The sequence below is a fragment of the Vicia villosa genome, linkage group LG5, assembly GCF_029867415.1.
Source record: "Vicia villosa cultivar HV-30 ecotype Madison, WI linkage group LG5, Vvil1.0, whole genome shotgun sequence".
NCBI lineage: Eukaryota > Viridiplantae > Streptophyta > Magnoliopsida > Fabales > Fabaceae > Vicia > Vicia villosa.
Genome location: NC_081184.1, coordinates 155,001,413 through 155,072,257, shown reverse-complemented (window position 1 = coordinate 155,072,257; position 70,845 = coordinate 155,001,413). Strand labels below are relative to the sequence as shown.

General features: G+C 34.1%; 7 protein-coding genes across 12 annotated transcripts in view; 4 read left to right on the top strand and 3 right to left on the bottom strand.

The window, feature by feature from the left end:
- Positions 1–246, bottom strand: part of LOC131603351 (uncharacterized) — a 5,471-nt gene extending 5,225 nt beyond the window's left edge. Inside the window, exon 1 of the mRNA XM_058875648.1 lies at positions 1–246. This exon is cut by the window's left edge and continues 8 nt beyond it. Coding sequence (XP_058731631.1) covers positions 1–146 — 146 coding nt within the window. The 5' untranslated portion in view covers positions 147–246.
- A 16,750-nt stretch (positions 247–16,996) lies between these two features.
- LOC131603350 (pre-mRNA-processing factor 39-2) lies at positions 16,997–26,058 on the top strand. Its single transcript, XM_058875646.1, has 13 exons — positions 16,997–17,134; positions 17,270–17,367; positions 17,476–17,705; positions 17,892–18,059; positions 18,925–19,297; positions 19,400–19,543; positions 20,727–20,879; positions 20,982–21,098; positions 21,893–21,973; positions 22,991–23,140; positions 23,456–25,393; positions 25,481–25,531; positions 25,676–26,058. The coding sequence occupies exons 1-13, from the start codon at positions 17,101–17,103 to the stop codon at positions 25,772–25,774; spliced, it is 3,636 nt and encodes a 1,211-aa protein (XP_058731629.1). The 5' UTR covers positions 16,997–17,100; the 3' UTR covers positions 25,775–26,058.
- A 1,358-nt stretch (positions 26,059–27,416) lies between these two features.
- On the top strand, positions 27,417–28,076 carry LOC131603349 (ubiquitin-ribosomal protein eS31 fusion protein-like). Its single transcript, XM_058875645.1, has one exon. It carries the CDS (start codon positions 27,468–27,470, stop codon positions 27,933–27,935), a length of 468 nt encoding a protein of 155 aa, XP_058731628.1. The 5' UTR covers positions 27,417–27,467; the 3' UTR covers positions 27,936–28,076.
- A 1,489-nt stretch (positions 28,077–29,565) lies between these two features.
- LOC131603348 (sulfite exporter TauE/SafE family protein 3-like) lies at positions 29,566–35,085 on the bottom strand. The gene is made up of 9 exons (XM_058875644.1): positions 34,727–35,085; positions 34,463–34,622; positions 31,263–31,463; positions 31,091–31,155; positions 30,808–31,002; positions 30,466–30,738; positions 30,290–30,383; positions 30,073–30,213; positions 29,566–29,860 (listed from the first exon to the last, which is right to left on the bottom strand). Exons 1-9 carry the CDS (start codon positions 34,949–34,951, stop codon positions 29,769–29,771), a joined length of 1,446 nt encoding a protein of 481 aa, XP_058731627.1. The 5' UTR covers positions 34,952–35,085; the 3' UTR covers positions 29,566–29,768.
- Positions 35,086–54,498: 19,413 nt separating this feature from the next.
- LOC131603346 (cold-regulated 413 inner membrane protein 1, chloroplastic-like) lies at positions 54,499–56,173 on the top strand. The gene is made up of 6 exons (XM_058875643.1): positions 54,499–54,823; positions 54,888–55,037; positions 55,213–55,308; positions 55,492–55,556; positions 55,676–55,745; positions 55,841–56,173. The coding sequence occupies exons 1-6, from the start codon at positions 54,660–54,662 to the stop codon at positions 56,001–56,003; spliced, it is 708 nt and encodes a 235-aa protein (XP_058731626.1). The 5' UTR covers positions 54,499–54,659; the 3' UTR covers positions 56,004–56,173.
- Positions 56,174–58,154: 1,981 nt separating this feature from the next.
- Positions 58,155–63,285, bottom strand: LOC131603344 (carboxyl-terminal-processing peptidase 1, chloroplastic). 2 transcript variants are annotated; one of them, XM_058875638.1, is made up of 12 exons: positions 62,794–63,285; positions 62,275–62,394; positions 61,633–61,770; positions 61,068–61,172; positions 60,802–60,970; positions 60,654–60,730; positions 60,208–60,252; positions 59,565–59,648; positions 59,215–59,253; positions 59,075–59,137; positions 58,828–58,957; positions 58,155–58,524 (listed from the first exon to the last, which is right to left on the bottom strand). In XM_058875638.1, the coding sequence occupies exons 1-12, from the start codon at positions 63,145–63,147 to the stop codon at positions 58,469–58,471; spliced, it is 1,380 nt and encodes a 459-aa protein (XP_058731621.1). In that variant the 5' UTR covers positions 63,148–63,285; the 3' UTR covers positions 58,155–58,468. The 2 variants fall into 2 exon arrangements, with proteins under 2 accessions (XP_058731621.1, XP_058731622.1); XM_058875639.1 differs by lacking the exon at positions 60,208–60,252.
- LOC131603345 (TLC domain-containing protein At5g14285) lies at positions 63,246–69,287 on the top strand. Of its 5 annotated transcripts, XM_058875640.1 has the most exons (11): positions 63,246–63,569; positions 63,641–63,749; positions 65,206–65,294; positions 65,389–65,445; positions 65,537–65,645; positions 65,735–65,836; positions 65,929–65,993; positions 66,076–66,179; positions 66,304–66,368; positions 68,225–68,279; positions 68,751–69,287. In XM_058875640.1, exons 1-11 carry the CDS (start codon positions 63,400–63,402, stop codon positions 68,909–68,911), a joined length of 1,086 nt encoding a protein of 361 aa, XP_058731623.1. In that variant the 5' UTR covers positions 63,246–63,399; the 3' UTR covers positions 68,912–69,287. The 5 variants fall into 5 exon arrangements, 3 of the variants coding, with proteins under 3 accessions (XP_058731623.1, XP_058731625.1, XP_058731624.1); XR_009284313.1 differs by lacking the exons at positions 66,304–66,368; positions 68,225–68,279; positions 68,751–69,287 and having other exon boundaries at positions 65,923–65,993; positions 66,076–66,142; XM_058875642.1 differs by lacking the exons at positions 63,246–63,569; positions 63,641–63,749; positions 65,206–65,294; ... (4 more) ...; positions 66,076–66,179; positions 66,304–66,368 and adding an exon at positions 66,664–67,829.
- The last annotated feature ends 1,558 nt before the right edge of the window (positions 69,288–70,845 follow it).

The following is a 70,845-nucleotide window of genomic DNA, read 5'->3' as shown; positions in this document are numbered from 1 at the left end:
TGGATAAGACTAAGAGAGTGGAAAGGAATAGGGACGTGTTTGGTTGGAAAAAAGGGTTTGAAGTGGAAAGCGTAATTGATTCCAAGTGAGGGAGGGATAAGAGGGTGAAACGCGCGTTGAGAGGTTGTGAAAGCGGGTATCTGCATTTTCTGCTTCTGCTGTAGTGGTGGTTCTTGCTCGGTTGAGCGTTTGTCTGATGAGAAAACTGTTTTCTATGCGAGTGAGAATAATCAATCTCAGCTGTTGTATTAAAACAAGGAAATTTATTTACCCACCTCACTAAAAACTCAAAATACCCCTAATTTCGGAAATGCATTTCCGAAATATTTTTTTTTTTCAAAATTTGTCTTATTTCGGAAATACACTTCCGAAAACACGAAAAAAAGATGTTTTCGAAGATGCATTTCCGAAAACACCCTTTTTTGAGTTTTTCGGAGATGCATTTCCGAAAACATCCTTTTAGGGAAAGGGGTCTCTTCGAATATGCATATCCAAAAAATTCGAAGACCAAGGAGTCTCTTCGAATATGCATATCCAAAAAATTCGAAGACCAAATTGGTCTTGCATTCGGATAGAATTCAATAATTATTAAAAAATTAAAATCAAAATGAATCAATACAATTAATAGGTATAAAATCAAGATGAATCAATAAAATAAAGGTGAATTAATAAAAAAGGTGAATCAAAATTTCCTAAACAATTTTAAAGTTAAAAATTATTTTACTAACTTATATAAATCAAAAACATTTTAATTTCATAAGTAAATTTTGAATTATATATAATTAAATATAAAATTTATTCATTAAATAAAATTAAGACAAAATCTTTTTTTAATTTTTTTAAACTAAATAAAAAATTATAACTCATTTTTAATTATGAATTAAAAATATATAAATATATAATAATAATAATTATTAATTTTGTAAGTGAAATATATAAATATATAATATATAAATATATAATAATTATTATATAAATATATAAATATATAATAATTATTATAAATTAAAACACTCATTTTTTAATTTTTATAATTATTATATAAATATATAAATATATTTATAATTAATATATAATAATTATTATATAAATATATAATAATTTTTATAAACATATAATAATTATTATAATTATTATATATATAAATATATAAATTAAAATACTCATTTTTTAAAATTTTTGTGTAAATATATAAATATATAATAATTATTATAAATATATAAATAAAAAATTATAACTCATTTTGTAGGTGAAATTATTTTAATTTTTTTAATTAAAATTATTTTAAATTTTAAAATATGAATCTGAATAGAAATATATAATAATTGTTATTCATAACTCATAAATTATATCAAAATATATAATTATTATTATTCATTACTCATAAATTATATCAAATTTATGATATGTGAATTAATTAATATCAATTTTTTTTTTCGGAGATGCATCTCCGAATTAATCAAAATTTTAATTTTTGGGATTTTTTTTCGGAAGTACACTTCCGAAATCTTGAAAAATTTAGAAAAAAAAATATTTCGAAGATGCATTTCCGAAGCAGGGTAAAATGGGGTTTTCGCTGGGGTGACCCCATAGAGAGGTAGGTAAAGAAAAAACCTTAAAACAATGGCTAACATTATGTTTGTATTTATATGGTTATATTTAGTTATAGATTAAGTGGGACAAATATTTAACTAACTGATTAAATTGAAGATTAGGTGTTAGTATAATATATAGACTTTTATTATCTATCCTGTTGAAGAGACATTAGCACATTAAGCTTCACTTATTATAATTATTTAAACTCATATAGAACAAGCAAACAATTCATTAGTTACCAAAGTTAATATGTTCAACTTTGTTTTACACATGTCAAACATCAATAAAACAACAAATTGGATAGTGTGTAAATTGGTGGTAGATTGAGAATAACAATAGATTAAGAATAGACTATAAGTAGAAGGGAGAGAAAAATGGTATAATTGTATTGAGCTCTATAATGAGATGAGTTTATCTAGCCTATAAAAAAAAAGGTATTAGGAAGCAATACAAAGTGCACTGAGGTGGACGAATATCACATACTGCTAAAGTTGAATTTATGCCGCTTATTAGTTGCATCATTTGTTTTCTATTGGATTTGGGTCAGACCGTCCCTCACCCATTTATAAAACATGTAGAGTGACATGCTTGTATGCATTAACGGTATGGAAAGTTCAGTTAAAAGGGGAAACCATATTCTCTAGAATAATAGAGACAATAAAGGTTTTCAAATCCCACACCCCTAAGAGATGGCATAATAATCACTCCTTAGATCCAAAAATTTAGGACCAAGAAACTTTCATAAATACCTCAGCCCTATGGTTGAAAAAAGGAGATTAATTATTCACCAAAAAACACATATATAGAGTTTTTCACCACTCTACGTGAGCTAGCTCTTAGCATTATGAACAACCATATATATCATATGCAATCCTCTGGACATATGGCTACCCTTATGGTCAAGTTATTACCACCTCTCCAGACCCTTATCCGCCGCTAAGGACAATTTGCATCGCCATAATCAGACTCTAGAGGACAACATTTTTCATCTTTAACCTCTCTTTGACGATATATGAGGAGCCCCTTGTACTAGAGAGTTCCAAGCCACCATCATTAGCAAAGTTTGATGGACGAAGCAACCCCTAGGAACATGTTGCTTCCATAAACACACATATGGTTATTGTTGGAGTTGTCGATTCCCTGAAATGCAAGCTTCTCTCTAGTACCTTTAGAAAAAACGATGTTAAGGTGGTACAAAAGTCTGCCATGACTCCCAATCACCAGCTACCTAGACCTAGTAAAGAATTCGTTTCATCAATTTTCGACGAGCAAGCACTTAAGGATATGTAACACCAGCTTGTTCAATAGTCTCCAAAACCCTTCAAAATTCATGTGGGCATATCTCGCTCGATTCAATGAGGCAACCATAACGGTCGTTCACCCTAACCATAAGATGTTTGTAAGAGCCTTCCAAAACAGAATTAAGGTCGGCATTTTAATGAATCACTCTCCCAGAGGCCTGTTGCTTCCTTGGCAGAAGTAGTGACGCACGTAGAATGCTACACAAATGGCGAGGAGAGAAACATAGATAAAAATGTTTAAAATGTTAAGGACCGGACATTTGACAATCCTGATACCTCACAACAGTCATACATAAGCCATTATACCTCATATGTCAGGGATATGGCGACCTTCAAATATAGCAGGATGCCTACGGAGAACTTGACGCCCTTAAACATTTGTCATGAACAAATATAGAGTGGGGTTCTCCTCAAACAGGATATTCCTCTTCCACCAATCTCCAAGTCACACATCATGAAGCACGAACCTAACAAGTGGTGTAAGTTTCATAACGTTAGGGACCATCAATCATAACAATATTATTAGCTCAATAAGGAGATCGAGCATTTCATCCAAAAAGATCATTTGAAGAAATATGTTTGTGGCGGCTCCATTCAGACACAAAGCGACTCTAGCTCTAAGGGATAAACGCCTATATAAGCCTTAAAATAAAGGCAAGGAACCAAACAGGGGGTGAATATAGGCTCGTGCATCACACCCTTAACACCGTATAAGAAGGATTCATTGAGTCAGGGGAAACCGACTATGCCCTCATAATGTATGCACACAGAGTTTTGATCATCGAACAATCACCTATTAATCTTAATTTATGCGAGAATAAAACTCTAGAGTATGAGTCACCTTCTTTAAGAAAGACGCATACGCATCTAGCATCCATCCACATAATAGCGGCCCATTGGTCATAAATGTAAGTTTTGATGATATGAAGAATAAGAGAGTGTTGATTGATTATGGAAGCTTTGTAGACATACTTTACTAGGATGTTTTTAAAAGACTTTCCCTAGACCTAAACGACCTCAAAGCTTTACAAGACTCATTGGTGGAATTCACAGGCAAGCGAATTCCGGTAAAGGGTTACAGCACCCTGAAAACCCTGTTTGAGACAGAGGAGAACCCATATATGATCAAGTTAAAATATCTTGTTATAGACGCACCTTCTTCATATTATTAGAAATGTACTAGAGAGTTCCAAGCCACCATCATTTGCAAATATTGATAGATGAAGCAACCCTTAGGAACATGTTGCTTCCAAAAACACACATATGGTTATTGTTGGAGTTGTCGATTCCCTAAAGTGCAAGCTTCTCTCTGATACCTTTAGAAAAAACGATGTTAAGGTGGTACAAAAGTCTGCCATGACTTCCAATCGCCATCTATCTACCTAGACCTAGTAAAGAAGTCGTTTCATCAATTTTCGACGAGCAAGCACTTAAGGATGTGTACCACCAGCTTGTTCAACATTCTCCAAAACCCTTCAAAATTTGTGTGGGCATATCTCGCTCGATTCAATGAGGCAACAATAAAAGTCGTTCACCCTAACCATAAGATGTTTGTAAGAGCCTTCCAAAACAGCCGACATTTTAATGAATCACTCTCCCAGAGGCCTGTTGCTCCCTTGGCAGAAGTAGTGATGCACGCAGAATGCTACACAATGGGCGAGGAGAGAAACATAGAGAAAAATGTTTAAAATGTTAAGGACCGGACATCTGACAATCCTGATACCTCACAACAGTCATACATAAGCCATTATACCTCATATGTCAGGGATATGGCGACCTTCAAATATAGCAGGATGCCTACGGAGATCTTGACGCCCTTAAACATTTGTCATGAACAAATATGGCGTGGGGTTCTCCTCAAACATGACATTCCTCTTCCACCAATCTCCAAGTCACACATCACGAAGCATGAACCTAACAAGTGGTGTAAGTTTCATAATGTCAGGGACCATCAATCATAACACTATTATCAGCTCAATAAGGTGATCGAGCATCTCATCCAAAAAGATCATTTGAAGAAATATGTTTGTGGCAGCTCCATTCAGGCACAAAGCAACTCTAGCTCTAAGGGACAAACGCCTATATAAGCCTTAGAATGAGGGCAAGGAACCAAACAAGGGGGTGAAGATCGGCTTGTGCATCACACCCTCAACAACATATAAGAAGGATTCATTAAGCGAGGGGAGACCGACTATGCCCTCATAATGTATGCACATAGAGTTTTGATCATCGAACAATCACCTATCAATCTTAATTTATGCGAGAAGAAAACTCTAGAGTTTGAGTCACCTTCTTTAAGAAGGACGCAGACGCATCTAGCATCCATCCACATGACAGCGGCCCATTGGTCATAAATGTAAGTTGTGATGATATGTAGATTAAGAGAGTGTTGATTGATTATGGAAGCTTTGTAGACATACTTTACTATGATGTTTTTAAAAGACTTTCCCTGGACCTAAATGACCTCAAAGCTTTCCAAGACTCATTGGTGGAATTCACAGGCAAGCAAATTCCGGTAAAGGGTTACAACACCTTGAAGACCCTGTTTGAGACAAAGGAGAACCCATAGATGATAAAATATCTCGTTATAGACGCACCTTCTTCATATTATTGGAAATGTGAGTCCATACACAAGAGGGGTGAATTGTTGAGGTGTGTAAAACTTTGGTTTAAAAACAAAATCATTTGTAAAATCAGATTTTGAAAACATTTTGAGTAAATACGTAGCGGAAAACCAGAGTAAAGAAAAAAATTGGAAAGTAAAAGAAATAAGAGAATAGAAATAACACCAAAGAATTATACACACTCGACTAAGAAGACCTAATCATGTCCCCAAGAATTATTCTAGAGTGTATCGACTAAACTGGAGAGCTTTTAGAAGGTCGTGCACATGAACCCCATTATACAAGGAAATAAAATTTTCAAGCTAACCTATTATCAAACAACAAACAAGGCTTAAAGTTGTTAGACTTCAAACCAAATAGAGATTTTACACGGGTTGATCTCGAACCAAGGCAGAGTTTTGAGTTGGCTATCCTCTGAAGTTAACTAGAGATTTACAAAGATTGGCCACAAACCGAACCAAGATTTTTACTGAGTTGATCTCTAACCTACTGAGTTTTTACATCAGACTGAACTCACAAACTAAAAGATTTTAACTGGGCTGATTTGAACCGATAGATCTTTTAACTAAGTTGACCTCAATAATTATTGTAGATATTTGGGTTAAATATATTTTTTGTCCTTATAAATATCTCAAATTTTATTTTTAATTCCTATTTAAAAAATGATATATTTTGGTCTCTACAAATTTTTTAAGCATGCAGTTTTAGTCTATGTTATTTCTAAAATTTTAAAAGTTGTTTAATTACCCTTTAACTTTATAATTTTTGAAATTTTTTTCCATACATGTTTAGAATATTGTAAAATATTGATTTGCACAATTTTAGAATTTTTTATAATGAGAATAATTAAATATGAAAATTTTTAATTTTCAAAGATAATGATAAAAATAATGAAAAATTTCGACTTAGCAATAAAATTTGGAGTTCCTTTTTTCAATGAACTTTTTATAACGTTTTAAACATGTCTGCATAACAATCATTCAAAAATACATATTAGTTTAACAACAGAGACTAAAACCACGTGTATAGTAATTTTGTAGGGACCAAAACATGCAACTTTTTTTATTGGGACCAAAAGCAAAATTTGGTAATCTATGGAGAACAAAAACATATTTAACCCTAGATATTTTAATTGGTTGGTCGTCATGAACTAAAAGAGATCTTTTTCTCCAAGGTGAAACTTGCGAACCAAACAGAGACTTCCTATGGAAGAATTATTTACACAAGAGAAATACTTATTATTGGTAAATTTACAATTTCAACCTCACCCATAACAAATATCCCCACTTAGACTCAAGAACACTCTCGAAGTTTTGTGGCTAAAATATGTGCGAAAATATTAAAGATGACGAGAGAAATGAAAAGTGAGGTTTTTCACGTTTTATGGATGTGAAAACGTGATATAGGAGCTCTCGTTTATAGGCCAAGTCGTGGTATAAATTTGGAAATGAAGTTTTGTACTTAAGGGAGAGATGTCGAACCCGATGTCTTGGAAACTGGTTCAACGAGTTAATCAAAATCATCATAATTAACACAACATAATTTGTACAAGATGATGGAGCAAAAAAAACAACAAATAACATAACTAATTGGCAAACCCAGTTTAGTGAAACTACACATACATCCGGAGGATTGATTTTCAACGCAATAAAGAAAATTCACTATTAGTAGTATAGTACACTTAGTCTTACAATTAATAACAAACTATAAGCTGTTCAATGCCTTCTCCTAACACTATCCAATGACTTTCTATTCATGACTCCCCTTAATACGATACACTCTTTCACTTTCTTCTATCTCAAACACTAACCCTTTGGTGTTTTTCAATCACTAAACCCAAATGATCAGCTTCAGTCAACAATATGAATGATGTTGAATTTACAACTCAACTAGGCAAACCTACAGATATACCAAGTTACTGAAACATAGTGTGGTGTACACAAAATTACAAGGGCTCTTGTAAATCTAGTATTCTCAGATCTTCAATGTGAATGCTTAGTTTGTAATATAGGTTTTGAGCTCCCTATATGTCATAATTATTCTGAGTTTTTCTTCATGGATATTTTATTTGATTTCTTCCAAAAATAATGCAGAATTTGTTGGATATTATTTGTTCCATAAATCTCTCCATCAAAAATATATGATTTGGTTTGTTTCAAATTCAAATTTAAATCTTCATTTAAATCTGAATTGATCTTTACAGTTAACCAACAAATTATTTAATCATATTATTAAATGAATAACAATAAAATCTGATCCAATATTTGACCATAAACTCTTCCAAAATTCGACAACATTGACCTGATGCGCAAGGCCCATATGTTGTATCAATATGTTGGGACATCGTGTCTAACATGTGTCCCTTCTGCACCTCCATACAACTTAAGCAAGCTAGATTAATCTCAAACTCTTTGAACGCTTCTCTGTATTCTTGTTTTGAAAAAATACATCTAATCCAAAATGAACTACAATCACTTTCTTTGGCAAATTGTGACAAAATAACTCTTCGAGATATAATACTCATTTAGACCAGAACAAGTGACAACCAGTATAAGCACTTGACCATTAGAGCATAAAATCAACAACATTAGCCATCTTCCAATCATCAGAGTTAAGCACCGTCTGAAGTCAGTAGAATCGACATTAAGATGCTTACACACAATCCATTAAGTTACTCCAGACCAAATAGATAATCAAACATGTAGCCATTCACATACTTAGTCATGCATGTACCTAGTGAGCACATAGTTAGTAGCATACAATCCTACTAACTAACGATTTTCAGCATGCAATAATTCACATACTCAGTCATGTAAAACACAAACAATCAGTGGTTAGTATTAGAATATGCATAAAACTACTAACACAAATTCTAACTCTAAAAGGGCCAGATGTCTTTCCCAATGCTTCAGCATGTGAGCACATCATTAGTACTTACCAAATAGTCAGTACTAAACAACTACATGTTACCTATTAGTCACTCATACTAACAAAGATCACACCATACCACTACTCCACAAAGATAACACCATACAACTACTTCCCCTTTTTGCCATAATTTGACAATGTGTTAACACTTCAAACTTACAACTAGAGGTCAGTCATGCAAAGGTTAGTATGTTAATACATACACAACTAGATCACGAGTAAAACCACCAGATCAACATCTAAAAATGCACAAGTATTATTTTAGTTATACAAACTAGTCTTAAAAGGTTCTTACAAATCAAGAACAAAAACATGATCAGATACAGGGATAAAAATTGGAATCAACAACCCTCAGATGTATTCATTTATCCATCCTCTGCAGTTCAAGTAAGCAATCCAACCTTTATCATCCTCTGAGTCAGATTCATGAGATTGAATCAGTTTCTTCTTCAAGGACTTTATCTTGGTCACAAATATATTCTTAGTCATAGATGTTCCACTTGATGATCCACCAAATGTGACCCCATTAATCGCAGAAGAGGTAGACCAAACTCCATTGTTCTTGTTGTCTCCAGCCTTCACGATTGAGACTCCTTTGGTAGAAGAACTTTTCCTTTGATTTCCACATTTTTTATTCACCTTGGAACCAATTAGCATTATATGAAGAAGGAAAGCAATATAGATGTAGGAGCAAACTATTCTGGCTTGTAACGAAGGTCTAGATAAAATAGGCTTTGAAGCAAGGAAAGTTTGCTTTGTTTCATGTGTAACATGGGCGGAGCTACAGTCCAGCGAGCCCGGGCACGCGCCCGGGGTCAACCCCTCCTTTCGTTGTATACTTCCCACTTAATAGTTGATTTTTAGACAACACCAGGGACAACATTAGTAATTTATAGACAAAATTAAGGGCAAAATTAGTAAAAACAGAGTGTGAAATTTTTGGACAAAATCAAGGACAATTTTTTTAGAGAAAATCAAGGGAAAAATTAATAGGAACATGGTGTAAAATTAGTAAAAATAAGGTATAAATTTTTTGTCCAGACTCCCTAAAATTTATTGTTCCGCCACTGATGTGTAACACAAACTTAGAAGGCAAACCCCCCACCCCACCCCCCCCCCCCCCCCTCCAACGCCTCCCTAGCTTTAACTTTTAATTTTTTTAATAATTTTTTTCACACAAATGTAAAATGTTTATTTATCAAATTTTAGAATTTTTTTAAATAAAAAAAATAAAATATAAATTTTTTAAATTTTAAAAGGTAATGATAAAAGTAATGAAAATTTCGACTTAAAAATTAAATTTTGAGTTGTTTTTTTTTTAAAAACTATTTATAATATGAGGTTATAGGTAGTGCACTTACAGTGTAAAAAAGTTTTACACTGTCATCCAATAGAAACAAATGGTTTTGCCATGTCATATAAGTTTTTTTAAAATTACAGTCTGACTTGTCCTGATTCATGGTCGTGATTGGTTGACACTGTAAAATTTTTTTACACTGTCAGTGCATCACCCATTTTCTCTTATAATATTTTAAACATGTTTATAAAATAATCATTCAAAAATACAAATTAGTTTAACAGTACATATATCAAAACTAGTAAGCGAATAATAATAATTTTGTAAGTATCAAAATATGTTTTTTTTTAATAAAGACTAAATAAATTTTGATTAAACACGAAAGAAAAGATAGATTTGAACCAAAACCAAAATTTCTCCTCCCTGTACGACGGTAGTGCGGTTACTCTCATCGCCTTCTAATGGTGGTGTCCCCGTGTCCTACCAATTCATCCGGTAACTAACTCTTCACAATGTTTCTTCATCATCGTTATGCAAACTGCAAATGTTATTTCTTCATTCAATCAATTTTCGCAACGTAGCAACAAACTAACCGAGTTGCTTGTTATCCATTTTATTTTATCTTTGCAGCTACCAATGACAATCTTGAACTTGAATATAGGCTCGTGCATCACACCCTCAACACCATATAAGAAGGATTCATTGAGCCAGGGGAGACCGACTATGTCGTCATAATGTATGCACACAGAGTTTTGATCATCGAACAATCACCTATCAATCTTAATTTATGCGAGAATAAAACTCTAGAGTATGAGTCACCTTCTTTAAGAAGGACGCATACGCATCTAGCATCCATCCACATAATAGCGGCCCATTGGTCATAAATGTAAGTTGTGATGATATGGAGATTAAGAGAGTGTTGATTGATTGTGGAAGCTTTGTAGACATACTTTACTAGGATGTTTTTAAAAGACTTTCCCTAGACCTAAATGACCTCAAAGCTTTACAAGACTCATTGGTGGAATTTACAGGCAAGCAAATTTCGGTAAAGGGTTACAGCACCCTGAAGACCCTGTTTGAGACAGAGGAGAACCCATAGATGATCAAGTTAAAATATCTTGTTATAGACGCACCTTCTTCATATTATTGGAAATGTACTAGAGAGTTCCAAGCCACCATCATTGGCAAATTTTGATGGACGAAGCAACCCTTAGGAACATGTTGCTTCCATAAACACACATATGGTTATTGTTGGAGTTGTCAATTCCCTAAAGTGCAAGCTTCTCTCTAGTACCTTTAGAAAAAACGATGTTAAGGTGGTACAAAAGTCTGCCATGACTTCCAATCACCATCTACCTAGACCTAGTAAAGAAGTCGTTTCATCAATTTTCGACGAGCAAGCACTTAAGGATGTGTACCACCATCTTGTTCAACATTCTCCAAAACCCTTCAAAATTTGTGTGGGCATATCTCGCTCGATTCAATGAGGCAACAATAAAAGCCGTTCACCCTAACCATAAGATGTTTGTAAGAGCCTTCCAAAACAGCCGACATTTTAATGAATCACTCTCCCAGAGGCCTGTTGCTTCCTTGGCAGAAGTAGTGATGCACGCAGAATGCTACACAATGGGCGAGGAGAGAAACATAGAGAAAAATGTTTATAATGTTAAGGACCAGACATCTAACAATCGTGATACCTCACAACAGTCATACATAAGCCATTATACCTCATATGTCAGGGATATGGCGACCTTCAAATATAGCAGGATGCATACGAAGAACTTGACGCCCCTAAACATTTGTCATGAATAAATATGGTGTGGGGTTCTCCTCAAACATGATATTCCTCTTCCACCAATCTCCAAGTCACACATCACGAAGCATGAACCTAACAAGTGGTGTAAGTTTCATAATGTTAGGGACCATCAATCATAACACTATTACCAGCTCAATAAGGAGATCGAGCATCTCATCCAAAAAGATCATTTGAAGAAATATGTTTGTGGCAGCTCCATTCAGGCACAAAGCAACTCTAGCTCTAAGGGACAAACGCCTATATAAGCCTTAGAATAAGGGCAAGGAACCAAACAGGGGGTGAAGATAGGCTTGTGCATCACACCCTCAACAACATATAAGAAGGATTCATTGAGCGAGGGGAGACCGACTATGCCCTCATAATGTATGCACACAGAGTTTTGATCATCGAACAATCACCTAGCAATCTTAATTTATGCAAGAAGAAAACTCTAGAGCTTGAGTCACCTTATTTAAGGAGGACGCAGACGCATCTAGCATCCATCCACATAATAGCGGCCCATTGGTCATAAATGTAAATTCTGATGATATGGGGATTAATAGATTGTTGATTGATTATGGAAGCTTTGTAGACATACTTTACTATGATGTTTTTAAAAGACTTTCCCTGGACCTAAATGACCTCAAAGCTTTCCAAGGCTCATTGGTGGAATTCACAGGCAAGCAAATTTCGGTAAAGGGTTACAGCACCTTGAAAACCCTGTTTGAGACAAAGGAGAACCCATAGATGATCAAGGTAAAATATCGCGTTATAGACGTACCTTCTTCATATTATTGGAAATGTGAGTCCATACACAAGAGGGGTGAATTATTGAGGAGTGTAAAACTTTGGTTTAAAAACAAAATCATTTGTAAAATCAGAGTTTGAAAACATTTTGAGTAAATACGTAGCGGAAAACCAGAGTAAAGAAAAATATTGGAAAGTAAAAGAGATAAGAGAATAGAAATAACACCAAAGAATTATATACACTCGACTAAGAAGACCTAATCATGTCCCCAAGTATTATTCTAGAGTGTATCGACTAAAATGGAAAGCTTTTAGAAGGTCGTGCACGTGAACCCCATTATACAAGGAAATAAAATTTTCAAGCTAACTTATTATCAAACAACAAACAAGGCTTAAAGTTGTTAGACTTCAAACCAAATAGAGATTTTACACAGGTTGATCTCGAACCAAGGTAGAGTTTTGAGTTGGCTATCCTCTGAAGTTAACAAGAGATTTACAAAGATTGGCCACAAACCGAATCAAGATTTTTACTGAGTTGATCTCTAACCTACTGAGTTTTTACATCAGACTGAACTCACAAACTAAAAGATTTTAACTGGGCTGATTTGAACCGATAGATCTTTTAAATAAGTTGAGTTCAATAATCATTGTAGATATTTGGGTTAAATATATTTGTTGTCCTTATAAATATCTCAAATTTTATTTTTAATCCCTATTTAAAAAATATATATTTTAGTCTCTACAAATTTTTTAAGCATGCAGTTTTAGTCTATGTTAAAAGTTGTTTAATTACCCTTTAACTTTATAATTTTTGAATTTTTTTTCCATACATGTTTAGAATATTGAAATATTGATTTGCACAATTTTAGAATTTTTTATAATGAGAATAATTAAATATGAAAAATTTTAATTTTAAAAGATAATAATAAAAGTAATGAAAAATTTTGACTTAGCAATAAAATTTGGAGTTCCTTTTTTTTTTCAATGAACTTTTTAAAACATTTTAAACATGTCTGCAAAACAATCATTCAAAAATACATATTAGTTTAACAACAAAGACTAAAACCACGTATATAGTAATTTTGTAGGGACCAAAACATGCAACTTTTTTTTATTGGGACCAAAAGCAAAATTTGGTAATCTATGGAGAACAAAAACATATTTAACCCTAGATATTTTAATTGGTTGGTCGTCATGAACTAAAAGAGATCTTTTTCTCCAAGGTGAAGCTCGCGAACCAAACAAAGACTTTCTATGGAAGAATTATTTACACAAGAGAAATACTTATTATTGGTAAATTTACAATTTCAACCTCACCCATAACAAATATCCCCACTTAGACTCAAGAACACTCTCGAAGTATTGTGGCTAAAATACGTGCGAAAATATTAAAGATGACGAGAGAAATAAAAAGTGAGGTTTTTCACGTTTTATGGATGTGAAAACGTGATATAGGAGCTCTCATTTATAGGCCAAGTCGTGGTATAAATTTGGAAATTAAGTTTTGTATTTAAGGGAGAGATGTCGAACCCAATGTCTTGGAAACTGGTTCAACGAGTTAATCAAAATCATCATAATTAACACAACATAATTTGTACAAGATGATGGAGCAGAAAAACAATAAATAACACAACTAATTGGCAAACCCAGTTTAGTGAAACTACACATACATCTGGAGGGTTGATTTTCAATGCAATAAAGGAAATTCACTATTAGTAGTATAGTACACTTAGTCTTAAAATTAATAACAAACTATATGTTGTTCAATGCCTTTTCCTAACACTATCCAATGACTTTCTATTCATGACTCCCCCTTAATACGAGACACTCTCTCACTTTCTTCTATCTCAAACACTAACCCTTTGGTGTTTTTCAATCACTAAACCCTAATGATCAACTTCAGTCAACAATATGAATGATGTTGAATTTACAACTCAACTAGGCAAACCTACAACTATACCAAGTTACTGAAACATAGTGTGGTGTACACAAAATAACAAGGGCTATTAGTAGTATAGTACACTTAGTCTTAAAATTAATAACAAACTATATGTTGTTCAATGCCTTTTCCTAACACTATCCAATGACTTTCTATTCATGACTCCCCCTTAATACGAGACACTCTCTCACTTTCTTCTATCTCAAACACTAACCCTTTGGTGTTTTTCAATCACTAAACCCTAATGATCAACTTCAGTCAACAATATGAATGATGTTGAATTTACAACTCAACTAGGCAAACCTACAACTATACCAAGTTACTGAAACATAGTGTGGTGTACACAAAATAACAAGGGCTCTTGTAAATCTAGCATTCTCAGATCTTCAATGTGAATGCTTACTTTGTAATATAGGTTTTGAGCTCCCTATATATCATAATTATTCTGAGTTTTTCTTCATGGATATTTTATTTGATTTCGTCCAAAAATAATGGAGAATTTGTTGGATATTATTTGTTCTATAAATCTCTCCATCAAAAATATATGATTTGGTTTGTTTCAAATTTAAATTTAAATCTTCATTTAAATCTGAATTGATCTTTACAGTTAACCAACAAATTATTTAATCATATTATTAAATGAATAACAATAAAATCTGATCCAATATTTAACCATAATTTCTTCCAAAATTCAACAACATTGACCTGATGCGCAAGGCCCGTATGTTGTATCAATATGTTGGGACATCGTGTCTAACATGTGTCCCTTCTGCACCTCCATACAACTTAAGCAAGCTAGATTAATCTCGAACTCTTTGAACGCTTCTCTGTATTCTTGTTTTGAAAAAACACAGCTAATCCAAAATGAACTACAATCACTTTCTTTGGCAAATTGTGACAAAATAACTCTTCAAGATATAATACTCATTTAGACCAGAACAAGTGACAACTAGTATAAGCACTTGACCATTATAGCATAAAATCAACAACATTTGCCATCTTCCAATCATCAGAGTTAAGCACCATCTGAAGTCAGTAGCATCGACATTAAGATGCTTACACACAACCCATTAAGTTACTCCAAACCAAATAGATAATCAAACATGTAGCCATTCACATACTTAGTCATGCATGTACCTAGTGAGCACATAGTTAGTAGCATACAATCCTACTAACTAACGATTTTCAGCAGCAATCATTCACATACTCAGTCATGCAAAACACAAACAATCAGTGGTTAGTATTAGAATATGCATAAAACTACTAACACAAATTCTAACTCCGAAAGGGCCAAATGTCTTTCCCAATGCTTCAGCATGTGAGCACATCATTAGTACTTACCAAATAGTCAGTCCTAAACAACTACATGTTACTTGTTAGTCACTCATACTAACAAAGATCACACCATACCACTACTCCACAAAGATAACACCATACCGCTACTTCCCCCTTTTTGCCATAATTTGACAAAGTGTTAACACTTCAAACTTACAACTAGAGGTCAGTCATGCAAAGGTTAGTATGTTAGTACATACACAACTAGATCACGAGTAAAACCACCAACTCAACATCTAAAAATGCACAAGTATTATTTCAGTTATACAAACTAGTCTTAAGAGGTTCTTACAAATCAAGTACAAAAACATGATCAAATACAAGGATAAAAATTAGAATCAACAACCCTTAGATGTATTCATTTATCCATCCTCTGCAGTTCAAGTAAGCAATCCAATCTTCATCATCCTCTGAGTCAGATTCATGAGATTGAATCAGTTTCTTCTTCAAGGACTTTATCTTGGTCACAAATATATTCTTAGTCATAGATGTTCCACTTGATGATCCACCAAATTTGACCCCACTAATCACAGAAGAGGTAGACCAAACTCCATTGTTCTTGTTGTCTCCAGCCTTCACGATTGAGACTCCTTTGGTAGAAGAACTTTTCTTTTGATTTCCACATTTTTTATTCACCTTGGAACCAATTAGCATTATATGAAGAAGGAGAGCAATATAGATGTAGAAGCAAACTATTCTTGCTTGTAACGAAGGTCTAGATAAAATAGGCTTTGAAGCAAGGAAAGTTTGCTTTGTTTCATGTGTAACATGGGCGGAGCTACAGTCCAACGAGCCCGAGCACGCGCTCGGGCTCAACCCCTCCTTTCGTTGTATACTTTCTACTTAATAGTTGATTTTTAGACAACACCAGGGACAACATTAGTAATTTATAGACAAAATTAAGGGCAAAATTAGTAAAAAAAGAGTGTGAAAATTTTGGACAAAATCAAGGACAAATTTTTTAGACAAAATCAAGGGAAAAATTAATAGGAACAGGGTGTAAAATTAGTAAAAATAAGGAATAAATTTTTTGTCCAGGCTCCCTAAAATTTATGGTTCCGCCACTGATGTGTAACACAAACCTAGAAGGCAAAACTCCCCCGCACGCCTCCCTAGCTTTAACTTTTAATAATGTTTATTTATCAAATTTTAGAATTTTTTAAAATAAAAAAATTAAATATAAATTTTTTAAATTTCAAAAGGTAATGATAAAAGTAATGAAAATTTTGACTTAAAAATTAAATTTTTAGTTGTTTTTTTTTTAAAAATATTTATAATATTTTAAATATATTTATAAAATAATTATTTAAAAATACACATTAGTTTAACAGTAAAGATGAAAACTAACTACGCGCATAATAATAATAATAATTTGTTAGTGTCAAAATATGTTTTTTTTAATAAAGACTAAATAAATTTTGATTACAGAAACAAAAACATATTAACAAAATAAACACGAAAGAAAAGAGAGATTTGAACCAAAACCAAAATTTCTCCTCCCTGAACGACGGTAGTGCGGTTACTCTCATCGCCTTCTAATGGTGGTGTCGCTGTGTCCTACCAAATCATCCGGTAACTAACTCTCCACACTGTTTCTTCATCATCGTTATGCAAACTGCAAAGATTATTTCTTCATTCAATCAATTTTCGCAACGTAGCAGCAAACTAACCGAGTTGCTTGTTATCCATTTTATTTTATCTTTGCAGCTACCAATGACAATCTTGAACTTGAAATTATTTCCAAGGGTTCATTACATTTTGATGAATGGGTTTCACTCATCTTAGAGACTGAGAAAGTATATCCTGTAAGTTTGATGCCAAAAAATGACAATTTATTTCTGTTTTCTTTCTTCCAATTATACATGAAATCAGCATAACAGAATTTCAATTGGATATTGGGTTTATTTTTGCAGGATAATGTGGAGAAAATATGTCTAGTTTACGACCATTTCTTGTCTGAATTCCCTTTGTGTCATGGATATTGGAAGAAGTATGCGGCACACATGTCACGGCTATGCACCATGGATAAGGTTGTTGAAGTCTTTGAACAAGCTGTGTCGGCCGCAACATATTCAGTTGGCTTGTGGGTTGACTACTGCAGCTTTGGTATGTCTGCTTTTGAGGATGCATCTGATATTCAGAGGTAAATATAGTTAAAGCCAACGTGCGCGTACACACACACTGTAGTTGTAGGGACCGTAAATATAAATGATTTAGGTAGAATTCTTTTATTTTTCATATCGTTTGTTCCACATTCTTACTTTATATTCTTTAAAAAGTTTCACTACTGAAAGGAAATGAAATGGTTTTGTTGCTTTATTTTTGCCAGATTGTTCAAGAGAGCCATATCCTTTGTAGGGAAGGATTACTTATGTTATACCTTGTGGGACAAGTATATCCATTTTGCATTTTCCCAGCAGCAGTGGCTTTCTCTTGCTCACATTTATATCCAGACCCTCAAATTTCCAACCAAAAAGTTACACCAGTATTATGATAGGTATGTCTTGCATTGTGTAACTTGAGCCTTCAATGGTGCTCTGAGAAGCTGGTGAGAATTTGTCGTGAAAACAATGATATTTTACAAGGCTATGTTCACATAATTTTTAATAAATGTCAGGTCCATTACCATGCACTACCCCCTTTCTTGTAGGATAATTTTGATCAATACATGTATTGCTATGAAGTCTGAAATAAACTGGGTAGCTTTGCTACACACGAGCTCTCCTGTACTGTTTTATGTTTACAAATTCAATGACAACTTATACATCTGGTTGTGAGCAACAGAAAAGGGAGTTGGGGGGAAATATTATGGATATAGCTTTCAATGTAATTCCTCCAGTTTGTATGAGGGGATTAGTTGGCAAACTCGAGTAATTATTTGCTTTTGTTAGACTTTTTTGAAGGTCTTATTTCTACAAGGAAAAATTAGTTCGGGACAATTAGGGTAGTTGGTTGGTAAAAGAGGATTGGTTTGATAAGCAAATAGGGGATATAAGGTTAGGGGGTCAAATTTTCGAATTATCTAGTTTCAAAAAGAAAAATCTTTTGTGAAGGGGAAATTCTTGGAGGAGAGTTCTCTATCCTTTGATAAACTATTAATTCAATTAAGTTGTTATTTTCTTCCATTTCTTTTTATCTCTTTTCTCTTTCAATTTCTAAAACACAACCTTCATTTAATATGCAACTGAATTCTGACACGACTTGTTGATATGGATGATCGTTCTTCTTATTGAACGGTAGAAAGAGTTCTTAACATAAATTAACAATAACATCTGTATGGCTATATGGGTGTAAATATTGTGATTTTTTCCACATACATTTTGTTAATACACTTACCATGTACTAGTTATATATTTCTCCAGTTTTAAAAAGCTGCTAACCTTTTTGGAAGAAGGCATAACAAGCCAGGACAATCCTCCATCGGAATTACAATCTGAATCATGTTTAGATGGTGAAATTCCCATGACTACGTGTTGCAATGATGACGAGATTTATTGTATTATCAAAGATATGACGGATTCGTCTGTTGGATTGACCAGTTCAATAGCCCTAAAAAAGTACAGGATCATTGGAGAACAGCTTTATCATAAGGCTTGTGAACTGTATTCAAAGATTAGTTCTTTTGAGGCAAATATTCCAAGATATTACTTTCATGTCCGGCCACTTGATGCAAATCAATTGCAGAATTGGCATGATTATCTGGATTTTATTGAACTTCAAGGGGATTTTGACTGGGTAGTCTCAATAATTTATTCCAATATAGTTTTCCAATTGCTTACTATTACTTTTTAGTTGAACACTATTAGCTGATTTTTCCGTTTCTTCTATTAAGCATAGGCCGTGAAACTTTATGAGAGATGCTTGATTGTGTGCGCCAATTATCCTGATTACTGGATGCGTTATGCGGACTTCATGGAAGCCAAGGGAGGAAGAGAAATTGCAAATTATTCTCTAGACCGAGCAACTGGAATTTATTTGAAGGTATTTTCCCAGTTAAATGTTATGTTGATTGAATATCTTGAATGTCTTGTTAATAGTCAGCTTCTGCATGTTAAATTTTCACCTTCCAAGTATATCATCAGTGATCGGACAAACGCTTGCAAAAGTTTAGGGATTTTAAAGAACACAAGTATGAAATATTAAAATCAATGTCATATGTCTACAGGGTCCAACGTAAAAAAACAAACTTGTAATAGTACATCACGGATGAATTGAATAAGTGAAATCATGAAGCACAAACACAATACAGGTATCGGATACAATATGTATCCAATACTGCGATACGTTAGTCATTGAAAAATATAGGATATGATACATATATAAAAATTAAAATTATCCATTAGTTAAATCATTGTCCAACAAAAACAATTAAATTTGCAAAATTTGATACCTGTTAAAGGAATCATGAAGAAAAGAAACCAATCTTAAAAAAATAGTAATCGTGAGATAATATTAAATGGGTGCATCAAAAATTACATAGGAGAGAGAAGAGGTATTTAAAGTGTAAAGAAGTGTAATTAAGGAGGGGAAAGTTTGATTCTTGTTATAGAAAAATGAACAGTTATAAGGGAGTTAATGTTGAGAGAAGAGTAAGTAAGGAGAGGAAAGTTTGATTCATGTTCTAGAAAAATGAACAGATATGAGATAAACTAGGTGTATCAGAGACATGTTGATACATGTCAACAGTGTATCTCATGGTGTGTTGCCGTATTGGAAAATATTAGAATTTTTTTGTTTTTTTAAAATAAAAAATTCGGATATTCCTTCGATACGTATCGGCGACATTTCGGATACGATTCAACCGAGATTTTAGAGTATCCGTGCTTCATTGGTGAAATGTGATGATTTGGACTTGGGTGTTCACATTCAATACAAAGAAAGGTGTACGCAAATCATAGATAACCTTGTTTTTTGAGATTCTACTGTGTGGTTGTTAGTGGGAAGGTTACTAATTATAAATTGAAATCCAAGTCAAAACATGTCCGCTATTCGTTATGTTGGGTGTTGTGGTTTCTCCTTATTTGTTAATTAATGCTTTCCTAGCATATTTCTGAACTGTGTGACTATGTGGTGCCCTTCTGAAACTTTTTTATTTCCTTTCTTCTCTTGGCTTTCACTTCATAACTTTATGTTTGACCGTAGCTCCCCTATATGTTTGTTACAGAGTGTGCCAGCAATCCATTTATTTAATGCTAGGTTTAAGGAGCAAATAGGAGATGTTTTAGCTGCTCGTGCTGCGTATATTCGTCGCTGTAAAGAGACAGATTCAGATTTTGTGGAGAATGTTATATCAAAAGCTAATATGGAAAAACGTTTGGTATGCAATTCACCTGTACTGCCATTGAAGAAAAATTAGCTCTGCAATGCCTAGATGCAGCAATAAAGTTACTGCATGTGCTGCTTTATATATTTAATGCAGGGAAATACGGAGTCGGCTTTCAGTATATACAAAGAAGCACTTGAAATAGCTACAACAGAGGAAAAGCTACAGGCCCTCCCCATTTTATATGTTCATTTCTCTCGGCTAAAATATATGGTAGGTAGTCAATGCTGTCTGCATCAAACATTAGTTGTCGTATTTTTATGATTAAAATCACCCTATCAAGTTTTTGAGAACATTCATTGGAGAGATAATACTTATACGCTAAAATATTTGGTAGGTGTCTATGCTTGTCTGCATCAAACATTAGTTGTCGTATTTTTATGATTAAAATCACCCTATCAAGTTTTTGAGAACATTCATTGGAGATATAATATTTATACATCATTTAGTTCCTTAATTTAATGTAAAAATTCTTCTTCTTTATAAGATATTTTATTTCATCAAGTCCTAATTTCAAACTGTGTCCAGTTTAGTGGTTGAGCCATTAGGAAAAAGAAACATATAATTGAAACACGTCAACTACACCATGTAAAATTTTCTTGGGAAGTACAGATTTAGTAACCGCACCATGTCAATTTAATAGCATCCTTATCATAGTATTAGTAATATAGTATCCTTCATTTTCTTTTTCTTGTAACTAGCACAATCCATGGGATATTGTTTGGAAAGTTTTTCCTCAGTTGATATTTTTCTTTCTTTCTGTGTGGTGGCAACAAATTTCATTTTGCAGATCATAGTTCAAGAGAATAACTTAAGTTGGAGTTAGAGGATTGGTCTGGGTACCTTAAGGTTATAGTTGCCTGTTACACTAGTTCTTTCAACTGATTCAAGCAAGCATATCCGAATTATACAAAGAGTTCTTTAAAATAAAAATAAAAATAAAACTCATATATAGTCATATACAACTCAATCTAATTTTTGTCGTTTGTTTCTTCCTTGGTTTTAAGAGTACAAACAATGTGGATGCTGCTAGAGTTGTCTTAACTGATGGTATCAGAACCTTGCCTCAAAACAAATTGCTTCTGGAGGTATGTCTGCCTGTCTTACCCCTATATTATTACTGCATGTTTTGCAAAGAGAGCTACATCTATGCTGGGATTCAGTATGCATGCTTGCAAATACCCCTGCCTAGGTTATCGAGTATCGACTGATTATACAAAGCCTACCGACACCTCAGACAATAAACTAATTCTTTTTTCCTCTAGGTGGAGTTGCTGAAGTTGATCAACTGGCGCAATAATACCCAATCACACCAGATAAAATAACCTTGTTTTTAATTGTTTTTATATATATATATATATATATATATATATATATATATATATATATATATATATATATATATATATATATATATATATATATATATATATATATATATATATATATATATATATATATATATATATATATATATATATATATATATATATATATATATATATATATATATATATGCCAATTCATATTGACTGAACAAGTCTAACAATCTAGTGGCTACTGTTAAATGGGCTTGGATCTCATCCCAAAAGCTAGCTCAAAAGATGTGGTTGTCCAAACACATTTATGCATCCAACAACTTAGGAACCTAAGCAATTTGAGACTCCAATACAAATTCAACGACCTAAATACAATTTCAACAGCTACTGCTAACCTTCATGGACAGGGAGCTTTTCTCTTTACTTCCCCACACCCAAAACAAACCCTACGAATGAACAAGTGTTTGAATTTTCAGCTAAACTGAAGTTAGGAACTAGCAAAAGGGCAGTTCATTTTCTATCCGGATTGCAGCATTGTCAAAAGCCAATTCACCTACACCCATCAAGGAAAACTGGGGTAGCATAGACTCATCATTAAGTAGTGCTTAATTGGAAAAATTAAAGTGTTGGTCACCTGAGAATGGTTTTGTAAATCATGAGCTGTCATGTACATGCCTAGGAATGATTTTATCATATCAGGCATCAATCTTTTTTGGAAGATAAAATCATCATATGTGAGTTTAAATTTAGTAAAATTTATTCACTTGTCTTGATGTACTTTTACAGGAATTGATAAAGTTCTCTATGATGCATGGAGGGAAAAAGCACATGGATGTAATAGATTCAATTATTGCAGGTGCATTATCTCCAAAGTCTGATAGATCTCAAGGTCTGAGTGCAGAGGATGCGGAGGATATATCAAACTTATACCTAGAGGTTATACTATTTGAATGAACTTAATTATTCTAGAGTTCATTATTATGATTTAGGAATGGACTGATATATGTTGGTTGATCTGTTTTTTTATCAGTTATTTTTCTTATGTTTCCACCAATTTGAAAACATTTTGCATGTACAGGTCATTACTGTTTGTTTATGCTATAGAAAACTTGTATTTATTTATCCAAGAGATGAAAGCAAAGTATTTTGAGCTCTTGATAGTTTGTTTGGATTTCTGAAGTAATTCTCTTTCACTTGGGCTAGGCTCAGGTTCCTAGAAGTTTTGATACTAACACCTGTATGTTATACCAGTTTGTTGACTATTGTGGAACCATAAATGATGTAAGGAAGGCATTGAATCGACACATAAGATTATTTCCCGACTCTGCACGAATAAATTCATGTCAGTACTCAACCAAAAGTATAAGACCACCCAATTTGATCAAGAACAAGAGAGAAGAGACTTCTGTTTCCATGTCTGATGAAGCACCTATAGATCCTAGTTCTAACTTGCAAGCGCATTTACCTCAACAAAACAAGAAAATGTCGTTGGAGAAATATTGTGATACTCAGTCTGATGCTGCCAATGATGGATTGGTCTTAATGGAGAATAACACAACTCGACCTAATGATACAGATTCGGCCTGTCTTCAAATTATGGAGTCAGACGATAAAGCAGAAGATAATGCTAGGGAATTACCTATCTCAGTTTCAGAAGAGCCAAGAAACAATGATCCTGAACGGCATTTGTCGTCTGTAGATTTAGTTGGAGTGAAAGAGGAATCTACCAAACTTGAGAATTTTAAAAAAGACTGTTCTGGATCTGACATTTCATCAGAAAATTTATTGCATCCAACAGCCAGTGGAAATCAACCCTCCCAAGCTTTGCAAGCATCGTCAAACGAAAATTCTGTTTTTCCTCAGGGAAAGTGTGAGCTTAAGACTGAAGAATTGAAGCCACTTTCTGTAACAAGTGAGTCACTGAACCCTCTTGAAAGTACATGCCCTGATTCAGGACTAACAGCATCTCAGGTGGAGTGCAAGACTATTCCAGAAAGCTGCAAGTCAAATACCTTAAGTTTGTACAACTCTTCAAGAAGGACTCAAGATTCTGATTATGCCCAAACTCAAGATGAGAGAAACAGGCCGAATTCATCATCTCATCTGGACAATAGAAGAAATAGACCACTTTTTCCACCTCGATTTTCTAGAAATCGTGGTGGAAATTGGGGTCCAATAAAAAATAATGGTAAATTTTGTGGAGGTCCTAAATATGGTAACCGTGGACGTGGAGGTCCCAAATATGGTAATCGTGAGTACACACATAGAAAAGAGCACCAGCACCGACATTCATCTCTACAGCAAACGCATACAGCTGGGCGGGGAGCATATTTTCCTGTAGTTCCTGTGAGTTCTCAATCTGCATTGCAAGTTCAGCAATGCAATCAAGGACAAAGCCAATTTCAAGCCACTGCTCCTACTGCTGATTTTGTGGCTGCTCAAAGTAGGCCTATACAAAACATTCAGACGCAAAACTCTTTATCTCAGTCCCAATTACAAGCTAGTACTACATCAAACGTACCACATCAATTGCAAGTTCAGCAATGCAATCAAGGACAAAACCAATTTCAAGCCACTGCTCCTACTGCTGATTTTGTGGCTGCTCAAAGTTGGCCTATACAAAACATTCAGACGCAAAACCCTTTATCTCAGTCCCAATTACAAGCTAGTACTACATCAAACGTACCACATCATGCAATGCAAGGTAATGATCAATATGGATATATGCAGAATGGCCAAGACTATAATCAGATGTGGCATCATTATTATTACCAGCAGCAGCAGTTGCAACTACAACAACATTATACTCAATTGCAACAACAACCAGTGCAACCAGAATTGTCGCAACAACTTCAACAACAATCATTCCAACCGGAATTGTCGCAACAACTTCAACAACAATCATTCCAACCGGAATTGTCGCAACAACTTCAACAACAAGCATTCCAACCGGAATTGTCACAACAACTTCAACAACAATCATTCCAACCAGAATTGTCGCAACAACTTCAACAACAATCATTCCAACCGGAATTGTCGCAACAACTTCAACAACAAAGTCAACCAGAACCTCTTCAACCACAACAGCTGCAACAGTTGCACTTCCAACTGCACCAGTTTCTGCAGCAGCAGCAACCGCAGCAGCAAGAGCATTCTATTTACCTTCAGCAGCTACAGCCGTCTACACAAGTATTGACCAGTTTTGTTACACTGAAATTGTGACTCTTTTTTATTGGACTCGTTCCTTCTGTTCTAATTATTTCTTTGTAATGACAGAGCAGCAGCAAACCCGCAGAAGACCAAGCGCAGGTAGTAGTGATACCACAGGTCAGTTAAATTGAATTCTTACAGAAAAAATTCGGTTTTGTTTTGTAGCTTGAGACCTGGCTGTCTTTGGTTTAATTTTCTCTGGGTCTTAAATTTTACCATGTTCTTTGACACCAAATTGATTTTTGTATTTTGATCGTGTAGGGCCAGGAAGCAATATCATCACAACAATCAGGCGACCCGGGGTTATATTCTTCTCCTGTTCTGCACCATCCCCAAGAAAAACCTGCCCAAGAAGAGTAACATTTCCTAGTAGATTTGATAGGTTTTTAATTGTAATATTCAGAATTTACTACGTTCTAAACATAATTTTTTATCAGTGTCCAACTAATAGGAAAAATGTTAACAGTAGTTTGCATTAATAGTGTAAGAGTATATCAGAGTTGTTTGGTCATTCTAGTGAGTTGCTGAGTTTTGATGGCACAACTTCATATGCTCACCGACCATCCATAAGTTATATATAGCAGGGGTAGTACTTATATATAAATTTGTAGCACAAAAAGTATGAATGATTTTATAAACTGAAATATACATCATAACTTTAATTTTAGCTTAACCTTATGATATTTTTCAATGTGCGGGATGTGATGAAATGGAATTGAGTGGGGTGGTAAGGAATGTGATTCTAATGTTTGGATTTGCAAATAATTGAAGAAGTGAAATAGTTCATAATGAAGTTTATTCCATATTATTTCATTCAATCCTTCAATTTTCATTCGATTGAATTGAGAGTGTATACGATAGAATGAACTAATTAGTTATGTTCCATTTCGTCAAATTAACAAAAATACCTAAACAACAAAATGAAATATCTGATCTATTTTGCTCAGTTTCACTCTATTTAATTAGTTTTTAATCCATTCTGTCCTGTTTTAGTTCATTAATCCAAACGCAGTTGTTTCATTCTGCGCTACTTCGTTTTAGTTCATCAATTAAAACATAACCTTAAATTAATTTGAAAAGTTAGAAGAGTTAGGATCAGTCAAAAACTTAAGGGTTACTTTTAACATAATATCTCTAATTAGTGTGCCATCTAAACTTATATGACTTCCAATCTCCACTATTATGCACGTGGTTCAATCTTTGGCTTGAGTTGGATTCTATATTGGTTGTTAAAGCGTTTGCTAATTAAGGCTTGTTATTCATGATCAATCATATTTATCGAGAAGAGAATGCTTGTGCGGACAAATTAGCTAACATTGGTCTTTATACACCCAATTTCATCTGGCTTGATTATATTCATGATAGTATTGCATTGAATTTCTTGAAAAACAAGCTATTTTTATCTTTCTTTAGAGTTAGACCTTTGTAGTGGTTTTGGTCTTTGTCCCCCTTTGGTTTCCTTTGTATTTCTTCCCTTTCTTACCTATATCATGGGCTTTGGCCTTTTTATTTTAAAAATAAAATAAAATAAAGACTACTCTTAAAGATTGAACCACATACTAACCATTTACATCTACTTATTTAACTCAAGTAATTTACATATGGACAAATTTATTGTAAAATATTTTTTTACAGGAAAGTTTATTGTCAAAATTTAAAAAATAAAATAAATACACTCGATAACATTCAATAAAATAATAATTTAACGTAATTAAAATACATACATAATATACTATTTTTTTATATGTAAATTTAATAAAATATATTATTTAATTGTGGGTTAATGACTTAATACCACCTTTTCTGGTGAATTTTATTTTTTAATTTTTCTGGTGAATTTTATTTTTTAATTTTTCTGGTGAATTTTAGTATTTTGTTTATAAGGAGTTAGAAGTGGATGGAATCAAATCTGGATTTAAAGAGGCCCAAAACCCAACAACAACCACAAAGCCCAATACCCGAAACCCTAATTTGCCTAGAAAATAAATTCCTCTGAAACCTAATCGCCTCATTCCCAAACCTTTGTTGAGAGAGCTTCACAGTTTCCACCAAGATGCAGATCTTCGTGAAAACCCTAACGGGGAAGACGATAACCCTCGAGGTTGAGTCTTCCGACACCATCGACAACGTCAAGGCCAAGATCCAGGACAAGGAAGGAATTCCCCCGGATCAGCAGCGTCTCATTTTCGCCGGCAAGCAGTTGGAAGACGGCCGCACTCTCGCCGACTACAACATCCAGAAGGAGTCCACTCTCCATCTCGTGCTCCGTCTTCGTGGTGGCGCAAAGAAGCGTAAGAAGAAGACCTACACCAAGCCAAAGAAGATCAAGCACAAGCACAGGAAGGTGAAGCTTGCGGTGCTTCAGTTTTACAAGGTGGATGATTCCGGAAAGGTGCAGAGGCTGAGGAAGGAGTGTCCTAATGCGGAGTGTGGTGCCGGGACTTTCATGGCGAATCATTTTGATCGTCATTATTGTGGTAAGTGTGGGCTTACCTATGTTTACCAGAAGGCTGAAGCTTGAGTATTGGATTTCTAGTGTTTTGATTTTGTTTTTGTTGAACTTTTGAATGTTTTGGATTTAATTTAATAGCTTTATTTTGAGACTTTTGTTATGTTGCTTAGTTGATTAAATATAAATCAGATTTTGCTCTGTTTTGAATTATGATTTGTGTTGGTTAGTGATGCTGGTTATACTCTAATATTTAGATGCTGGTAAATCAAACTGTTTTTTCAACTGCGCTGTGATATATTTGTTTTGTGAAATTTGGGGATACTGTTGATGATTTGATCTTATAGATAAGAAAGGTATATACCTGATATTTTGGCTATGTTTCTGAAAGAACTTATTTGTATAGTAAACCTGATTTCAGCTGATTTTCCATGTTAACTTACTGTCATGAAAACAATTTTTATTTACTCAATCTTCAATTGAGTTAAAAACAACTTGTTCACAAAATCCTCTCACGTTAAGCTATGAAAATTTTGTTCGTAACTTGTTTCTAATTTCATACTTATCTCATCTCATCAATTTTTTTGATCTTCAATTTTTTTGATCTTCAATTTTTATATTTTATGATAACCCTATTTGGACTCATCCATTTAGGTATCAATAACAAAAATTAAAATGGAAGAATATATTTTTCAATGAAAAAGTTGATCGCTCTTATCTCAAATTTAAAACAGTTTTTGGTGGTTTGATTTTTTTGTGGAAGATTTTAAAACCTTGTGCTTATACTTATGTTCTGTTTGTGTAAGGTAAATTCTTAACAATTGAATTTGAGGATTTTAAAATTTAGTGTTTTAAATTATCTCTTAAAGCAATTTGGAGGAAACACCTGTTTGTTTTGTTGTGCCTTAGTCTTCGTTAAAATTTTGATTTCCTAATGTTCTAGTTCTTTAAAAAAAATAAGTGCAACTTTTACTCATTTCAGTTTCTTGAACCCTATTTTTTCTCTCAATGCAATGCTAAATTGATATTTAACTAATACAGATTGGTTTTTAAAAAGAATTGGCCACATATTTGAGCAAATTTGAAAATCTTGGTTTACAACAAATTTTTGAGCAAATCAGAAAATCTTGGTTTACAACAACATTCAATTCCTTATGTAAACAAAGCCTTATTCCACTTACATGGAAAGTACTATTCTTTGTACTTCTAACCAGCCCCAAGAGACTTTTGGTCTCTAACTCACAACTCTGTATTCGCTTTCATACAAACAATTCATATATTCTACAAAAATTTTTTTGAGAAACATATTCCACAACTTTTGAATCTGTAATAACCGAATATCTGTTGTAAGCGCTACATGTTTTGAATGTCATGTCACTTTGTTTTGAAGAATTGACTTGCAAAGTTACACAGTTCAGGATTTTTTCATGCCCTACACTCCGAATGTTGTTTAATGGTTTTAAAGTAATTTGAATTACTATAAGCTAGCACCAATTACTTTTACTAAAAAAATAATCTCTAACAGCAATTCTCTACCAAAAGCAAACACAAATAAGTTTTACTCAGTAGAATCTCTAAAAAGCAACTCTCTACCAAAAGCAAACACAATTAAATTTTACTCAGTAGAATCTCTAAACAGCATTTCTATACCAAAAGAAAATACCAAATATACTCAAATAGATTCTCTAATAACAATTCACCACAAATGTTTTGCAATCTTTCTTTTGTTTCTGCCCATAATGTGAGGTTTAATGTACGAGAAATGATATAATGTACATGTTTGTTTTTCAATTAATAAGAAATATATTTTACACTGTTTGTTAAATTGAAATCAAGTTGGTTAGCAATCAAACCCAAAGTCTAAAGCATATCATTAGTCGCATGTAAGTTTTGCAACAGTGAACTTTAATTCCTAACCCTGTATTCACATAGGTTTCCAAATCCCATGTATTCCTTATTTTCAAGCCTTTTAATCAGATTTGCTATTCCTGTTCCACCTGTTATTTGAAGAGAGCAAACCGGTTAAGCTCAATGTACCAATCTTCTTTAACAACTATTGATTAATATTTGTATTGATTTTTCTCTAACTTTTTTTTAAAATTAAAATTCAATAAAACAAAACATATTTTGCTAGTCATAATTACTAAAAGGGTACCCACACATAATAATGAAAACAAACTAAGCAATTCAACAAATTAATAGCACTTGCCTAGTGATATTCCACTCACAAAAACTGTGAGGGCAAGGATGAAAATGATGATTGAAGCTCTCCCTAATAAGGCAATTAGCTTCCTCACCAAATGCTGCCCAACAAGTGCAGCAACAGTGGCTACAGCCACAAAGTAAAGAGCTGCAAGAATAATCAAAAGTTGAATATTAGAAAGTCCATCATAGTGTGCTGTTAAGCCATTAATCCATAGACTTACCATATGGAATAGGAAAACGTTTGAGAAGGTAATATTCCACCACAGACATAGAAGCAGAAAATGTCATTGCAAAAGTGGATGTAGCACTTGACACCTTCATAAAACACTCTTCAATCAAAATACAAAATATAGATTTTATGGAAGAGAGAACCATGCATGAAGAAACAAAAAGTTACCTGAGGAGGGATTCCTAGTCCAATGAAGAGTGGCCCTAAGATAAACCCTCCACCAAGACCAAGCAAGCCACCAACTATCCCAGCAATTATACCACATGAACAATACAGAATCAACTGCTTCACACTCCAATTTGTCTGTTCATCTCCCTTGGAAGCTATAACTCTTTTCCCTTTGTACAAAAGCACTGCCTCATATGAACTCACTCCTACAGTTATAGGTACCTGAGCTAGATTCAATATCCAATACGCCGCCGAGCAAGTTCTTGTATAATTCTGTTTCAAAACATAATCATCATTCTTTGTTTATACAAGAATATGAAAAACATCAAAATATATACTTACTTTTCCTATCTGTAATGCAAGTATCATGATCCACACACAGAAAAGAAGTCCAAGTTCCTTCCAATAAACATTCTCAATAACAGAAACCTTCTTTCTTGGTAAATTGGTATTGGTTTGACTTTCACTGACCGATTCTCCGGCTTGTAGATCAAGTACAGAATCTTCTATCCTTCTAGCATCTGATTCCCTAGCTTCCTGGAATTGTAACAGAATGCATTAAAAAACCGTCGAAATGAAGAAAAAAAGTTCAATTAATTAAAAGATTGAGTAATGTTCAAGTAACCTTCTTAGTACGTGTTTCTTTTTTCCACGTGTTAACACCTTTTAAGAACGCGTTAATAGAAATGCCTGTTTCACATATCGAAAACTACATCAATATGAATAATAAGCATTGTAGTTATAATGAAAAGAAGGAAAGAACAATTTTGAAGAAAGTGTTTTAATGGAGGAATTACCAGTGAAAAATATGATTAGTAAAGTTGTTATCATCCAATCAGGAAAAATGACATTAAAGGCAACACCGAGACTGATACCAAGCATTAACATTGGTTGGAAAAGAAGTGCTAGATCATAGTCAATGACAGGTAAGTCAAGTGTTGGGTGTCTTTTCTTCAAGTTGTATAAAACTGTTGCTCCTGCTCCTCCAGTAATCATAACTTCATTACAAATATAAGGTTTCAGAGACTAGTCAATAAACTTTGAAATTATGGTAATGGTGAATACACATTAAATGATTTTAAGTAATTTAGAATATCAAATGGCATAACACATGAAGTAACCGCACCTTAAACTCTACAGCACAATGGTAAATCACAAAGGAATAATATGGTCATATACAATATGGTCATAAACATGCTGAAGAAAGGGAGTGCCTAATTATCTATGGGAGAAACAACATCTAAATAGATGCCCAAGAAATATGTTGAAGGAGCTAACACATGAATATGTGGCAAGAACATTCTCGATCAAGTCCAAAGAAAATTGGATGAGAAGGCTCAATCAGAGGGTGATTAAAAATGGTGCATACAAACTCTATGATCCTAAAGGTGAAAAGAGAATGGTAAATAAAAATATGTGAAATTTAAAGAGACAAAAGGATTGAATTGGTAATAAAATGTATCAGCCGAAAGCAAACAATTCTACTTTTTTGACTTAGAACAATTTGAACAAGAAATGATTGAAATTGCTCTATCAGTAAGAGTCAAATTTTTATTTGTGTATTGTCGTATTTTATCATTTATTTCTAATTTAATTTTATTGATTTATTATAATTTAATTTTATCATTCTAGAGCTATCCCTTATATTTATTTAGGCTGAAATCGTTGCAATTATTTTTGTTTTGAGCAAATCGGTTAAAAGTGAGTTATGGATTACTTTAATCACTAGTTAGAAGTCTTACAATAATGTGTTTTTTAAATTTGATTCGAATCACAACTTTGACCAATTCAAATCAAGAATAAACAAGAAATTTGAATCTTGGTGTTGTAAATGTGATCCAAATCAAGGATATCTCTGATTAAACCAAAGACACCTTGATGCGAATCACAATTATGGTTGATTCAAATCATGACTAAATGAAATCTTTTGAAAATTACCTATGGCTGTGATTCAAATCATGATCTGAATCAAACAAGTCAAATCCAAAAGTCATCTCCTTGATTGAAGTTATTTTTTTCACCTAAATCAAATCATTATTGTAGATCCTGACTCAAATCAATTGCTTAATTTTTTTTTACCTATTTTATGCCTTGCCTCTAGCACTTATAAATTCATTTTTTTTCTCTCTACATACACGTCCATACACAAGTGAGTGAATCCATAATTCTCTCAACAAAAAAAAAAAAAAAACAAGAGTGTTCTTTCTTTCACAAACACCTTCTCCATCAAGTCAAACTTATAGAAAAACTTTATAGAGTGTTGATTTCATGAGCTTTGTTTTGGAGTTGCGCGAGATTATTCTGATAACCAATGATCTTCTCTACCTTGAACCAAAAACTCCATTGTTGTGATACTTAACTCAAAAGATTTATTGCAAGTGATTGTTGCAAAGTACATTAGAAATTTAATATTTTTTTTTTGTATATCAGATTGAAGAATCGATTTCTGACCATGATTTCTGGAGACTGACTTCCAGCAAGAAAAATATTAATTATTCTCTAGAGAAAATTTGGGTAGGGTCGAGTGAAAACCGTGCGAACGAAATTTTAGAGTTTCTATGATCCATCAGTAGAACAAAGGCTCAGACAAGAGAACTCTGACAGGATTGAGTGAAGATTATTTCAGACGAAATCTTGGAGCATAACTTTGGGCCTAGGAAGGTGGCTAGTTCAAGATCAAGTGAGGATCTTGTGAATTTGGTAGTTTTAATGTTCTTCTTCCAACATAAGGGAAATCTAGATTCAAAACTATGTTTGTTTAGCATTTTTGTTTGAAGTATTCAGTGTTGTTTTGATTGTCCACTGTATTAAAAATACTTGTATTAATTTGTAAAAATAGTGGAAGATCTCAAAGAATTTCTAAAGGGTTATCAATGAAGATTGGACTGTTTGTGTGAACGAATGCACTAAACCAGTATAAATTTGGTGCACAATTTCTATTTTCTTATCTTTTTTAAATTCCAACTTAGATTTATATGATATTAGGCTTTATCACTTTTTTTTAATCACATGTGGCTATATTTTGTATGTTTTATCTGTTTATAGTTATTTTTGTGTAAGTGAGTTCGTTGATAAGTTTAATAATTCAAATCTTCTTTTTGATGATTATAATATGCATAAAATTTTAATGTTAGATTGTCTCTTCCACTAATAAGATATAATTTAGGCACCTCGTGTAAATTAAATCCAATTAATTGACATATTGATTGTTTAGTGTCATCACCTTCCATCTTCATTTTTTTCTTCGAATATTTTGAATAAACCGTAAAATCAATTCAATAGTATTTTTTATAAATTTCCGATATCAAACTTTTCGCAATAATTTTTAAAAAAACTTTTTGAAATTAGTTTTAATGGAAATGGTCTATTCAACCCCTTTTAAACCATTCTACACACATTCTCCTCCAACATTGAAGGGTTCATAATTCAATAAAGGTTTGTGGAATATGCACATGAGCATGATGCATATACAGCATGAATTCAACAAACAAGCACAAGTTGATTGTATGCTTGTATTTTGCTGACAAGATCATAATTGAGAGTGATGAACTGAGATGGATAACTCTAAGAGATGCACGATGAATGAACAAACCTTATCAAAACCCAGCTTAGAGAGGAAGTATACTAAATAGATAAAAATATTATTATTCTTGACCATCTTGTTATAAAACAGTTACGTCAAAGAATAAAGATATTCTACCAGATACATTGGAAACTACCTAAAGAAAAAAAAGTTACTTAACCATGTTGTATTTCATGCTGGTACAACATAACAACAAAGTAGTACGTAGTTACTTAAGATGTTGCAATACTTAGAAAAATAAATAAATAAATAAAGAACAGTACTAGATATTTACTTGCATGAACATGAACTAAGACTATTTTTTATTGCCAATATTAATTTACTTTTTTCATAATTTTTTAATTTATTTTATAGTATATGAAAACATTAGCATTCATCATGAAGCAAATTAAGATAGTGGTAGATCTTTCTTACATTTTGATATTGCTGTTGCTGATTTTGCATCAAATCCAATAATAAGAGTAAGCATGGGAACAAATATGCCACCTCCACCAACACCTCCCACAGTTCCAAATGATGATCCTAGAAATCCAATTATGCTACCAACTACAATTCTCCATCCAAATTTCATCCCCTACATGCACCACAAAGATTATCAATTCAATATATGCTTATATATATATATACATAACCCTAAAAAAATCATGTAAAATTTTATGAAATATTGAACACTCTTACCGGCCAAGTGTGTTTATAAAATACTTTAGCATGATGATTAACATCAACTCCTTTGGTTTCATTACTTGAATTTGAAGCTGGTGCTGTTTTTTTGTTGGTGTATTGAGGAGAAGAAGTAACATAAGCTGAAAGAAGAAGAAGAAAAGAAATTATCAGAACCCTTGATCTTCCAGGAATTAACCATTTCATGTCCCTTCTTTTTGATCCATGCACAACCATCATCATCTTGTAAATATAGCTGATCTAGATCGTTAGATAAAGAGTAGTTTTCTATGTTTTGCTTCAAGGGTAAATGGATAAGATCAAGACAACCACACCATGCATGTAGCTAGAGATTTTCAAAACTTTCACATCAAATGTTATATAGCTGCTTGGTAAATGTTTAGAGTAAGAAAACAAATATCTCTGTAAATGCTTTGTATGCCTTACGCAAGGCAAACCTTATTATATATGAATATAAATTACTCAAATTAATTTGTACTTTAAGTTTTTTTTTTACATGTACCAATGTACATTTAATCACATGAAATTGTTCACATATATTTGTGGAGAAGCATTCGAATTTAGGGTCAGAACATTGCCGAAGGAAGGTTAAGGGAATACGAAAGTAGTAGAATACAAGGGAGTCAAACCTTTCTCAAGTCTATTATAGTCCATAAGAGCCAGGGAGACATTATTAAACTCACTTGAGGCTCGATGGAACTAGATAATTTGACATTTTACTCGTGTTTCTTATTTATAGTGGAACTAGATAATTTGACATGTTCTAAGGAAATAATGCACATATATACTAAAGAAACGAGAAATATATCGTGAAAGCGGGAAGAACAAGGTGAATGTGTGGGGCGCAATTAGGGCTGGCAATGAACCACACTAACTTGAAAATAGTTCGAAACTCGATTCGAAAATTAAATCGTTGAACTAGGTTCATGAACCAAATGAGCTGAGTATGAGCTAAAAACTAAGTTCGTTAATTAAATGAGCTGAACTTGAACTATACATAGTTCGACTCGTTAGGTTCATGAGTCAACTCGATTATATATAAGATAGATTATATTGTCTTTAAGAGTAGGTTTAAATATTTGCTCTAAACCTTAGTATCATATTTTATTTTAATCTAACGGTTTTAATTAATAGTTTATATTCTCTGGTGAGTAAAATATTTCTACAAATAAAATTAACATTTTATAAATTCCAATCTTATAACTTTTATTTTATTTCTATATTTTTTATTTAAAAAATATTAATTTAAGATGTCAAATATATATGTAAAAAAATAGACTTTAAAAAATTACTTTTAAATCCGTGAAATAAGCGAGTTGAACCTAATAAGATAAACCTAACGAGCTGAATCGAGATGTTCGTGAACTTCTAACAGGTTGAGTTTGACCTGAAAAAAAAGTTCGAGATAAACTCGAACTCAAACTCGGCCAATTCTTAACGAGTCGAGTTTGAGCTGGAAAAAAAGTTCGTCATGAACTCGAACTCGAATTCGAACTCGACCAATTCTTAACGAGTTAAACTGAGCTGAGGTGAGTTCGACTCGACTCGACTCATTTCCAGCCCTAGGCGCAATATGTATCACAAATAGCTGAAAAAATCATGAATTGCTTGATTTTTAAGTTCATTCATCAACAAAAATAATTAAAAGAAAAGAGAATTACATTTGAGATTTTAGTCGATCATGCATCGACTAATTTTTAAGTTCAACAATAAATTTGACACGTCAGAATAAGACACTACGACTAGTATTACTAAAAAAAATATAGTTTATAAAGTCAAGATTATGATTGACATATGCACTTGCATTCAAGAAAGAGGATTAGTAGTATATGCACCAACATCACCTTCAACTTTCAATATATTTGATTCATATAGACCTAACAATCCTCCACCTTTATTAGGAATGCCTACATGTGTATCATCTAATGCTTTTGGAGACATGTTGGTTGATCAACTTGAAGTTTGAGTGGTTATGAAATGTATTTCATTAAAAAACATATCGACCCCGGAAAGCATGACACTAAGTATTAAGTCTCGCAACAACTAAATTACTCGATCGAAACTTGTTGCAGTGTAAGTAGCAAGTGCAATATTATCGTATTCATAGAGACTAGTTTTATTTAAAGACTGATTCAATAATTCTTATGATTATAAGTAAGGTTTGTTTATAACTCACTACTACCATTAATACATTTCATGACAACATTTTTATTTATTTTTTAAAAAAATATTATATATTTTCTTGGTTTTTGAATATAATCTAGAGAAAAAGTAATTCATTACATGCTTCAAATCTCAACAATTTATGTTTTTATTTCATTAAAAGTGGTGTCTTTTTTTTTTATTTTATTTTTTATTTATAAATTAAATGATCTATTCCTTAGGTTTCTTTAATAACTAAGGGGTTACATAATCAAATTTGACTATAAAAGCACTTGTTCATTAAGTTTTACCCTAAACCTAACTCATCTATAGCCGCTCCAAACTCGTCCAGATTATTTTTTTGGGTGGATTACTAGTCAGAAAAAATCTTCAAGGTTCTGTGTTATATGTTGTTCTTCTAACACCAACCTTGAACAAATTTTTTTTTTATGCTCTTGTAATCTATCTCACCTAATTTTGTTTTTGTTGTTGTTGTTGTTGTATTTGTTTCTATCTCTTGTAAGACGATTGTAATATTTTGGGATAACCTTCCTATGTTGTCAGTCAAAGAAATCAATGAATAATTTTTTATTTCCTTGATTGATAACATTGCAAAATTTGGATCCGATGGAGAAAACAGCTGCAATCTCTGTTTGGTTTTCAGGAAACCCTAAAAGTGGTTACTAATGGAGTTCCTATGTTGGCTGCAAATGCATCCGACGCACAAAAAACTGCCCACACCGAAGCCAAGAAGAAGGATTGCAAGGCTGCGTATTTCATTCAAAAGGTGGATTATTCTGCAAATTTCGATAGAATCTCTCATGTTGAATCAACGAAGGAGGCATGAGATATTCTTGTCAAATATTATGAAGGAGGTGAGAAAGTCAAGGTTGTCAAATTGCAGACCTTGCATCGATAATATGAATTATTGTCGATGGGAGAAGACAAAAAGGTTGCAGAGTATGTGTCGAAGGTGCAGAAACTCGTTCATCTCATGAAGGGTTGTGGTGAAACCTTAACTGATAAGATGATAGTTGAGAAGGTAATGCGTACATTGACCTTTCACTTTGATCACATTATCGTAGCTATTCAAGAATCCAATCACCTTGAAACCCTAAAATTGGAAGATTTGGTTGGTTCGTTGGAAGCACATGAAATTAGAATTGTCGAAAGGAAAGGAGTTCAAGATTCGATACAAGCTTTGAATGTTCACTCATGGAAAAATAATGGTGGTTCCAACAAATTCAAAGGCAAATTCAACAAAAATCAGGGCAAGAAACCTTGGTCGAACCCTCGCAAGCAATAGGTCGAAGATAGGACATCTGAATCCTCAAAAGGGGAAGAATGAAACTATCGAAAGGACAAAGAAGATAAAAAAAGGTAAATGTGTGTTATGTTATCATTGTGAGAAGTGGGGTCACTTGTCTAAACATTGTTGGTACACAAAAGATAATGGATCGACAAAAGGCAAGGGCAAAGGAGCGAACCTTGCACGCCAAAATTCAAATGATTTTGAAGGTATGATGGTTATGGTTGCAGTTGCAGATAACCAAGTCGAATCCAAGACCTGGTTTGGTATAACTGATGAAGTCGAAGTTAAAGGAATTGTTGAGAATCCAGTCGAAGTCAAAGTAGAATCAGACAAGCCATTGATGAGCTCTAACTTCGAAGAAGAAATTGCTGAAGTCGAAATTGATACAATTGTCAAAAATCCAGTTGAAGTCGAAGCAATTACCAACATTCCAGACACATCCGAAGTTGAAGAAGGTGAGGCTCCTACAAGCCAAAGACCTAAAAGAACTGGATTTCTTCCAGCAAGACTTCAAGACTATGAAGTGGTCGGTGATGATGAAGTCACACCAGATGGAGAATTAGTTCAACTATAGCGAGGCTTTAAAGATTCAATAGTGGAAGTTAGCTATAGTCGAAAAGTTACAAGCAATCGAAAGAAACAACACATGTGATTAGTCAAATTGCTAGCACATAAAAAGCTATCAATGTAAAGTGGGTGTTCAAACTGAAACACAATGCTGATGGGTAAATAGCAAGACATAAAGCAAGGTTAGTAGCTCGAGGATTTCTTCAAAGATCAAGGCTCGACTAATCTGAAGTATTTGCTCCAGTAGCAAGATTAGAGACTGTTCGACTAATGGTAGCATTGGCATGTAGCTAAGGCTGGTCGATATTTCACTTAGATGTGAATTCGGCATTTTTGAATGGTCCACTAGACGAAGAGATTTATGTCACACAACCTCTTGGTTTTGTGATTTAGAAGGAAGCGAGTAAAGTACATAAGTTACACAAAGCACTTTTTGGTCTCAAGCAGGCACCTAGGGCATGGAAAAAGAAGATTGACTCATACTTAGTCGAATTAGGATTTGTCAAATGCAAATCTAAGTATGGGGTCTATGTTCAGGTTGTGGCACAAAATATAACAATCATCTGATTAAATGTCGAAAACTTGCTGGTAATTGGAAATAGCTTAGAGAACTTGTCGAAGTTTAAAGAGCTGATGATGAAGGAATTTGAAATGTCAAATCTGGGAAAATTGTCTTATTTCCTAGGCATGGAATTTTAAATGTCGAAGCAAGGTGTGGTGCTACATCAAAGGAAGTATGTCAAAAAGATACTAAAGAGATTCAGAACGGATGATTCGACGAATCTTGCATCCTCACCTGTCGAACCAAATGTGAAGTTGGAGAAGAATAGAGAGGAAGATAAAGTCGATGTAACTTTGTTCAAGCAAATTGTGGGATCTCTTAGGTATATGTGCATTAGTCGACCTAATATAGGTTTCAAGGTCAGATTAGTGAGCAAATACATGAGTGAACCAAGAGTGTCACAAATGAAGGTTGCAAGAAGAATTCTAAGATACTTAAAAGGATCGATAGAGTATGGAATTATATTTCGACAAAATTTTGAAGACAAAGAAGCAACAATTACTTGTTTTTAGATGCTTATTGGTGTGGATATAAGGAAGATTGAAGAAGCACAACTGGATATTTCTTTCAAGTATTTGGTGCCTCAATTTCATAGTTTTCGAAGAAAGAACCTGTGGTGGCATTATCATCGTGTGAAGCTAAATATAGCAGGATCCTATGCTACAAGTCAAGCAATTTGGATCACATCAGTACTTGAAGAAATAGAGGTCGAAGTGAAGAAATCTTTTGAGTTGCAAATCGACAACAAGTCAACCATTAATTTAGCGAAGAATCCAGTTCTGCATGGAAGAAGTAAGCATATCGAAGCTAAATTTCACTTCATGAGGGAAAAGGTAAGTCGAGGTGAACTTGAAGTTAGACATTGCTCGAGTGAAGCATAGTTGACCGACATGTTCACCAAAGGATTGAAGATTGACAGATTCCTAAATTTGAGAAATAAATTAGGAATAGTTTAGATTGACTATTTTTAGAGTTGTTTGACAACTTGGATTACAGGGGGTATGTTGAGATATTATTGGGATTTATTAAGATATTATTGGGATTGATATTATTAATATAATATCAAATATAATCAAATGTAATAATATCAAATATAATCCAAGTTGTGTAAGACCAAGCTCAATCAGAGTTGTATATAAATAATCATAGCCTGTATCATTATTTGTACACTTCAATTCAATAATAATTCTTATTTCCTTATTCTCTCTTTTTCTCCTCATTAAAAGTGTCTCACGCACTAACAACTTTTAATTTTTTCCATTCACTATTTTCTGCGAGTAATATAATACCATAGGTTCTTTTATAAAACCGAGGGGGGAATTCCTATTTTATTTTATTTTTTAATTTAAAAAGAAATAACCTTTACCATCGGGTTTATTAAAGAACCTAGGGGTATAGTTACTCACTACAATACTACAACAAATATATGTCGCATATTCATAAAGTAGCAATGCTCAAGATATTGCCAACACATTAATCCATAATAAACTCTTTACATCCAATAAGAACGTGTACAATTGTTGTTTCTACCTCTTGCAACACCATTGTTATATTTTGGGATAACCTTCCTATGTTATCAGTCAAAGAAATCATTGCATAATATATTATTTCCTTGGTTGATAACATTATGAAATTTATTCCTAAACATACAATAATATATTGCAAGCAACATTGTTGTTTCACATAATAGGATCTGAAAAAATTTGTTTTGAATATTGCATCACACAAAGAAGTGTTGAATGATTAAAAATTAAAAAAGGAAACAATACATGTTACTTTTAATTTTTTTTCATTACCAATTTTTTTCCGAGTAATATATTACATAGGTTCTTTTATAAAACGAGGGGAAAATTCCTATTTTATTTTATTTTTTAATTTAAAAATAAATAACATAACCTTCAGTTTTATTAAAGAACCGAGGGGTATATAAGTGTCAAAATGTAGTTATTTTGTGTGTGTAAATAGTGACACTTATCGATACTTTTTGTTAATATCGTGTGAATAATTCCCCGTTTTTGTTTAATTTCGCATAGTTTGAGTTTTGTTACTTTTCGTGTAAATATGTACCGTTTGATAGTTTTGTTTTATTTTTGTAGGTTTTTCTGCGTTGTCGGAGCCTCGAGGAATAAAGTGTCGAAGACACGTCTGTGAGGGCGTTTTGAGAAATAAAGTTGTTGTTCTGGTGTAGAGCGCGTCGCGCGCTGTAGGAGCAAAAGGAAATAATTTTGGCAGAACTGAGGGCGTGTCGCGCCGACTTAGGGCGCGTCGCGCGCTAGGGCTGTTTGGTACATTTAATAAAGGGCGCGTCGCACCGACTTAGTATGCGTCGTGCGCACTACGAAATTTTGTTTTTGTATAAATAGTTCAGCTTTGTGTTTTTAGGTTTTTATCACCTCTTCTTGGACAAAGATGAGCTCTGATCCATTCTTTGTAGTTTAGAGGTTCAAGCAACACTATTGGGTGTCTCATCATGTCGATTTAGCTCGGGTGGTCTCCGATTGTGCCGACAAACACGAGAAGTTTCCGCTTGTTCTTCTTCTTCTCTGTGACCCATTCCATTGGTGGGGTTTGTATGTATAGTTTTCCTCTCTTGTATGTATATTTGTTGATCTTGGGATCGTTTATATATTCGTTTTACAAATCATCATTGTTGTTGTTCTTGATCTTTTTGCTTAAATGCTTCGGATTTGTGTTGTTGCAGAAATGGACATCATAGATCTTGATTAGGAATGATATATGTTAGTTTCTAGGTTTCATACATGGATTTAGAGCTAATAACCGTAATGGGTATCAATTTTAATGCCTCAGTGTTGTTTGTGTCGGTGAAGAAATCGTTGATGTGAATAGTACGGTTGAGCTTTCGTTGGTGTTGCAGAAATGGACACTGATGTTGTGTCTTGAATGATGCCTGGTGATTTTGATGCGTATTGTGAGTGTTGAGCGATAGATCTTCAAATTTAAGTATTAGACGGGTTGAGTAGAAATACGATTCCAGACTAAATTCTCTTAAGCTACAATAGATTGTTTATGTGCTTTTATTTACTTTTCCCGCATTTATCTTTCCGCACCCAATCATGAAACTTAGAGCGCGAGATAGTCGAACGGTATTTTTTCTTTACCAATCTCTGTGGACTACGATACGATATAACCTATATCACCCGGTAATAAATAATTACTATTACTTTTTGCTTGCCGCTTTACCGCTTCAACATATAGTTATTCACTACAACACTAAAACAAATATATGTCGTACATTCATAAAGTAACAATGTTCAAGATATTGCCAACACATCAATCCATAATAAACTCTTTCCATCCAATAAGAACGTGGACATTGACACTATTTATCTTGGATGCTATCTTCTGAAACTTCAACATTGATAATGAAAGCATTTGACATGAAAACAGTGAAATTTAAAGAAGCTTGGAAAAGATTTCCGGTATGGATTGCAAGTGCAGAAAAAAATTGTTCCAAGGTTGGTGTTCTTGCATAATTTCTCATCTTCTAACTGGAATTTTATGTTATGTATCTAACAATTTTTAATGTTATATTAGAAATTGGATGCGTGCAAAGTCATTGACCTTGAAAAGTAATGGGTATGCAATAAAATCTGGATTTGTTCTTCTCTAAGAATAACAATGATGATGATGAATCAGATTTGACAAAAATTATATTTGCAGATTGAAACCAAAGGGTGAACTCATATTATTCCTGAGTCCATTGATTTTGTTTTTAACTTTAATAATGGAGGATCAAGGATGTCCCCGACAATTTGGAGGTCCTATGCAAATTTTAAAAATTTGCCCTAATAAAAAGGAAGGTAGAGAAATAATATCACAATTTCGTATTTTTTTTAAAAAAATACATTTATATAGTGTTATGGACAAGCATGACGGCTAAAAGTGGCTCAATCCATATTCGCTCTCAGAACGGCCCACTAGCCTTGGCCCAATCACCTAAGGACAATGGAAACACCATGTCTCCTGCCCCTCCGTCAAGGGACACTCCTCCATAGGGTTCGAGGTTAACACATCATTGTTGCACTCGACCTGGCTTTCCCCTGAGCCTATAGCAAGGCAGTTCATCTGCTCCTCAATCGAGGATAGACGGCCCCTTACTCGCTGGACATCTCTATCGACCAAAGATACACCTCTGCCCGACCAAAGGCTAGTTTCGGACAGTCTCCCAAGATTCCTAAACATACTCCTAAAATCCTGGCAGTCACGCGTTTTGGGCATAGATCCTCAACCCAGCCCAAAACGTGGACCAATGGCCAAGCGTTGGGGGACAATTTAAAAACATCTCAATTGAAAGGGTCAAGTAACTCAATTTTAAACCCTTGAAACACTAAAACGTATATTTGCTCCCACTTACTCGATCGTCAAAGTGCCTTGCAAGTACACCCCCTTCCCCTCATCACCAACAATGTGCAGACGTCTCTGGCCCACTTCCTGGTTCTGATCACCCCCTAAATCAGTGGCACCGACTGTGGGAAAACTTGCTCACTCCGTCTTTTCCTTCTCTTCATACAAAGACCAAAACAATCTTCAACAATCACACCATGGCTAGTCTTGATGTTGATCACAATGTACATAACACCGTTATCTCTCCTGAGCATAAATCCAGCCTCAGCTTTGCTAACCCCTCCCTAGAGGACGTAGTCCCTCGGAAAAGGTATGGTGCCACCGCATCTCTATCCTCCGAAGATATTCGTGATCTTGGCGACCAAAATGCTGAGCCCAACAGGTCAAAAAAACCCAAAAAAGCGCGTCGGAACCTTCCTAGATCCCCTTACCGGCCAACGTCGACCCTGTCCCGCAGATTCTGGTCGAAGCCCTGAGCAAGACCAACTCCCCGATCCTTCAGCGAAACAAAAGGATCGGGGAGTTGGAGGAAACGCTCTAGCCAAACTCTCCCCCACGTCACGAAGACGCCGATGGCGTTCTCTGAGTCCCTTCCTGCGACCGAGAGAACATCGCTCGAATCAGAGAAATGCCAAGGTTCCCGCAACCAAGAAGCACAAGCGCAACTCTCTTTGCCATAACCAAATGTCTGCGGCGCCCAAGAAGAGTAAGGAGAATCCCCGGGCAGAGAGCCAACAAACACCTCCTAAAGATCTAACAAGAAGCTCGTCTGCTCGATGAGATCAAAGACGTCGCGGATCCCCTGCTTGTTCCTTCAGTTCCAGCGACGACCAAAGTTATTATTAGGAAAAAAATTAATCATAAATAATGAAATTTCATTTTTGACACTTAAGTCATGTTCAATGCGGCCAAAGAGGTTTTTAAATGGAGGAATCAATATTAATAAAAAAATAAAGACCAAAGTTATAATTAAGCCAAAAATTAAAGAGGTTTTATGGAAGAATTTATATTCTTTCAGTTTCAATTGGTCTATTACAGTAACGTATATTTGTTGGAAAAATCGGTATAGAAAAAATAAAAGAAGAATTCACAACACAAGAACATAATATAAAAATTCTAAAATTGGAGAAAAAACCACGAACGTTATCAAATGACAAGCAGATAAAAATATTATGTGAAAATTGTTACAATACATAATTTACTCTCAACCACCATAAACCCTCATTTTTACTTTTTTTTATAAGCAAGTTGAATTTTTAATTAATTTCAAAACAATTTTTTAAGAAACGCAAAACCAAAAAAAAAAAAGTTTTAAAATTTTTGTTTTTGTTTTAATGTTCTGAAATCACTCTCAATAGTCATCAAATACTACTCAAGCCACCATCAACCCCACTACCAACCACCGTTAGCTATCGGTCTAAGAACTACTTACTACTTTCAGCCACCACTTCAACCATCTCCAACCATCACTCTGACCATTGTCTACCACCGCCAACCACCACTATTACCACATTCGATTACCATTTTATCCATTATCATATCAAATCTCACCACCATTAACTTTCATTAACACCACCACTTTGAGCATCGTTGATCACCATTTCATCCACCTTTGATCACAAATCTGGTCATCCCTGAACACTACTCCAGTTAGACATGGCAACACAAACCGTACCCATGGATATCCACTAGAATTCGCTCTAAGTTTAACAGAGAAAGCACGCTTTAATGGGGACTTTGAATCCACTCTCTTTATATTAATTTTTATTTTATTATTTAGTTATGATAATTTAGAATATTAGTTGTATGAATTGTTATTTTAGTTTGTGCTTTATTATTTGAAATATTTGAAATGACATTAAACTTTTCAGGAATGTTTTACTTTTTTATTTGTGATGTAATTTGATAATCTGGAAATGGACTATTCTATTAAAATATTGATTACCTTTTATATATATATATATATATATATATATATATATATATATATATATATATATATATATATATATATATATATATATATATATATATATATATATATATATGTGAGTGAGATGGTGATACTCAAACCATACTCGAACCTATTTGGGACGAGTTTGAGATTCAATTCTTCATCTCCGAAGAAAATTGGGTTGGAGAACGATGTTTACAAGGAAGGTAAACATCGTCTCTGCTCCACCTTGTTGTCATGCTTAACTCCGACAATCACTAACCACCACTCCTCCTATCTCTATCAACCACTACAGATCACCAATCTAACCACCAATCACTACTACTGACTACTACTATAATCACTACAAACCACCAATGACAATCACCCCTAACTACCATTGTGACCACTACTAATCACCTCTCCTGCTACCTCCGTCAACCATATTTGATCACCTATTTGACCACAAATCTACCCCATTGACTATTACTCTAATCACCACATATCATTATTGATCACGGTCATTAACTACCACTCTAACCACCACTAGTCACCACCACATACCACCATTCGGATTATAATCGATCAACCACTTTACCCTTAATCTACCGACAAGACAACCACCATTTTAATCACTTGTATTAAAACTAATGCTCAACAAATATATAATTATAATATTTCAATCATTTTACAAAGTTTTATTTAGATTACAATATATTTATCATGAATATTTATTTTTATGTTTATATTTTAAATTTTTTAAAAAAAAATTGGAATTGAATTTAATTCCAATTTTTTTAATATTCAAAACAAGAATTTATTTTTAGTTTTAGAAACTTTCAAAACAGATAATCATTCCATCTAAGCTCATTAAATTATAGATAATTGTATAACTAGTTATGTCGGTACCTGTCTTTTTCCCCTTCTTAGTGCTTAAGACATCCCCTTTTGGCTTGTCATTATTACTTCAATCTTCCCTATCAATCTATTCCAACACAAAAACAATTGGTTCCACTGTGTGCATGGTGGACCGTTGTCTCAATTATAATATATGAAACAACAAAATGTGTAGGTCTATTATTAAAAAGAAGACGTAACTAATCGATTGCAAAACAAAAATTTGATGTGATTGATGCCCTAAGAAGATAAATCTTCAATTTCAAGCCGAATAGCTATTGGATGCAGTGTAGTCCAAATTCAACATCCTTCCCGGGTGCTTGAACTGGGCCACTTCATGAGTCCATGATTGCCAAAGATGATATGCTTGCCTCGATTCATTGTATAATTAATTGAAGGTTTTGTTTTGATATTTTAAAAATAACTGAATATAATGAAATGGAATGAAATAAAAGAGAATATAACGAATTGGTTTAAAGATTCAATGATACTGTTTAGATATTTTATGAGCCCAACAAATAAGACTTTTAGTGATTGAAATATGTCTTAAAGTTTTATGTGATGAAGAAAAAGAAAATATATTATGATATTATCAAAAATCTAAATGCAGACAAGTAGTCTGGTCTGAACAATTCACGATATCGAGTTTAATTAGTTTAGTTCATGGATCCGTTCATTAATGTTACTATGAGATATTGGATCGAACTCTAGTATTGTCGAAGGGTAGCTTCTTGGTTCGACAGTTTGACAGAGTTAAGCATGAAGTCGAAGGATTGTTCACATGCTGGTGTCGAAGTGTGCATGTTGTAGTCGAAGATGGGTCTAGCATGCAGATGTCGAAGATGCTAGGGTTGTTAGCATGTTAAATTAGGTTTTAGTGTTTAAACCCTAATTTGTTAAGTTAGCTTGTTTATTAAGTTGGCTTGTGTAATGGGCCTTGCTGAAAAAGCCCATTAGTTAGTATGTTAGGTTTTATTATAAATAGCATACTAGTCTCTCATCATTGCTAAGCTGCAAATCCTAATTTAGGGTGAGAGAGGTTATTTGTTATTCTTGTAAACTTGTAATCTTGTTTTAAGAGAAAGTGAAAGAATAGCAGTTATAACCAATTATTGTGTTCCTATCCTCTCTAATTCCCTATTATACTTTGTTATTGGTATCGTTTTTCACAACAAATTGGTGCGGTGAGCGTGGAGAAGATGCCTTCAACAAAGTATGAGATTGAAAAGTTCACCGGAGTGAATGATTTCGGTCTGTGGCGCTTGAAGATGAAAGCCCTACTGGTTCAGCAGGGTTGTTTGGAAGCGTTGAAGGGAGAGGCAGCCATGAATGCAGAATTGACGGTAGCGGAGAAGACGAATATGATCGAGAAAGCACACAGCGCAATTTTGTTGAGCCTTGGTGATAAGGTTCTCCGGCAGGTATCAAAGGAGACGACGGCATCAGGGTTATGGGTGAAACTTGAAAGTTTGTATATGACCAAATCGCTGGTAAATCGACTCTACCTGAAGCAAGCTTTGTATTCATTCAAGATGATTGAAGACAAAGTATTGGCTGAGCAGTTGGATATGTTCAACAAGCTGATTCTTGATCTTGAAAATATTGATGTGAAGATCGATGATGAAGATCAAGCGCTGTTACTATTGTGTTCTTTGCCTCGATCACATGCTCACTTCAAAGAAACTCTCTTGTATGGAAGGGAGTCCCTGACGTTTGAAGAAGTTCAATCAGCCTTGTACTCTAAGGACTTGAATGAACGAAAGGAGCATAAACCTTCGACTGTTGGCGAAGGTTTGGCCATTAAAGGAAAACTCTTACGAAAGGATGGTAAGTTCGACAAGAAGAAAGGCAAAAGCCAGTCGAAGACTTACAGTGGTGAAGCATCTGGCATTCGATGCTACCATTGTAAGAAGGAGGGTCACACAAGAAAGGTGTGCCCTGAACGCTTGAAATATCATGGAGGTAAGGATAATGGCAACGCTGCCATTGTTCAAGATGATTTCGAATCATCTGATGTTCTTGTGGTTTCAAGCAGTGACTCTAAGAAGGAGTGGATTATGGATTCAGGTTGCACTTGGCACATGACTCCAAACAAAGACTTGTTCGAGGAATTATGTGATCAAGATGGTGGATCAGTATTGCTGGGAAACAACAAGGCTTGCAAGATTGCAGGTGTTGGATCTGTGAGATTCAAGCTCCATGATGAGTCAATAAGGTTGTTGACTGAAGTCAGGTATGTTCCTGATTTGAAGAGAAATCTGCTTTCTCTTGGTGAATTCGACAAGAAAGGATATGTTTTCCAAGGAGAGAAAAGTATCCTAAGAGTCATGAAGGGTTCGAAGGAAGTCTTGAGAGGCGTGAAGAAACAAGGCTTGTATACCCTTGAGGCTGAAGTTGTAAGTGGTTCGACAAATGTTGCATCCACGAAACCTTTGTCGAAAACAGAAATCTGGCACATGAGATTGGGCCATGTCAGTGAAAGGGGTCTGGTCGAATTAGGGAAACAAAATCTGCTTGGTGGAGACAAAGTCAAAAAGCTAAAGTTTTGTGAACCCTGTGTACTTGGAAAATCTTGCAGAGTGAAGTTCAACAAAGGCAAACAAAGAACACATGGATCCCTTGATTACATCCATGCTGATCTTTGGGGGCCTGCAAGGTGTCCATCACATTCAGGAGCAAGGTATTTTCTATCCATAGTAGATGATTATTCCAGAAAATTATGGGTATTCATCCAGAAGACTAAGGATGAAACTTTTGAGAATTTCAAAAGTTGGAAGACTCTGGTTGAAAATCAGACTGGCAGAAAGGTCAAGAGGTTGAGAACCGACAATGGCCTTGAATTTTGCAATGAGGCATTCGACAGTTTTTGTGCTGCCTCTGGTATTGCAAGGCATAGAACTACTGCAGGTACTCCACAGCAAAATGGTTTGGCTGAAAGGTTTAATCGAACTATTTTGGAGAGAGTCAGATGCATGTTGACTAGTGCGGGGTTAACAAAGGTGTTCTGGGCTGAGGCTGTTTCGACAGCAACATATCTGATAAACAGATGTCCTTCGACAGCGTTAGATATGAAGACACCTGAAGAAGTTTGGTCGGGACATCCACCAGATCTCGACAAACTGAGAGTATTTGGCTGCGTAGCCTATGCTCACATTAGGCAAGACAAGGTCGAACCTAGAGCTCTGAAATGCATGTTCATGGGATACCCTGAAGGAGTCAAAGCTTATAGGCTATGGTGCCTAGAGCCAGGTCACAGGAGGTGTATCACCAGTCGAGATGTAGTTTTCAATGAAGCTGAAATGGCTTTTAAGAAAACTGATGATGTTGGTCGAAGTACAGAAACATCTGACGAAGAGCTGGAACAGGTAGAGATTCCTGTTGAGGTGGAGCATGTTGATGATGAATTGCATATCCCAGATGAAGTCGAAGAAGAAGCAGAAGATGCTGAAGTTGAGGAAACTGACGATGACTACCTATTGTCGAGAGATAGGTCGAGAAGAGTCATCAAGCCACCTCAGAGACTTGGATATGCAGATCTTATAGCTTATGCCTTAATCTCTGCAAGTGAGGTTCTAGACGAAGAACCTAGAGACTATAAGGAAGTTATGAGGAGTCGAAATAAGACTGAATGGCTGAAGGCCATGGATGATGAGATGAAATCTCTTCATGATAATCATACTTGGGAACTGATCAAGAAACCTGTTGGGGCAAGGTTAGTCAGCTGTAAATGGATTTTCAAAGTTAAGGAAGGAATTGAAGGAGTGACGTCGAAAAGATACAAGGCAAGGTTAGTTGCAAGGGGTTTCACTCAGAAAGAAGGTGTCGACTTCAATGATGTGTTTTCTCCTGTTGTGAAGCATAGGTCCATTCGAATGTTGCTTGCCATGGTGGCACAGTTCGATCTTGAACTGGAACAGATGGATGTGAAGACTGCGTTCTTGTATGGTGATCTAGATGAAACGATCCTGATGAGGCAACCTGAAGGGTATGTCGAAAAGGGGAAGGAAGATTATGTGTGCAAGTTAAAGAGATCTTTGTATGGGCTGAAACAATCTCCTCGACAGTGGAATAGGAGATTCGACAAGTTCATGGCACGCATAAGTTTCATTAGAAGTCAGTTCGACCACTGCGTTTACTTCAGATTTCGACCTGGTAATTCATTTGTTATTTTGTTGCTTTATGTGGATGATATTCTCATAGCTAGCAACAGTGTTGAAGATGTGATGAGGGTGAAGGCTGAACTCAATAAGGAGTTCGATATGAAGGATCTGGGAGCTGCTTCCAGGATTCTTGGAATTGACATTCGGAGAGATAGAAAGAAGTCGAAGATATGCTTATCTCAAGAGGCATATCTACGGAAGATTCTTGAAAAGTATGGTATGTCGAATTTGAAGCCAGTTGTGACTCCAACAAACCCTCAATTCAAGCTGAGTATTGATCAGTGTCCCAGTACTGATGTCGAAAGAGCCTATATGAATAGCATCCCATATGCTAATATAGTCGGTTCTTTGATGTATGCTATGGTCTGTACTAGACCCGACATAGCTTACGCAGTCAGTCTTGTAAGCAGGTACATGGCGAATCCTGGAAAGGCTCACTGGCAAGCATTGAAGTGGATTTTAAGGTACATAAATGGGTCTCTGAATAGAGTCCTAATTTATGGTGGAGCCTTGGGTGAAGATAGTAAAGCAGTAATAGAAGAATATGTCGACTCTGATTATGCAGGTTGTATGGATTCCAGAAAATCTATTTCTGGATATGTTTTCACTATGTTTGGCACTGCAATTAGTTGGAAAGCAACACTTCAGAAGGTTGTTGCTCTATCAACCATTGAAGCGGAGTATATTGCCCTAACTGAAGCTGTGAAAGAAGCATTGTGGCTTGAAGGTTTTGCGAAGGAGCTGAAACTTCAAGGTCGAGGTATCACTGTTAAATGTGATAGTCAAAGTGCAATACACCTGTCGAAGAATTCAGCCTATCATGAGCGAACTAAGCACATTGATGTGAGGCTGCATTTCGTCAGAGGAGTAATCGAGCGTGGAGAAGTCCAAGTGCTGAAGGTTTCGACTGAAGACAATGCTGCTGATATGATCACCAAGACATTGCCGAGTTGCAAGTTTTTCCACTGTATGCAGTTGATAAAGCTGCATGAAGAAAGCTAGTTTGTTCCTTGACGTTGTAGAGTTAGGTCCAAGGTGGAGATTTGTGAGATATTGGATCGAACTCTAGTATTGTCGAAGGGTAGCTTCTTGGTTCGACAGTTCGACAGAGTTAAGCATGAAGTCGAAGGATTGTTCACATGCTGGTGTCGAAGTGTGCATGCTGTAGTCGAAGATGGGTCTAGCATGCAGATGTCGAAGATGCTAGGGTTGTTAGCATGTTAAATTAGGTTTTAGTGTTTAAACCCTAATTTGTTAAGTTAGCTTGTTTATTTAGTTGGCTTGTGTAATGGGCCTTGCTGAAAAAGCCCATTAGTTAGTATGTTAGGTTTTATTATAAATAGCATACTAGTCTCTCATCATTGCTAAGCTGCAAATCCTAATTTAGGGTGAGAGAGGTTATTTGTTATTCTTGTAAACTTGTAATCTTGTTTTAAGAGAAAGTGAAAGAATAGCAGTTATAACCAATTATTGTGTTCCTATCCTCTCTAATTCCCTATTATACTTTGTTATTGGTATCGTTTTTCACAACAGTTACAATAATTTATATTAATTTAAAACTCATATAAATTAATATAAAATGATATTATAAGATTTATAATATTCTTAAAGATATTTTAAAATATATATTTATAATATTTTAAAAGATATTATAAAATATTTATAATATTTGAGAGATATTATAAGATTATAATAATAATTTTTTTCTAACAATTAATAAGAGATGTTTGATGATTTGTTATGGATTGTTAGATTTTTGTAATTATAAATATGTATTTTTGTTGTTATTGTAAGTGAGACAATCTTGAGAATTTTAGAGTTTAGGAAGAAATAAATGGTTTAGAAATTCTAAGGATAAACTTAGAAACATTGATTTTGAGAAATCTTTGGAGTTATATAAGAGGATTGAGAAATATTTTTAAACACCTTAAGTTTGTGCGATTCTTATATTGAGAGTTGGAGAGATTGATTGGGAAACTCTTAGGTGGAAAATAGAGTTTGTTCATGGGAATTTGGAAGGCTATTTTCTTGTAACTCATTTGTAATCTCTTGTAACAACTTTTGGAGTATAGTGAATTGCAAAATTGTTCTCTTCGCCAGACGTAAATCATTTGATCGAATTGGGTAAACAAACATTTTGTCTGCCTTATTTTTTTCTGTTATATTTTTTTTTTTGCTTATTGGTTATTATTGCTAAAAGCCAATAATTTTTGTTACTATTGTTCTTACATATAAAAGTACTTGATTTTGAATTGAACCTTATCACTTTCACAACAAGTGATGTCTACCGTGGAGCAGAGAGATATTGTTTATATTATAACTAAATGGGAGATCACGAAATTTTCTGGAGACACCAATTTTGGGTTGCGGAAAATGAAGATGTAAGCAAATTTAACTCAAGAGAAGTGTATTGAAGCTTTGAAAAGTAAGGCATTGATGTCTACACGCCTAACATAAACAGAGAAGACCGAGATTGTGGATAAGGACAAGAGTGTCATTATCTCCTACCTTGGGGATAAAGTTCTAAAAGAAGTTGCCAAGAAATCATAACAATGTAATGAATTTTGCAAAAGACAAGGGATAAAGACACATGAGATCATTTAGTTTTTATAGCAAGATTGGTGTCAAAGCTGCTTACTTGGTTGACAGAGATTCCCATCAGAGGAAGAAGAATAAAAGCCAAAAGGATGAAGCTTTTAGAAACTACGGTGCAGAAAACTCAGTTTGAGGTGGAGTTTCCTACTATAGATACTAGTAGTAATGATGGAATGATTACGGAGACCTCTGATTATCATTTGACTCATGATAAGGTAAGGAGAGAGATTATAGCATCTCAATGGAATGATTATGTTAGCTTGAGGTGTTATTTATATTTTGAATGTGGCTGAAGGATTGCAAAATTCATAAACAGGGATCTTCATGGAGGCATTTAAAAGCAGTTGGAGTAAACAATGGTTGAAAAAACATGCTTGTGGGCTTGTTGGATTACCTAGGCAGAAAAATATGATTGAAAACAAGTGGATGAAAGTGACGAGGTCAAGGTTCAAGGATGTCTTGAACTTGATCGAGGTTGTTGAATAGAGTTTCAACATGGTAGATAGCAGCAAGGTGGTTGATGGTTAAATTGGTATCAAGTCAAGGTGGAGATTGTTGAAGTATGTCTTAAAACCTTAAGTGATGAAGAGAAAGAAAACATATTTCGAGATTGCCAAAAATTTAAAAGTAGAAAAGCAGTCAGGTTCAGGCGCTTCATGGATATCAGATTCGATCAGTTCAATCATGGCTCAGTTCATTAATGTTAGAATATTTTATATTAATTTAGAGATAATATAAATTAATATAAAATGATATTATAAAATATATATTTATAATATTTGAGAGCTATTATAAGATTATAATAATAACTTTTATTTTAACAATTAATAAGTTATGTTTTAGAATTTATTATGGACTTGTTGAACTTTTATAATTATAAATATGTATCTCTTCCGTTATTTTAAATGTGATAATCTTGAGAAAATAGTAATTTCATTCTATTTGATTATTAGGATATTTATTTTTGTTCGCAACAAAAAAATTATTTAATTACAAAAATTCAAAAAAAAATATAATATTAGAGTTTGATTAGTTTTTATTTAATTACAAATTTTTTTTTTTTTCCAAAACATTTTACATAAAAGGATAACTCTACCTAACTTTTTCTGATGGGTAGATAAGAATTCACCAAAAGTATTTTAAAGAGTTAATTAATGCTATTAGTGTTTTGAGAAAAAAAGACTTTGTGCACGTATACATTGGTAACATTAGCTTGAGTGACGCGTGTGCAACAACAAAGAGAACATATGTGGTAGAAGTGGGTCCTTGCTGTGTCTGGGTAGACTCAAATACTGAATCACTCACTTTTCCTTCTTTCGTCTCAAAATTCAGGGAAGAAACTGAATATAGAAGAAATAGAGATCTCATCATAGCCATAGCATAACAAAGAAAGAAAAATGTTGTCATCAGGTTGCGTCTTGTCTTCAACTGTAAATCCACGAACCGCCTTCTCTCCCCTCAACTGCACACCAAGAGATCCATCCTTCTCTTCGACTTCTCTCCTCCCCTCAACGGCATCACTCTCTTTCTCTCACCGCACTTTCAATCCCATATGCCTAAGGTACATTCTCACTTACTCTTCCTTTCATTTTCTCTCTGATAATCTTTCCGTGCTTTCATTCCAGATCCTTCACTCGTCATCACGGAATCCGAATCGCCGACAAGTCGAAAACCAGTAGCAACAGAAGAATCACAGGGTTTCGTGTCCGTTCATATGCTGCTCCTTATCCTCTCACTACTCCTAATGTCCAGTGGATCTCTACTGTTTCTGCTCTGTCTGTTTTCTCTTCTCTCTCCGCCTTTTACTTTTCATTCATCATTCCTCTTTTTATTTGCTATTATGACGATAAATTCTTTTGTATTTTGCTTGTTTGTTGGTTTATTCTACCTCTTGGTTGTCCAGGTACACAAAATTTATCATGTGGCTTATGAATGTTCAAAATATTGTAGGGTTTTAGTGCTGGCAAAGGGCACCACTGTACAGAAATCATTTCTTGTTCCATTATTTGCTTTACAAGCACCTGCTGCTGTCTTTGCCTGGATGCAGTATGTCATTAATTCTTTCTTGTTTTTTTTTATATGCTGAACTGAATTGTTTCAAAATAAATGTTCATATGTTTGTTTGTTCAACTAATTGTCGAGTATTATTCTATAAGTACATCAATACTACATGTTGTATGTAATTTGCCCTTTATTGATCTAAATATTTTACACAAATTGGATAAACAGAGGTAGATATGGTGTGTGGTCAGCATTCTTGGCACTTCTCGTCCGTCTCTTCTTTCATATTCCTGGTATGCCCTCTTCTCTATCATCACATGCACATCAAATGAATTGTGTGTTTTGTTCTTCATGTTTTTTGAATACTAATGGGAGAAACAAAATAATTCTGCTGGATATTCTTTGTTTACAGGTGAACTTGAGTTGCCATTTATCGCGTTACTCTTGGTGATTGTGGCTCCTCATGAGGCTATAAGATTAAGGTAGGCCAATCCATGTTTTGGGGGCCATTGAGCTGTTGTCAAATTTACCCTATTTATTAAAATAAAAACTTATACATTATTATGCTCTTGACCAGGGACACAAAAGAAGGTGCTGCAGTTTCTCTGTTGATTGCAGCGTATTTGGCTTTTCAGCATTTCTCAAGAACAGGCTTGGAGAAATCATTTGACCAAGGTTCAATTGTTGCCACCTTAGCCGTCATCGGTATCTCTGTTGCATCTGTGTTGCTTCTTATCTGAGTTGGGTTTGAAATGATTTATGCTAATAGTTCATTGTAAATAAGAACAATACACCTGTTGAAATGTTGATATTGTGTGGATATATGTTACGTATAACTTGTTTGACACTCAAATCCTTTACTTTCTACTTGCTAATTTAAATAATGGAGTATAAAAAGTTTGTAGATTTATATTCTTTGGAATTACTTAGTGTAAATATTTCTAAATTGTGTTGTTGTTTGTCTATGGTTTGGAGTGGCTTGCATGTAGAATATCACTTATATGCAGCCATTTTTGTAGTATCTGAAATGTTACACCATTCATTAAATTAACTTCTTTTGGCACACTTATAAATGCTTCATTAGCAATATGAAGCGTGAACAATAAATAGATTGTATGTTATATACTAGTAATATGTAGCAGGAAAATTAAGTAACAATCTCTAACATTTACCTGTTATAATGATTGTATGTTTTATTATGTTACCAATTAAAAACAACTCTTTTACTCTCTATATCCTAAAATAAATGTCACATTTGTAAAAATTATTTAGCATTATGTTTTGAAACACTCTCGAATACATTTGTAGTTGTGGGTGATTTGTTTTTCTCTTTGTCATGATCAATATTTAAGCCCTTATTTACTCTTGACTCTAGAAAGAGCCATATAAAGTTCTATGACTAAATATATCTCTTGGTAAATATAGATCAACTTTGTCTAAAAATTGACCTTGAAATTTATTAATTTTCATAGCAAATGAAATAATTATTGAAAAATGTCTCTTGATGAGTTTGAATGGCCATGGTGATTGAGGAGATATTGACATCTTTGGAATGTAGATTACATTGCTGATGTTTTTTTTTTTTTTTTGAAATGGTCCTTATTTCAATTCAATCACATGATTAGCAAGTCACAATAAATTTCTCAATAACATTATGGTGGTGCCAACCTTAAGTTTAATTGAGTGATTTGGAAGCTCGGAATTTTTAAGACATTAAAAATTCAGGTGTCATTAGCTTTTTACATTTATTGATTTCATCAATAACTTCAATAGTTGATTACTATCAAATTATGATATGTATTTGAAACAATTGCTTAAATTGGATATTTAAATTCAGATATCAAGAATTCATCTTGAATGGTAATCTCAACATATCTATTATTCGGCTCAGACATTTTTCCATCACCAATCTTTAATATCCATTCAATTTTTATCTTTTTTTTGAATATCTTCTTCAGCTGATGTTGATGAACCATTTTGCAATCTCATATTTTTGTTGCGTGTCTTTTGCCAGTAGATAAGGCAAACAAACAGTTGTTTTAGCCTGATTTTGAGTCTCCAAATCGAACTCATCTTCAAATTCACTTAATATTACAGTAAGTCCATTCTTATGACTCCATCTATAGGAATTTCTATCACTTTTCTGCAAACTTATATGTTGAATCAATTTTCTCACTTCTATCACTTTTCTACAAATTTATATGTTGAATCAATTTTCTCATATATAGATCTGTCAAACTAATCGTCAAAGTAGCTTCAAATTACATCAACTTTTATTCTATTCAACTTTTTGCCTAATCATCAAATATGTTGAAAATACTCAACTAACGACCGTCCACCGACTCGCGGCTCCGACACAACCTTCTCTGATTTTCATTCGTTTTTTACATCTTTGACTTTCTGAAAAAACTTTTTGAAAATTACGAATTTTGGCTTATGCAATCTTCAAATATGTTTTTTTTTTCTTCATCAACAAAGATTTTAAGACATAATTCAATAAAAGTTAAATAATTTTAGGCAAAATTTGGATGAAATAAAAGAGATAGCGGTGTTGATTTTGGATGGAAAAATATGTTAGAGAAAGTAAATCAAGAGAGATCGCGAGAAAGTTAGAGAAAGATAGAGAAATAAAAGTTAGAGGATTCAACTTCATGTTTATAGCATGAATCTAGGAGTAGAATTAAAATAAAATTGGATTGACAATTTGCTTATTTTTGCTGCTAATATTTTGGCGATTCTAGCATTGTTTCGTATTAATCTTGAAATAAAGAGAGCCTTTAGCAGGAATAGAAGAACTTTCAAAAGATCCAAGATAGACTCTGCACTAGACCAAACTGAGCGCAGTGACGAGCCCAAATTTATGACTCTCCAAATAAGCAATGGTCAAAATATTTGTAGAAAAAATTGCAATTTCCAATTTCTTTCATTTTCAATACTGTACTAATTTGTTTACCAATAATGTGTGACACTTTATGCATTCATATCTGATACACTCAAAATATACAAAAATGTAAACAAAGTTCCCTATGCTCTACCTTCTTTGATACAAACTCATGCATGCTAGCTGAGATAATTTCTTCCCACCAACCTGGAACTTTTGAGATATATACATGGAAGCTTCCAGGATGCGGATTCATAAGAAGTTTCCAATTGAATGAAAAACCAGAAGCAAAAAGATTGCATTCAATGCACCACAGAAACAGTTTTATCCTTGCTGAAGCATACTGCATTTTGAAAGATGTTGACTGACATCATCCCAAGCTGCAAATATAGGGAGAGCTCAAGACATAAAAACAATATTACAATTTTACTTTGAAAAAGAGAAAGATAAAAGGACAATCTAGCTATGTAGCAATGACATTTCAGATTGAATGCGTGACTGATGTCTGACACCGACTCTTGATTACATTCAATACTTTCGTTTTCTTAAATTATTACTAAATTCTTATGTGCCGGTTTCAGTGTAGTGTATGTGTAAGTGCTTGACAACAATCTAGAGCTAGTCATATGGTAGGAACTCCAACGCTCGTCCTAAGAAAGAGAAGATGAAAAACACAAGTATACCTGGAAGTTTCTGGAAGTCGGGTTCTATTCCGTTGCCGTTTATGTCCTTGTGCTTTGGTGTTACATATTTTCCAACAGTAATAACCACACCAGACCCATCTTGAAGCTCAAATACAGATTGGATTAAACCCTGAAAGAAAACCATCATAGCAGAGTGAAGCTCAAATGAGTGTCAGAATAAGAATACAGATTGAAACAATTTAGACACATTTTTAAACCATTTAGCAAAGACGAAAAAAATATAAACCTTGCCATATGTGCGTTTTCCGACAAGAACAGCTCTACAATTATCATGGAGTGCAGAAGCAACCTGAAACAATTAAGTATAACATGAACATCGGTGTCATAAGAAGCATGAGTTGAAAAGTGAAAGAAATAGCTCCTCACTATTTCACTTGCACTAGCAGTTTTGTCATTCACTAAAACCTGCAAGATACAAACCAAAAGAGTCTTAAAAGCCTATCACGAAGTCTCCAGAATGAGAATTTCACTAAGCAATGACAAGTAACAGTAATTCAAAATGGGGAGTATCATACATAGAATAAAAGGTTTCTCTGTACAACTCAATTTTATAATTTACTCCGTACTTATCATCTTTAAATATCACAATAAAGCATGGTAATTCATTCAAATAAATAAAAAAAGGAGATTGAAATAAAAAGGAAATTGGAAGCAAAACAATTGCTTGATGTAAATGTAATTGTAAAAAAAAAATCAGATGTAGGAAAAGCTTTTACAACAACAGGAGTACGAATCAATGGTGAAGTATCTGAAACAACAGCTTGCTGGAACTGGGGGTCTCTCCCAGCAGTGTAGATGACCTGTCATGAGGACAGTAGAAAAGGACAAGTCTGCGTTAAGAAACCAAAAAACAGTTGAAGAAGCATCAACCAGATAGCAGTCAAAGTTAACATCAGTATATCCTTTAGCATAAAAAAAAAACAACATTTAATCAGTGATATCATCATCCTAATTGATTATCTACTACGTAAATAACCGGTTAACTAAACCACTTAATCGATCAACACACTCAAAATTAATCTAATCTACTATACTGAACTCTTCACTTCGTACGAAAAAGTGGGAGGGACCATATGTTAAGTAAACAGCTAAGCAAATGTCTAACATAATTGTAATAAGAAATCACAATTATAGAAAACAAGAAAGTTTAAGGGATAAAAAATGTTTTAACCGCTCATATCACATTTTAAGGCAAAGTAACATTCAAGTGAATCGATAGCATATTTAAGACCTCATTCTTAACCTCCCCAATTGCTTATCAAGTTATTTAATGGTTTACTTGAGAGAAAGTCTTCTCATACAATGTGTGCTTGAATAGTCCATGACACTCAACCACAGGCACAAAGTTGACATAATTACCGTGTCTCCTTCGTTTAGGAAAAGCTTTGCAATTTCAATTCCAGCCTGAATAAATTAAGAGGCCAAAACTGAATTAGGAAATTTCAAAAAACAAGGAAAACATACATTCAATACAACACACACATCATTTATCTTATAATCTTATCAACCAAAGCATATTTGAGCACAACCCAATAGAGCAATCAAATTTACTTGATTTTTTTTTAATAAATACTAACTTATGATAATACTTCATTTTATGAAAAAAGAAAAGATAAAAGAAAAAATGGGACAGCAAAAACAATCTTGGCATTTCCTCTCAGCCATAATCTGCATGCGCCCTATAGAAGCCTTATGCGTTTATCTTCATTTTCAGAATGCAAAGAACATATAAAACTTGTTATTCTAGTTGATTTCAAAGAAGAAAATAAAAATACTATAGGTAAATAGGGTTATTGAAATCCAACCTGCACGAGCCCACCAAGATTATCTCTAAGATCCAATACAAAATATGAGGCACCCTTATCTTGAAGTCGCTTCATTGCTGCAAAATTCAATTCATTCTAGTGTCATCACAAGCAAGCAAAAAAAAAGATTATGTTATGAAAAGCTTACCAATGACTAAATCTTTTCGAGCCAATGCATTGAACTCCTTGAGGCGGATGTACCCAACTTGAGCAGCACCATTGTCAGCCTGTTCCATCCGGTAAGAGACAGGTGTGCGAGCCACAAATTGCCGCTGAACTTCTATTGATTCAACAGGTCCACAGTTTCCATGTTTGACCTGACAATAGTGATACCAACATTAAACATGAACATTAAAATCCTAAATTCAAAGGCTAGAGCAGGGGACAAACTAACTTGGAATCAAAATCCAAAACCTGAATAGTCACGGATGTTCCGTTAGGGCCTTGCAACAGGGATGATACCTCAAATGCTGATTTTCCCTTTACCTCCATGTTATTGACTGCCAATATTTCATCCCCCTAACCAACAAACAGAAGAAAAAAGGACCAATTGAATTGTCGATCAATTTCTCTAGAGTAGTATAGTGGCTTCAATTGCTCTTGCAAACAAAAAGAAATGCATTATGTTGTGTTCCTAAAAGTGAGCATTCGAGATATTGAATATGTAGAAGTGACAATGCATATCATGATTCATTTCTCATATTTCATTGGTATAACTAAAAAAAAGAAGCAAGAGAGTTGCATGTGAAGAATTATTAGAATGAGTGGAAAACAACATTTCTAAGGCGTGACAATACCATCTAAAGACAAACTTCAAAACTTAGAGTTATGCACATGATAATGATATAACCATTCGCCAAAAAAAATATATAATCATATAATCATAGTAACATCAACAGTGAATTGAAAAAATAAATCATGACAGCATAATTCTTGAAAGACATTGACCGAGTAACTTTGTAGAGCCGTCTTTGTCTACCTGTCTGACACCAGCAGAATATGCAGGACCGTCCAATATTACTCCCAATACCTTCAGTCTGTGATCTCCATTGTCTTCAGTGACTTCCCTAAGGTTTATTCCAATACCAGTCATGTCATACCTCGCCATCTTGGAGAACTTTTACAAGTAAAAAAAGTCCATGTACCATAAAGTAAGAAACATGAGAAGCACAGTGGTAGAAAGTACGGAAATATATGCATTACATCAACATATATAAGCAAAAAAAAAGTAGATAGTACAATAATATAAAAATGCGTCACAAGTTACTTATTTAGTTTAATTGATGTCTTATAAAAATATAGGCACACCAATTTTTAACTCAGAAAGCACAGTAAAACAATCTTCCATTGCCAACTCAGGCCATATGGCAGTGGCAAGGACAGACAATATTTATAAAAAAAAGTTATATGGCCGTAATTGTTGATGCAGCTTTAAGTTTTTTTTTACATCTCTGTGACCGCGATGCGGCTAAGATTTATTTCTTGTGTGTCAGTCGACACGGTGATTCATATCAATATCAAGGATTGTGATTAGAGATGGCAAGGCAAGTACCCATAAACATCTAATGATTAAAAAAAGCATCCATAGTGCAACACCAATGAAAATTAAAGAATCAATTACCTCCTCTGGTGAAAGAAACCTTGTATATGGATCACCTAAACTAACCAACATTCGCTTGATGATTTGGTGTGCCTTTGACCTTGTCTGAATGGAATTGCTCAAAATATCATTCTTCTTCAGCTGCAAATTATAAACAGATATTAGCACCAACCAACTACCATACATAAACAACATCAAAGAAGCAAAGCTAACAACCTATGAAGCACCGATATAGACACAAATTTCAAACAACACCGAGACATAAACATCCATCATAATACGAGAAAATAGAAGCCATTGTAGGTAATCACAATCACAAGTACACCTGTGAGACACCCTTGAGTATAAAGTGTACAAGCTACATAGGCACTTAGCTAGCAACACATGATAAAGCAGCAAACTTTTAAGTTGGTAAAGTAATAAATACAAGCTGCAAACAAAAACCCACATGATACAAATTCATAAACTGCTCTGAGATGAAAAAAAATAGTTTCAAATTTTTTTATACAGTCAGTAGGGGAATTTTCACAAACACGTTACCTGCCAAGTATCTTGAGACCAACGGTGACTACCAGTGTCAATAAAATCATCATTAACAATCTGCCAAGCTTCCTGAACAAGTCCTTCATTGGTAACAACTTCAGGAGCAGTTGGAACCGTCACATCTCTAAACTCAACTTCACGGCATGTTTCCGAGGAAGGAGAAACAGGGACTGGAAGAGAAGGGGATTGAAGAGCATAGGCAGAAGAAGGGAAAGGAGAAAAGAATAAGCCAAAAGAGAGTGTAGTTGCAAGGAGAGTGTTGTGAAGGGTAATCTTAGTGGGAATAATTGGAAGATGAAGGTGATGAGAGGGTGTTGAAAGTGATGATGAGGGTGTTAGCCACACATTCATCTTCTTTCTCAAACTGAAACTGAAACTGAAACAACTAATATGACTCTTGTTCACACTTGTAGTTGTAGCGTTTGTGTTGTGTTGTGTTGTTTTTTTATTGTTAAATTAATTAAAAATAAATAAAAAGACAAAGTTTAATAATTAATTTAACCTCAAATGTTGGTTACCTAGTGGCTAGTTCATTTAACCACAGCCTCTCGTTACTGTACTCACTCGAAGCAAAACAATTGATAGAGTTTGAATTGAAAGGTGATGTTGTCAAGTGGAGGATTTCCTGTATTCAACCTTGCTCCTAATCTAACCGTTTCAAGGCTGTGTTTGGGAACAATGACATTTGGGGAACAGAACACGTTGACTGAGTCATTTCATCTTCTCGATGAAGCTTTTCATGCCGGAATCAATTTCTTCGACTCCGCTGAAATGTAAGTAGTTGCAGTTACTTCCCTTTTTCTTTTATGAATTCTTATTGATCTTGTTGTGTTGTGTTGTGTAGGTATCCAGTGCCTCAGCGTGCTGAGACTTGTGGATTGAGTGAGGAGTATCTTGGCCGTTGGATTAAACACCGAAATATCCCCAGGGACCGTCTCGTTATTGCAACTAAGGTTCTCTTTCTATCAAACTATTATCTCTGTTAGCTTCATTCTTTTCATCTTTTAACATTTTTGAACTAGTTAGTCTAATAAAGGGTTTGTGTTATGTATGCCACTTATTTTACTGATAAATGTATATGTTGTTCAATCTGTACCATACTAATTTTAACACGAATTGTAATAGGTAACTTTGAGTTTTAATAATAGGTAACTTTTTTAAGTATGAGTGTTTAGTCTCACATTGATATAAAATGAAATATTGGATATTTAAGTGTACATGTTGAATACATTATTGATAACTCCACCTGACACGGAGTCAATTAGAGTCATACGTATTGACCGATTATGAGTCATATGATAAGTGTATATCCCTTTATGCTTGGTGGTGTCTTGTTTTTATAGAATCTTCTTAGGCCTGAGTCTTTATGCTGATTCAATAATAGCTCCCTTGTCTAGCTGAAAGTAATAAAGGGAGTTAAGTTCTCTGTTGCCTACTATGAGGCCAGCCTTTTAAGGCTATTCAGTAAGGCTTTGTCTACACGTATAGTGGGTATTCATCAGAAGTGAGTTGCATCCGGTCCTAGACCGACTTTCACGATCTGGCCCATTAAGGGTGATCTGACCTAGCCCTTTCCCGTGAATGATTTAGGTTGGGGTGGGCTATGTTACGTCCTGGTTCGGATCCGGCCTAGATGCTTTTAGGCAAAATACCATAATGTACACAGTCTCCTAAACATGGAGCCTATAGGGGGTGAGGTGCTTTAGGGGAGACACTGGAATGTACAATAAGAGATGTGATATCTAATATTTTAAGGTTTTGAGTGGAGATGTGGTGTCAAGGTCTCTTTTAAGTCTAAAATGTTTGATTTGTTGTTGCTCCAACGCTCGCTCAAATTCTCCAATACACTAGATTATAAGCTACGTACCTACTCCTTGTTCTTGCCTTATGGAGTTCGTTAGCTATATCAATTTTGTGTGTGAGAGTTCATGATTGGTACTTGAAATTTCTTTGGAATAACTTATATATATTTGGAGTAAATTATCAGTTTAGTTCTTGACAGTACTAAAGTTGAAAGTCCCTCACCACATTAGTTCTTTTCAATTGATAAATTTAATCCCTAAAATTGTCACAAGGGAAATATGTGATTGATGATTTTTAATTTTAGAGATCATTTTGAAATTTCGTTAATTTCAGGCACCATATTGTTTGACCCTTACAAAATCAGCGATTAGATCGGTTAAGATATTCCATGTGATGTGACACTTCTATTTATGACTAATTGTTCGATTCCACCTGACATTTACTTGGATATCACTACCACCATCTACCATATTACTTCTTTCTTTTGCCCTAGTAATTATTGTTGATTTTGCTTTCATTTATGATGCACTTTTCAGTAAACTCTTTTGTTTAACAAGTTGTTATTCTTGGAGCATTGATGTTTTATCACAATACTAATATGGACAGGTTGCTGGGCCATCTGGGCAGATGACTTGGATTAGAGATGGTCCTAAATCTTTGGATGCCACCAATATCATTCAAGCTATAGATAATAGGTTACCTACTTTTTCCCAATTCACCTTTACTTTACACCTTCTTCCAGCTACTAGGATTCAATACTGATAAGCTTTCTTTATAAAATTTATGCAGTCTGTTGAGGATGCAATTGGATTATATTGATCTTTATCAAATTCATTGGCCTGATCGGTTTCTATCCTATGCCTAACCTTAATTTTTTTGATATTTTATGTTGAACAAATTTCTTATCTTTTTCCGCTTGTCTTACTGATCCTTGTAGCTATGTTCCAATGTTTGGAGAAACCGAATATGATCCGGATCGACAATACTCTTCAATTAGTATAGATGAACAACTTGAAGCTCTTAGCAAAGCGGTGAAAGCTGGGAAGGTAAGTAAGTAGCATTGTCAAATAGTTTACACTGTGGATGGACAAATGTAATTATTCCTGAAACAAGAGAATGAAAATTTCTTTTGCAGATCAGATATGTTGGTCTTAGTAATGAGACGCCGTATGGCTTGATGAAGTTTATTCAAGTTGCACAAAAATTCGATCCCTATCCAAAGATAGTTTCTTTGCAGGTATTATCAGTCACTACCATCAAACTCCATCAGTTCATTTTTGTGAAAATTTGCTTCAGAGCAGACACCGATTTTCTTCTGTTTAGTGACAGAATTCGTATAGTCTGCTGTGTAGAACTTTCGATTCTGCAATGGCCGAGTGCTGCCATCACGAGAGGTAAACATTATCTTTGGTTCTGATGATGTAATGCCTTATTAAAGCTTCATTTTCGATAACTGATTGATCGGTTTGTCTTCAGTATTGGCTTGTTGGCCTACAGTCCTCTGGCAATGGGTATTCTTTCAGGCAAATATTTGTCCCCTGGTAATGGTCCACCAGATGCTCGGTTAAATCTCTTTAAAGGTTTGTTCACATTTTCTAACATATATTTTGCTTTAGTTTATAATTTTAATGTAAAAGATATGTACCTAGTACATATGAATATATGGAAATGATACTATACTACTATTATTGCTGGCATTCACAGGAAAGTATTCAGAAGGAGAATCCAGATACAGCTTATCCAATAAAGCTATACATGCAGCTACTAGGGTAAACATTGTTGCAATGCTATTTTTTTCATTAACTTTTCAAATCACTTTTTTTTTTTTTTTTGCATGTTTTGATTATCATTCTCAAATTGCTTCATTACTTGATTCAAAGCATCTGATTCTTATCAACAAAAAAAACACCTGATTCTTATCACCAAAAAAAAAAAGCATCTGATACTCAATTATTTCACTAATTTTTATTTAATAATAACATATTATATTACTATTAAAATTAATTCAACTTATATTTTTTTTAAACCTAGCACAAATCAAATTTTTTTTTACATTAATTCTATTTCATTTAATATAAAATTCCTGGATTCATCATATATCAAAAGATCCACACTTTTGTTTTTTCTCACCAACCCACTTTCTTTCACCAAAACACACTATCTGTTGCACCATTCATTCAATCTCAAATTCCTCACCTAAATATATATTTCCCTCTTTCCAAATTCAAAAAACATTAAAAAATAAATAAATAACCCCACATAATATTTCTCATAAATAAGACCAAAACCACACAAAACATTTCTTTTCAGCTCAAAATTCATATCAACCACTCACCCAAAAAAACCTTTCTCTAAAACACACTCAACCAAAAAAAAACACCATAATAAAAACCAGAATATTCCTCAATTTCATTTCAATTCCAATTTCCAATCCCAAAAGAAAAAACCCTTTTTCTCTCTAAACCCTTTCTCAATCGCAATCGCAATCGCGTTCCCAAAAATCAATAATGGGAATGCTTTTGTTACAACAAGATTGGTTAGTTTTCCCGTTTTTCTTCTTCTTCCTCTCCATTTACCTATTCGGTTACCTCTTCCTCTTCCGTAACAAAAACCCTAAAATCCGAACCGAATTCTCCAGCTGTTTAATCTCACTCTTCCACGGTACTCCCGCCGCGATCCTCGGTGCAATCGCACTCTTCTCCGACCCCAACCGCGGCTTCGCAGCCTCCAACACCTCCTTCCAGAAAACCGTTCTCGATTACAGCATCGCCTACTTCGTAACCGATCTGTTACACTACGTCGTTTTCATCCCCGGCGACGTTCTCTTCATCGCTCACCATTTAGCCACGCTCTTCGTCATCGTCACGTGCCGTTACGTCGTCTCTCACGGGGCGTTCTCCGTCGTCGTTTTGCTTGTGCTCGCTGAAGTGACTAGTGCGTGTCAGAATACGTGGACGCTCGCCGGTGCTTGTAGATTGGAGAACCGGTTCGCTGCTAGGGTTTACGATGCGTTGTCTCCGCCGTTTTATGTGGTGTATACGGTTGTGAGGGGGTTTGTTGGGCCTTACTTTGTTTTTAGAATGGTGGTTTTTTATGCGAGTGGGCTTGCTTCTGGGCTTGTGCCTACTTGGGTTTGGGTTTCTTGGGCTGTGGTTGTGTTTTCGGCGATTGGTGTTAGTATTTTGTGGGTGTACTCTCGTTGGGTTGAACTCATTAGGGAAAGAAGAACTGCTACCAAATTAGAGCAGAAAATTAGATAGGGTTTGCTTATTGTAAGTTGTAACCATTTATAGTTAGCATTGTTTTTTTTTTTTCAACTGAAGAATTTATATAGCCTTGTTTGAATGATAATGTCATGCGTTGCTAAGCTTTTTTTCTGCATGTTTTGATTATCATATTGTAACTCGGCTTGATTAGATGAGAAATTTTGCGCACTCTTGTTGCTAAAGGTTTAGATGTATCTTGGGTTTTGTTGGCGTAAGAATATCTTTTGTTGTTATATGTTGATCTATCATATAGATGAAGATGTTTAAAGAAGAAATTTGTAGTTGAATAGAATCTTGTGTTCTGAATTGTTTATTTTTACCAATGTGAATGCGCCTATCATATTTTTTTGATTTTGCAGGAATACCTTGATGTTGCAAAAACATATGGTCTTCATCCTGTATCTCTTGCTATAGGTTTGGTTGTCCTATCCTATATCTTTAGATGTGCAAACTTGGCTCCGTTTTTGAGTGAATGAGGATGGATATTTATTGTGTGTGATGTTATTGTTGTTTTCTCAGTTATTTGCATGATTCCGTAACATATAAGCCTCAAGCTTGCGCTGATATTGTTTGTTTTCTAAGTCTTATATATCTCGACTAATTGACTAGTATTTTATCATTGCTGAAGAAATGTGATTTTATTGTAGATCATATGCTGTTACCTGAGTTCAATTGGAGTGTTTTAGCTATTTCATGTGCAATTTGTTCAGGCTTTTACTTTTATTTTCACACAATTCCATTGTGTATGCAAACATTGTGATTCTTGAGCAGTTGAGCTCATCCTTTAGATGCTATGGTCAATGGTTTTTCTACATTATGTCTATCAGATTTCCTGTTTTGTTGTATCCTTATTTTCTTTGTTGCTGTTCTTTGTGTTTTGAGCAGCTTTTGTTTTGCGACACCCTCTTGTTGCTAGTGTTGTTTTTGGGGCTACCAAGTCATGGCAGCTCCGGGAGGTTCTAAATGCATGCAAGATCAAGCTCACATCTGAAGTCATTGAAGAAATTAACAAGATTCATTCAAGGTTTCCAAATCCATGTCCCTGAACTGAAGATTACAAATAATTACACTAAAAAGTGTTCATGGGGAAATAAAAAAGACTAACTCACATCTACACTGTAAAAGTACTCGGATTTACCCAATCTATGTCCCATGTTAAAGTTGCTTTTAATTCTACAAAATTATTTTTTTATTTTTGAGCTAGATCGATGCCAAATGCTAAACAGCTTAAAGCCTGCAAACGAGACTCACGCTTGAGCAAGAGGAGCTTCGTATTGCTTAAACTAGTTTTGTTTTCTCTTAACAGTCTTATACAAGCATAGTATTCTCTTATGTGTGTTGTTTGTTTGAATATTTCAGTATTGTATAATTGTGCTACAGTTTTAAGCATTGGCAGTATAGTGTTTGTTATATCTTACTTTATTTCATCTGTTGTTGAATCATGAATGGATGGAGATTGAAATATAGAAAAATAGCTTTGGGTTAAAGAGCAACTTTTTTAGTGAATAAATGGTGGAAGTAGGCCAAACGTAATGTACATTATTTATTAATTAAACATATTCTTGTTTTTTTCTTCTTTCAGAATCGTAGAATATATTCCTGTTTCACTATCTTTTTTATAATAAACTTGTTTTACTTTTATATGGATATATTTGCATATAGTATGATTGATTATTCACTGGTGTGGCTATTAAACATCAACATACGCTGGTTTGGTTCAACAACCATATATTTTCGTAGATTCTCTTTTGTTCTTTTATTATTATCCAAGAGTTGTGCTCAGGTTATTTGCACTCATACGCTACTACATTTCTTCAAGCATTTATTTAATTTTTAAATTAAAAGAGGTATTATATTCCCTCAAGTAATAACATAAAAAATGTATTTACTAGCTAGTTACGTTAAGCCAGTGGTTATACTTACACAACGTGTATAATTGAAGTTGAATATTCTTATCTTAGTAATAATGACCATCAAGATGGAAAGTAGAACTTCATAATAAGCATAACAAATTTAGAAGGTGGAAAAGGGAATATCACCTTCATGTCTGAGGCCTGATCATGTGACATTGTCATCAATAATGCAAGACTTGGTCTGCTCACTCATAAGGAAATGATTCAATCCACAAATAGGTAAATTTGTAGATTTAAAGGTAAATTTGTAGGTAAATTATTAAATTATTGGATGTCAATTATTAATATGACGTGACTTATTAAATATCCAAGTATACGAGTATTTGGAAAAAATTTATACTACTTGTCTAAATTAAATTAAATAAAATATTGAAAATTGCAATTTTAGTCATTCAATCAGATTAAGAAGGGATCAACTTTGAGCCAATTATGTGTCTTGAGCTTCAATTAATATGTTTTTTTTTTTACAAACAATTAAATTGTGTTAAAAAAAACATTGAGATTGTCTAAGTTATAATTTGGCCACCAACAAAGGTCTTCTAACCTAAAAAATTGAATGATTTAAGAAAAATCAACTACTTTAAACTTAAATGACAATTAAGCTTCTACTTATAAAGAAATTGAGTTGTTAAGAAAATTTCATTGTTTCCAATCTCATTGTCTTTTAGAATCAGTTCATAAAGATAACGGGTGATGAAACAAAATCACATTATTTTTCATCAATTTTTCCATATCTTGAAAACATGGGAGTGTAGTGAAGGGGCGGCGCCCATATACTGGTTGTGCAATTTTTCCTCTTCTCTTTTTTTAAAATTAAATTATTTTTTTAGTTATTCATTTGCCATAATAAATTAGGGTTAAATATTGGGCTTTAGGCCCAATTGTGTGCTTTTACTATTCTACTAGGTCCACTCCCTATTCACTTAACACCCCCAGTATTTTAATTTCATTTTTTTATTAGTTTTTATCTGTTAATTAGTTTAAGAATAATGCTATTTAGTACGAAAGAAATTGAAGGAGAAATACAAAATGATAATGAATGGTTGAGATTATTCTTGTCTTTCTTA

Excerpts from the sequence above, each read along its gene's own strand:
- LOC131603350 (XM_058875646.1), top strand. The coding sequence starts at position 17,101 with ATGGTGGTGTCGCTGTGTCCTACCAAATCATCCG. Across the intron at positions 19,298-19,399 it reads TTCAAGGGGATTTTGACTGG|GCCGTGAAACTTTATGAGAG; the intron begins GTAGTCTCAATA and ends TATTAAGCATAG. Across the intron at positions 25,532-25,675 it reads AGGTAGTAGTGATACCACAG|GGCCAGGAAGCAATATCATC; the intron begins GTCAGTTAAATT and ends TTGATCGTGTAG.
- LOC131603344 (XM_058875638.1), bottom strand. The coding sequence starts at position 63,147 with ATGAATGTGTGGCTAACACCCTCATCATCACTTTCAACACCCTCTCAT. Across the intron at positions 60,971-61,067 it reads GAACATCCGTGACTATTCAG|GTCAAACATGGAAACTGTGG; the intron begins GTTTTGGATTTT and ends CACTATTGTCAG. Across the intron at positions 60,253-60,653 it reads ATCTTGGTGGGCTCGTGCAG|GCTGGAATTGAAATTGCAAA; the intron begins GTTGGATTTCAA and ends TAATTTATTCAG.
- LOC131603349 (XM_058875645.1), top strand. The coding sequence starts at position 27,468 with ATGCAGATCTTCGTGAAAACCCTAACGGGGAAGACGATAACCCTCGAG.
- LOC131603345 (XM_058875640.1), top strand. The coding sequence starts at position 63,400 with ATGTTGTCAAGTGGAGGATTTCCTGTATTCAACCTTGCTCCTAATCTA. Across the intron at positions 65,295-65,388 it reads ATTCAAGCTATAGATAATAG|TCTGTTGAGGATGCAATTGG; the intron begins GTTACCTACTTT and ends AAATTTATGCAG. Across the intron at positions 65,646-65,734 it reads AAGCGGTGAAAGCTGGGAAG|ATCAGATATGTTGGTCTTAG; the intron begins GTAAGTAAGTAG and ends TTTCTTTTGCAG.
- LOC131603348 (XM_058875644.1), bottom strand. The coding sequence starts at position 34,951 with ATGATGATGGTTGTGCATGGATCAAAAAGAAGGGACATGAAATGGTTA. Across the intron at positions 34,623-34,726 it reads TTTATAAACACACTTGGCCG|GGGATGAAATTTGGATGGAG; the intron begins GTAAGAGTGTTC and ends TGGTGCATGTAG. Across the intron at positions 30,384-30,465 it reads GACTAGGAATCCCTCCTCAG|GTGTCAAGTGCTACATCCAC; the intron begins GTAACTTTTTGT and ends TGTTTTATGAAG.
- LOC131603346 (XM_058875643.1), top strand. The coding sequence starts at position 54,660 with ATGTTGTCATCAGGTTGCGTCTTGTCTTCAACTGTAAATCCACGAACC. Across the intron at positions 55,038-55,212 it reads ATCTCTACTGTTTCTGCTCT|GGTTTTAGTGCTGGCAAAGG; the intron begins GTCTGTTTTCTC and ends AAAATATTGTAG. Across the intron at positions 55,557-55,675 it reads TCTCTTCTTTCATATTCCTG|GTGAACTTGAGTTGCCATTT; the intron begins GTATGCCCTCTT and ends CTTTGTTTACAG.